Raw genomic sequence first — 70,959 nt, forward strand, 5'->3', positions numbered from 1 at the left:
TGTTTAGTGTGTTCGGAGTACACAAACTGGGAGGATACCCCATAGCATGCCATGCCTTGCCATATTCAACGTAAGTGAGGCTATTTGAGCCTTGTCCTGTCATGCCATGCCATGCTTTGCGATATTCAATGGTGCATTATCGATTGGTTTATTAGTCAGGACTGAGCAAACACTGTGCCAAACATACCTTTACGTATACATAAAGAAACTTTACCGATGAGTTCGGGACTAAGGCTCTCATGCAACAAATATTACACAGGAACTTGTCATGAGCATTTCGGAAATGCTTGGCCAGTGCTATTATATTGCTATAATAGCCCTCTCTACAAATGTCACACTTGTTCTCGTTCTCTATATTCTCTGTGAAAAACAAACAATTTCATTAATAATTACATAGATTGACATATAGGGGGTAGATAACTAAAATGACTAAGATGGCAAGGTTACAAGACAGGATAAATTTTATACTCCCCTAAAAAAAGTCATAATAATAAGAAACAGAGTTCAAGTGTACCATCTCATGTCTAACTAGGAATAAATGGGACATACATACTGGAAAAATGTATGACTACGAATGTGTAATTGTGACTAAAATTGAAAACGTGTGAGAAAACAAGCCAAACAGAACATATAGAACAATTTTCCATCAAAACATATTGAAAATACATAGAAAAAGGGCTTAGCTGAAATAAGAACATATAATCGATAACAAGAATAGAGTTCAAGCACCACAATTCTCTACAAAAATCAAAGAATTGAATAAAATGATTCCCACCAAAGCTATAATGAGTACCTGAGTCAGTTGATCATATTCTTCATTTGTTGATGGTGTTCACTCATTGGAGCTCTTATAAAGAGCCTTATAGTTGGCTCACTTCTAATCCAGCTGTGGGAGTTGGTCCCCATATAGATTCTTCAACCATGCTTCATCCTTGTAGGTGTGAATGTCATACCTTAGAAGTTTACCATATAGTCGGATTTCGGTTATGGCACTAAAGTGCTTCGGCGTCATCATCATCTCTCCAATGTTATCAAAATGAAAAGTTTGTGTTGTGTCCCACCACCGTTCAACAAGGCCATGCAACAGTTTTTCTATCTCGATTTCCTTTTTTAAGAACCCTCATGAAGCCATCAATTTGGCACCCTAAACCCGATTCTGAACTTAAGGGGGGCAGTTTTTCTAACCAATTAGCGCACATGGTGTTGTGGCCACATCTTCTGACCATATCAAGATTATGTTACATTTCAAAAGCCATGATGAAAAATTTTATGACACGGAACTAAACCTATCTAACTACGTTAAGAAGTTTGAATTACAAAATCTAAGTGAGCAGATTTGGATAGTAACACATGAATACATTTACAATATAATGTTATCATGCAAAAACTTTGTCACAAATGCCATGAACTTATTTAACCATTTAATTGTGATAACTACTCAACTAACACCCTTTTATTCATTTTCATAACATGCAATTTCCATTTGGTTGAAGTATCAAAATCTTATAACCTTGGTCCAATATGAGGGGACGATCGGTGACGTATAAAAATCCTTTGGCTGAAGTTGAAACATAGTCTTTCATGCTTGAGGACTCTATATGGCGACCGACTCCTACAGTTGGATCAAAAGTGAGCAAACTATAGGGCTTTTCATAAGAGTTCCAATAAGTGGACACCATCAACAAATGAAGAATATGATCAACTGACTCGGGTATTCAGTCTAGCTTTGATGGGAACCATTTTATTCAATGACAAGAGCAGAAGGGTTTACCTTTCGTACTTGCCCACATCGAACAAGTTGAGGACTTCAATTGGGGGGCAACTTTTAGCAACATCGTACTGTAATATGGATGTGGTTTATGGAGGAAAAAAGGGAAGCATCAGCAGCTATTGGCGCTATTGGGAGGTGAGTTAGTTGGTTGCTTAATATTTAAGGTTGTATGATTCATTTATCAATTTGAATTATTCAACTTGTTGCATTGAATTGTTGTTTAGGTATGGGCTTCAGAGTACTTTAAGCATCCGACAACTATTGCATGGTGAGGGAATTGACAAATATTGCCATGTGCAATGAGTAAAATTGCCCCCTTCTTAATTTGGCATAGTTAAACATGCTCAAACATGCTCAATCGAGCAATAGGAGATTCACTAGTAGGTGACATGAGGAACATCTAAACAGCTTGCTTCAAACAAACACACATCACATTGATATCAAAGTCTAAAATGCACAAACTAAACATACAAATAGACCTGAACAATCCCTCAATGGCTAACAAAATAAAGCACAAGTTCCAACATATTTCCTTTGCTACAAAAGTATGGCTAAACCAATCCGATTAGATGGAAAACTTCATCAATACAATCTAACTCTCAACATGGAACACAAAACACAGGTCACTGAGCATCTAATAATACTTGACATTTGTATTAATCAACAAAACTCAGCTTGCAAAAAAGATTGATAAACAATGAGATATCTAGGGAGTAGAGGAAAATTGTCTTCCCCTATTGCATATTGAAAATGATAGATAAATTGACTTTTTTTTGCATAATGCATTGTCAATCTTATAGAAGAAACTATGAAGAAATAGGTGACTGAGGAATAACTAAGCATTATACAAGCTCATAGTCAAGATTCAAATGAACATACATCACATTGACATTTAAGTCTACTATGCACAAACCAAATGTACATATTACATATAAGTTTTCCATGAAACATTCCCTCAGTTTTAAGAAAAATAAAGCAAAGTACCAGAAGGTTTCTCTTTTTTACAAAGACTGGGTAAACTAATCACATTAATGAGTGAACTTTAGCAATACCTTTCATTTCTTCAAGCCCTTGTTTCTTTCTCTTAGCAACAGTTTTTGGTCCTTCAACAGTTGGCCCTTTCGGGTTAATTAAATGTGAGAGTAAGTCCTTCTGAGGAGCAACTTCACATGCTCCTTTTTTTTTAGAACAAGCTCCACGTGCTGTTTGAGATGACATATTTACTGCGATTTTTCAGTAGCTTTTGCCAAATTTGAGAGTAAAATCAAATCTTTCAATTTTTCAGTAGCTTTTGCATACCATTGTCAATCTCATAGAAGAAACTATGAAGAAATAGGTGACTCATGAATAACTAAGCATTATACAAGCTCATAGTCAGGTTGAAAAAATTGATAAACAATGAGATATCTATAGCGAATAGAGGAAACCATTTATATTGATCAACTGACTCAGATATTCATTGTAACTTTGGTAGGAACCATTTTATTTAATAACAAGAGCAGAAAGGTTTACTTTTCGTACATGCCCACGTTGACCTAGTTGAGGACTACAATTGGGGGGCAGCTTTAGCAACATCGTATCACAATGTGGATGCAGTTTATGGAGAAAAAACAGGAGCATTAACAACTATTTGTGCTCTTGGGAGGTGAATTAGTTGGTTGCTTGATATTTAAGGCTGTATAAATCATTTATCAATTCGAATTATTCAACTTATTGGTTTGAATTGTTGTTTAAGTGTGGGCTTCAGATTACTTGAAATCTCCGACAACTGCCTCATGATGAGGGAATTGACAAATATTGCCATGTGTAATCCGTTCTCTTTGGAAAAGATGGGTCCTGAGACACACTCATAGTGTACATGCTTTTACGGATACGTTGAGGTACCTTATGCACTACCAGATAATTTCCATTCAATTTGAATCTTCCATTGAATATTTATAGGAAGTTCTTGTTCATTTATTTATTTATTTTTTGTATTAGATCAATCAGATGTCTTGGGGACGAATGACAACCTTTTGTCGAATTACCTGAAAGACAGTATTGGTCCAACCTTTTACCAGCGAAGAAGTACTTACTCTTCGACAACTATTCAATATTCATTCATAAACTTATAAAATACAAGGATTACCCAACAACTAGTAACACAGACCCTCATTAATATGTTAATTATCATTATATATATATATATATATATATATCAAAACGTTGAATTTATATATGACCCGGCCATCTTGCCTATGGGGTGTCGTTGCGGATGAGGTCATAGTGCCATGATGAACAATAAATTTTATTGGGTTGGAACCAAAGTTTAAGTTTGACATTCTCAAGATCCCGCAGGGTCAACAAATTCCCTATGAAATTCAATTATCAAATGTAGTTTATGTAATTCATTTGCTGTAATCGTAATATGAAAACAAGATGTTGTATAAGCACGTTAGTTAAACGATAATACCCATATAATATCGAGCTTTTGCATGACTAACGGGTAAAAGTCGAAACCACAGCTGAAATGTTGAAAATTATTGGGGATTGACGTCACTTCTACACGACAAGTGCGAAGAAGCCAGGACTAAAATCAAGAGGTTGAGAATGACAAACATAAGTTTGAAATACATGTCACTAACATCTTCCGTTGTCAATCCTCTAAAGGTAATTGCGTTTTTTGTAGGAGGGTCGATAGCATATAGAGGACAAGGATGACATGGACATTGAACGCGAAGTCTAGATGCTCAACTGTGCAACATTGCAAAATAACAAGGGTTTTACGTATAAAATTTGAACCTTTGTGTTACGGATTATTCGCTATAGGAAATACATTTCAAGAGGAGTAATGAATCCACATATTGCGCACAACCGTCTCGCACCGTAAATAGAGCAATAGCAAGTGAAAATAAGATTCACAATGATGGATTCACCATCGACGGAGACGAGACTGATACATTGGAACCTTTAAGTGTTGGATCTTCGTAAGATGATGGCACAAGGACGCTAATTCAAGAACCCAAGTAGACACTAATGTCGATTTAGATCCTTTCAATGATCTTGGTCCACCCGAATTTCAAAAAAAGAAGCGTCATTGAACTCATATGAAACAAAGTTGTAACCATTTGACATAAACTTTTTGAACTTTAATACACATTTGAGTTGGTTATGGAATCAGAAATCTGTACTTATAAACTATTAGTCCACAATGTCAAGGAATGTCATAAAAGTGTGCCTTTGTTAGATGCAGTTAGTAATTTCTATTTATAAACTCCTATGTTGCAATGTATTTTGGCATGCAGTTCTAACAATATTTCTTTGTCAATTGACATCTTCATGAGTATAATTCCTAAAAAATCCATATACAAGCATCAACACGTATAAGAGATTGTCCAAACCAAGCAATTCCATATAATCATCCAAAACTAGTTCAAACATATAAATTCCATATCAGTTAAAAACTACACATAAACATGACCTCTAACAACATGGCTGCAAGCTTAATCTTGAAAAATTCTATGTTTCCAGCATTGCAATCCGTTAACGGTAGCTCCTTGCTCACAAACTTAATGAATTTCAAAGCAAACAACACACAGTCTCCCCTGAGAATATAAAACAAGAAACACAACGCACGATTACGAACTTGTTTAGAAACATATAGCCTCAGTATAGGTTAAAAGTACTGACACGTTGCTTTGTTGTGGAACAACGACAACAAATTCAATATTCTAGGGTTTGAAATCTGGCTGGTAATAAACGCTTAATTTAGCTACCATGTGGGGTAACATAGTGACAACTAGCATTAGTGCTACCATCCCCTCACCAGTAATTTCAGTACCCATGCCTACAACGATATTTCATACAATTAATCTTACAATTTCATTCACAAGTTTACAACTATAGTGTTAATGTCATGTATTTTTCTCTAACTTTATTTTGCTTATACATAATAAAAGACTATTTTTCTAGTTCCATTTTATTTAACGTTCTTGTTCACTATCTCCACACCCACTTTGATTTAGATAAAGTCGATTTGATATATACTTTTGAGGAACTGCCAATTCCATTTTAAAAATAACAATTGTCATTTAACGTCTTTCAATTGTCTAGTGCAGTAAATTAAATTATATGAATCTCATTGCATAACCTAGGACAACTATCATATCCTAATAATCAAACTAACTAAATTTAAGCTTTGATACATAAATACACATTACCTATTTCCCTACAAGTACTTAACAATTACACCTCAACCCCTCAGTTCTAATTTCATTTATTGGGTGGTAAATAACTAAATTTGATTTATGGGTGGTAAATGTACACACCTCACCTTAGTCTATGTGTTATTTATGTACATTTTCTTAAAATTTAGGGCTCGTTTGGGAGTGCATTTAGAGCAGCGAAAAACGCTTCTAAAATGGGTGAAAGCACTTCTGTCTTTTAAAAATGGTGTTTAGCAAAAATTGCAAAAGTGCTTTGGGTAAGATCTAAAAGCACTTGGAGTGGTTTTGGAAGAAGCACTTGAGATGTGCTTCTTCTTAAAAGCGATACAGGACAAAAACACGGGAAGCACTTGACTCATTTAATGTAACTTTTAAAATGTCGAAAATACCCATATTTTATGTTTTTAAATTCCAAAATACCCTTTCTTTCTTTCCTCTCTCTCTCTCTCTCTCTCTCTCTCTCTTTTTCTCTCCTATTACTTAAATCCAGTGCGTTCACATAAGCTATGGAGAGACACTCTGAAATGGAAAACATGGATTTAATCAGTTGTAAAATTTTGAATTTTGTATACAGAACTTTAAATTTTAGTAAAATTGAATGCCCTTTCCAATATTAATTTGAAAAAATTTCTCGAACACTGGAAGAACAGTATATATATTCAACATGAAAAGACAAATGAAAGTATAAAATTTCACGCTACACAATGAACCAACAAAGGAAGATAACAGCAGCATATATGCCTGAAGCCGACTTCCAGCTTGTGGAAAACGTATTATGTTCCTCAATTTTATATTTTATCCTTAGTTCACAAGAAACAAAACTTTATTAAGAAAAATTGACACAACACAAATACATTGAACCAGATGTCAACCTAAAAGACTCAAGAGAAAAAGATGAGAACAGAAAAGAAGACTCAAGGTAACCTTTTATTGTGTCAGCCAAACACTCAACAAAATATCAAAAGCGTTTTTTATGTAGTGTAAAAGTACTTTAAAATGTGATATACAAACAATAAACTACTTTTTTGTATCGGAAAGAAGCACTCCCAAACGAACCCTAATTGGATTCGAGTGGGTAAGTGTTATTTATGCAAATTTCTTTAAAATTCAATTGGGTTCGAATGGGATTATGGAGTCCAAAATAGACCAATGGGCTTCATTCTTGGACATTGGCCCATTATTTTAACATTGGCCCATTCCTTCACCATCCCCCTCTCAGTCTCTCTCTCTCTCTCTCTCTCTCTCTCTCTCTCTTCCCCTGGCAACAACACACTCTGACTCTCAGAGCTCTCTCCCTGCACGGAAATTCTTCTCTATTGGCCTCGCCAGTCTCAGAAACAAAAAAACAAACAGAGAAAATGAGCGAATTCCTGGACCTTGAATCCCAAGACGGCGTTCGAATGCCATGGAATGTGATTCCAGGCACAAAGCAAGAGTCCACAAACAGCGTAGTCCCAGTCTCCGCCATCTACACTCCGATCAAGCCCTTCCCCTCCATGCCCGTCCTCCCCTACGCCCCGCTCCGCTGCCGCACCTGCCGCTCCGTCCTCAACCCATTCTCCACCGTCGATTACGCCGCCAAGATCTGGATCTGCCCCTTCTGCTTCACCCGCAACCACTTCCCTCCCCACTACGCCTCCATATCCGACGAAAACCTCCCCGCGGAGCTCTTCCCCCAGTACACCACCATCGAATACGACTCGTCGCTCGAGAAACCCACCACGCCTCCGGTCTTCATTTTCGTCGTCGACACGTGTATGATCGAGGAGGAGCTGTCGTTTCTCAAGTCCGCTCTTTCCCAAGCTCTGGGTCTTCTTCCGGATCACTCTCTTGTGGGTCTCATCACTTTTGGGACCTTCGTACATGTCCACGAATTGGGTTTCTCCAGTGTTCCCAAGACTTACATCTTCAAAGGATCGAAGGAAGTCAACAAGGACCAGCTGCTTGAACAGATGAGTTTTTTTCTCAAGAAACCCAGGCCGACTACTGGGGTAATTGCTGGACCTCGGGACGGGCTGAGCACCGAGAGCATTGCCCGGTTTTTATTGCCGGCGTCGGATTGTGAGTTTGCGCTTAATTCGGTGTTGGAGGAGTTGCAGAAGGACCCTTGGCCTGTACCGGCTGATCAGCGGGCTGCCCGGTGCACCAGCACTGCGCTTAGCGTGGCTGGCAGCTTGTTGGGAGCTTGTGTGCCGGGTTCTGGGGCCCGGATTATGGCGTTTATTGGTGGGCCCTCCACGGAAGGCCAGGGTGCTGTAAGGATTCTTACCCATTTTTTTGTTGGCTTTGAAACTTGAGATATAGTCTCGTTATGCTTTTTGCTACAAAGATCATTGTTAGTAAGCATTAATGGGTTTATCAAAACTTATTAGGTAGAGAATTTTGGTGTGGTATGCATGGTTGATGGTTGGTTGGAAGCTTGTGGTCCATTTCCTATGGCTTGCTTCCTAAGGAACTTCTTTAGGCAACTTTCCTGCTAATTGGGATCACAAGAAGTCATGAGTACGGAATCTTTTTTTGCATACATTGTGTATTGTTTTGCTTTTTGGGTCCTTTAATTACTGCATTAGTTATAGGGGTCTTTGCAAAAAAGTGATTAGAGGAAGGGAAAAAAAATCAGCAAATGCAGTAATTGAACATTGGCAGTTTGTGATGCCTTTTCGGTAATACATGTTTTCTAACATTATTGCTTATGTAAATGGTTGCTTTGCTCAACATACATTAAAAATGCTTAGTAATGGAACGTACAGTTTGTGAGGCCTTTTTGGTAATACGTGTTTGCTATCACATTTTGGCTTATGCAAATGGTTTTCCTGAAAAAATGAGGTGGGGCAAAGGACATATAACCCTCTTAGTGAATTTTCCGTGCTTGATTACAAGGCGAACTACCTTGACCTACATTTCCCAACTGCTCACCTCTCACCTTCCTTCCATGGATATGGTCTAACAGTACCATGTGATAGTTGGACCTTTGTCTAGTATGCCGCCACCATGACTGTTGAGAATGTCATCATCTTTAGGATGCCGCATCTATATGCCTTGTTTTAGGAGTTTCTTGATTAAATTTATTTTTTCTTCAAAATTTAATTTAACAGGTTGAGATGGTGGTAATTATTAGGTAGCTAACCATGTAGCACTTGATGTTTCCTTTACAATAGCATTGTGACAATTATACTTACCTCTTTAAGAAATTATTGGTTCCATGAAACAATTTAGTAGTTATCTATATTATACTGAGTTTTCACTGTGTATCTTTTGTAGATTGTGTCGAAAAACCTATCTGAACCAATTCGTTCTCACAAGGACCTGGATAAAGATTCTGCCCCACATTTTCATAAAGCCGTGAAGTTCTATGAGGGACTTTCAAAGCAGCTTGTACATCAAGGACATGTTCTTGATCTTTTTGCTTGTGCCCTTGACCAGGTTATTTTAAAGTTTTTGCTTTTGCCTGTTATATATCTTTTTGAAATACAGTAATTTATAACTGACTTCTTTAATGTACATAGGATGTCAAGTTATGTCCTTTAAAAATAAAAATAAAAATCTTTTAGGGATGGGGATGGATAATATGTTCTTGTTCATTGATATGAAGGGGAAGGATGTTATGCAATGAAGACTAGTCCTAAGCGATGAGGACATCTTTGTCAAACCCATTAGGGTTTACAAACGAAAGAGATGGAAGAGGGAATTATTAATTAGTTTCCTAATTTATTTGTTAGTTCCTAGGTTCTCTAAGTTTTCCAGATTTCATTAGGATTTTCAGTTTTTCCAGATTTCAGTAGGATTTCTAAGTTTCCTATTTTATTTGGATTAGGATTTCTTTCCTAGAATAAGTTTAATTTTTCTTTTCACCCTAGGGTTAGATTATTATAAATACCCAGTCTATGTAATTTATTATGGGGTTGAGTTGTTGAGATATTAAGAAAAAGTTTACTTTCCAGAGATTGGAGACTACTTGGTGTGAAGCCAAACCCCTGGAGAGATTCCAGACCTATCCCTTTTGTTCTATTTTCTGTTTCCCATTGTTTTCGCTTCCGCTAAACTACCTAAATCTAAAATTCAGCCGTGTCCTACATCACTAAGTTAAATAATTTATTGAGCTTCTTGAGCTTGTCGGCTTGGGTTCTACAGATTAAATTCAGGGGTCTTATTTGTTGGTGTTTTATGTTGGTCTAAAAGTATTTCATGTTTCTTTTGCATGTTGTTTTCTCTTTCAGGTGGGGATTGCAGAAATTAAAATTGCAGTTGAAAGAACTGGAGGACTAGTTGTGCTTGCCGAAAGTTTTGGCCATTCGGTGTTTAAGGACTCACTTAAACGGGTTTTCCAGTTGGGTGATTATGAGCTTGGTTTGTCATCAAAGTACGTTTCTTGGGTAATCCCAAAATGGAAAATTGCACTTGTTCATTTTCAAATTTCATTATGAATTTTTTCTAGTAGTTTTAGAAAATTATGTAATGGTTTTTTTGGTGTCAATGTTTGTGTTTGTATTATACTTTAGCTTTCTTACTACATATACTTGATGTTTGTTATTTGTGAAAATTGAAAATGAACTCTTCTTGCTTGTAACCCTCTTTTTATAAGTAAGTCTGTTTTATTCACAAAAAAAGAGGGATAAAAGAAGAAAACAAGGGCTTTAGTTCAAACGAGGTCAGAAGAACAAGTCTTATATGATTAGAGTAAAGGCTGTTCCTGACTTGGAAGAAGCACTTTGATACAAAAAGGCAGGGCATGCATATTACAACTCTTCAGAACTCCAATTGGGGCCTAAATATTCCCAAAATGCTTTTTGCTGTTTCTAAAAAACTTCTAGACAATAAATTTATTTATTTTTTCATTGAATTTTTGTGAGGGTTTTTTTGTACCTTTGTTTTCTTAGAATGTATATTTGAGATATGTATATGCCTTACACCATAATGTCTTTTTTCACCTTACATTATCTTGCATAGTTGCCTTAAATTGGCTATTTGTTTTTGCATTAATAACTTGCATTGTTTATATACCACTAGATACTGGTGGTACAGATGCTATTTTATTAGATACTTTCTGGTCTCGTGATGACTTTCTTGTTGAACATAGTTTCAGATCAATGAATTTAGGTGTGTAAGAATTGCCTTTTCATTTTAGCTTTTTTTCCTATTATTTATGGCAAAGTTTAATGCTTTTATGGCTCTGAAAAGAAAATATAGTTTAAGTTATAGCAAAATGCTTGATGTCACGACATCAACTCCAGTAAGTTTTCATATAATGCTCCTTAGAAGAGCAGTCTTATACTGTGCCAGATTGCCAGTGGACGTAACAATGAATTTAATTTTTCTCGTTTCTGTGTATGTTACAATGCAGATGTTTAAACTTGTGACAAATGTTAGTTGAATTCTGGTTTTTGATCTTGTTTGCAGCGGTATATTTGAGATAAACTGCTCAAAAGATGTCAAAGTTCAGGGCATTATTGGTCCTTGTGCATCTCTTGAAAAGGTATAATCAACAGCATTTCAATGATCTCTTTTGAGCTGGTTGTGTTTTTTAACCTTTACACTGGTTGCCTTGTGCAGAAAGGTCCTTTGTCCTCCGACACAGTTGTTGGTCAGGGGAGTACAAGTGCATGGAAGATGTGTGGCCTTGACAAAGCGACATCTTTATGTCTAATATTTGAAATTGTTAAGAAGGAAATCCCAGATGCCACTGTTCAGCCCACTAGCAATCAGTTTTACTTCCAATTTCTAACTTAGTATGAACTCCATGCTCTCAGATTCTAAGTAATTCTTTTTGTGTTGTGCGTAGGATTGAAAAAAAATATCTTTACTGATTACAGATATTTTTCTTCAGTTATCAGCATAGTAGTGGTCAAATGAGACTTCGTGTTACGACCCTTTCGAGGAGATGGGTTGCTGGACCTGGAAGCCTACAGGCAAGTTTTTCTGTTCAGCCTGTCCTCAATATATGCTGCATTATTTATTTTTCTTGCAAAGGGACTATTAATTTAGCACTTCAAACCTAATATTGTATCAGTTTTAATGAAGATATTTTTGATAGCGGATATTGACTTCTTGCTATATATACATATGTATCTCAGCTCTCTCTCTCTCTCTCTCTCTCTCTCTCTCGTTTAAATTATTGAATTGGTAATTTCTCATTTGCACATTTTGGCACCTAAAATTTCATTGCTTAAGGTTAAGGGTTATATTTTTAGTGATTATGAGTGTGAGTTATTATTTTTGTATGCATTTGAATTGGTACTGATGCTATGTGGGATTATATACTAGTTATTTCAGCTTCATGAATTTCGTTTTACTTTCCTCTACTATCCATTCTTTTTATAAAAAAAATTGTAATCTGAAACTACCATATACTTTAGGACTTGATTGCTGGATTTGACCAAGAAGCAGCTGCTGTTGTCATGGCACGTCTAGTTTCTTTCAAAATGGAAACTGAGGTAATCTTTAATACTACATGCTTTTATTTTATGAACTTAATCTCAGGTCTTGAAACCTAAAGTTTTAGATTGTGCTGATGACTTATGGCAATATAAATTTTCCATGTGAAGTTGATATGGCCAATTGCTCTATATCTACTATTCACTGAATGATCCTCATTCTCTTGTAAAGGATGCTGTATACAGGAACTTAAAAGAACAAATACATCATATGCTAATTTTATTTTTTAAGTGATCTTTTCCATTTGAGCTTTTGAGATTGTTGTGCTCCAAAATCTAATGCGACAAGGTGACTGGCAAAGGAAATGAGCGGAGACAAGCGTCACTACTAGATTTGCATTTACATATTTGATGTGGTGAAATTGCAAAAAAAATCTTATCCTTTTAGTCAATATATTTGAATTGCTGTCATGAGAAGTGATTTTCGTCACTCTAGATTTTTGTATCATATATTGTATTTTTTAAAATATGACTTGAATATGCACAAATCTTGTGCCATTTCATGAAATATTGCCATTGGTGGGTATCCAGGCAGAGTTTGACCCTATAAGATGGCTGGATAAATCATTGATACGTATGTGTGCTCGGTTTGGAGATTACCAAAAGGACAGTCCATCTTCTTTCAGCTTATCTCCACGGTTTTCAATCTTCCCTCAATTTATGTTTCATTTACGACGTTCTCAGTTTGTCCAGGTATATAGGTCCATATTTATTTCTTGTTTCTTCTAAAGTTCTTCACTTTATTATGCTATTGTATAGTTCTTGTGAATAAAGTCAGTTGAAATTGTGTTACAGGTTTTTAACAACAGCCCAGATGAAACCGCATACTTCAGAATGATCCTAAACCGAGAAAATGTTGCCAATTCAGTTGTGATGATTCAGCCTTCATTGATTTCATATTCATTTCATTCAGGCCCAGAACCAGCACTTCTTGACGTTGCTGCCATTGCGGCAGACAGGATTCTGCTCTTAGACGCCTACTTTACTGTTGTTATTTTTCATGGTTCAACTATTGCTCAATGGCGAAAAGCAGGGTATCAGGATCTGCCTGAACATCAGGTAATCTTTTGCTGTCATCGACTTGAAGTAAATTTGATGTAAACAGCATGTCTTTGGCTTGGATCTATGTTTCAAGTCTAAAACAAGCGAATCCTTTATCATTGCATGATATAAACATCCAGCTAGTCAAAGATTTAGATGCCTTGGTTCTCTTTGCAAAATTCCTGACCCACTTCAATTTTTTATAGACATGTACTTGATTATAACATAGTTTAGCGTTACAATTGGTTACTGAAGCTACTCCCTTGGGTTAGAGATGACCCTGCTTTCAGATAGTTGATTGTCTGTATACACACGTGTTAGCACTTTAACCTCTTGATTATTTTAAGATATATGCAGTCTTGTAATAAATGTTTAACTTCCTTTGAAATATTACCACTTAATTGTGTAGAACTATATTTGTTGCATATTTTATGGGGGGTAAAAGAAATTAAAACTATCTTAGAAAATGCGGTATTGCCTAGTCTCATAACTAACTCATATTTGGCTTGATGGTGTGTCTGTTGTCCTTGCACCCATATACCTTAAATAATTTTTAGTTTTAGTTGGGTGACCGTTTCCCATTTTAAATGCCTCCATGAATAAGGTCTATATGTTCAAGGGTAATATATTTTGTTGCTCTTATCCCATATAATGGTGGTTTGCAAGTCTGTCAGATTCAGTTCTGTTTTGTTCTGTTTATTTTTACTTCAAACAAATATATATTTTTACTTCAAAAATATTACAAGTCCACTAAAACAAATCTGTGGTTGCAGGCATTTGCTCAATTGCTACAAGCTCCTCGTGATGATGGAGATCAAATTATCAAGGAAAGATTTCCAGTACCTCGCCTGGTGATTTGTGATCAGCATGGTTCTCAGGTAATTCTGATGTTGTCTTGTAGTATCAATCTATTGGATGTTAAACCTAAAAACCTGTATTTCTGGTACAAACGCTGACCTTTCTTTTATTCCTCTCCCCTCAATTAAATCCCTGATGGTTTGGTTGGGCCCTCAAATAGTGATGGAAGTTAATTGTGGCATTACAGTTAGTCTCTAACATATTAGTGGGCCCTTCATTGTCATCTTGTTATTTTCTTATGAGCTGCTTATTTATCTTTGATGATTTATGTAACAATAAGAATTCAATTTCTGGCACCGATACTCTTGATACGCTACTCTAGGGTATTCTTGGTTTGAATCTATTGTCAATTTTGCTTGTTACGGCACAAGTCTTAGGAAAATAATTGCAAACTTGTGTTTCACTTGATACACTACTCTGGGGTATTTGTTATGCGGTGTGTAGAGTTTATCGTCACTAATCCCGTTCCTTTATGCAGGCCCGTTTTCTTTTGGCAAAGTTGAATCCTTCTGCTACTTATAACAATGAAGCTCCACTTCCAGGAGGGGATGTTATCTTTACAGATGATGTTGGTTTTGAAGTCTTCTTGGATCATCTCCAGAGATTAGCAGTTCAATAATGTACAAGAGGGTATCCTGCAGTTTTGTATCATTTGTTTTTCAATTTCTTGTACAGTAATGCATACGATTCAATTCAAATTTTGATATGGTTTGGGCTCTATATATGGTATACAAAAGCTTGTCATGCTTCTATATTGACAATAAATATATCGATTGATCAAATTAGAATATTTAGCTAACCATTGGTTGGAATACCTAGCTCATAAACAATTATCAATAGGCTCGCAGGCTATGCCACGAAATTGACTGTATTCTTTATGATTTTGATCAGTAACGTTGTCCAGATTTTGATCAGGTACTGCACTTAGATGATTTACATTGGACTGCCTCCCAAAATTGAGGTATGCAAATTAATACTAGTTCATCTCAAACGTATGTATTTTCAGAGGCCAATTTTTCTGCTCACCTCTTAGTCTACATTAGTCTCAGAGGATTTGAATTTTCGGGATTTCCTCAAGAGTTGCTTAGCCATTGTAGGTTTTTGTTTGTACTTTTGTACTTTGCTAAAGGATTAAACCTTTTTTCCTTAGAAAAAAAAAAAGGAAAAAAGGAAAGAAAAAAAAGAAGGCAGAATGGCCAAGAAAAGTGATAAGTCTCTAATAAGTCTCTTTGTGTGCATGTAACTGGTAATATACATTGCTTAAAACAAAACCATGTCTTATCAATTTACATCATACAGGAAATAGCACTGTTTTTACTCTCATCAAAATGTTCATGACAAACATTTTTGTCACATCACCTTATTAGTTGTAACACTACTCCATAAGTAGTTTTAGCCATGTACTAAGATCATATTTGTAATAAGAAAAAGGCTCCCACAGAGGAAATCTTAGGATGCATGATTCCTTCTGGGAGTTTGTTTGGCTGGCCAATAAGAAGTCTCCTTATGTTGGACCGTCATGGGGCAAAGATTTCGTATTTGTGCAACCCTTATAGCAGCTCATGAATTTAGCTATAAACTCTGGGAGAGAAAAAAACTTAGGTATAAGAATCAACTGTGATACAACTACATTTTTTTGTTGCCAGACCGATTCCAGACCGCGTATTCAGACATCAATGTGATCGATAGTCTAAATACAGAACAATCTAGCATCTTACTTTGTCAGACTGTCTGGGCAGAGAGCGTTTCCCACAAGCATAATGCATTTATATATCTAACACAAACCAAACCAGTTTGAAACAAGTTGTTTTACCTTCAATCCTCAAGAACTGCTTAATAGACTTTCTGGAATGATCGTTAAGCCTTTTACTCATTTCCTCATGATCATATTTGTCACTCTCAAACATATTTTCGTCATTCCTCTGCATGATACATGAGAATAACACATTAATAACTCATTATTCAAAACTTATCAAAAAATAAAAAATAAAAACTTGGCCTACAAGGTTTGTATTCATACGTTGTATTCATCGTACATGCTCTCAATTCGATCCTGCAAACTATCATCCAAATACTTCTTCAGCTCTGCAACCAGGGACTGCATACAGTGTGGCCAAATGAGCGGTCAGCGCAGTATGTTTTACTAACTAGTGTATATAAATTGTACCTATTACTTCAGTTAGAAGCATGCCACCAATAAAAAGGGAAACAAAATGCTTACTTGGAAAATGAATTCGGGGCTTACGCCATGCACTATAAGATTTTGAAGCTTTCCACGGATTATATATAGCCTGCCAAATGGTATGGAACGATTTCAATTTTTCTTTAGGAGGTGACAATTGAATCCCAACTTGCAAATGTTAATCACAACTTTAAACTTATTATAAAGAAATTAGGCTAAGCTCCATTCACAGCGAAGAATCTCTGTACCTCCGCCTCACAACATGCACACAAGATTCAATACATATTGTGACGCTAAGGTTATATATAACCGGCTCATACAATAATTTCTACCTCAGATAATTAGCTTCTAACCTACGATAACCTAGTATAGTACCGGCCCTCACTACATATTGAATTTATATAACAAATAAAATAGGCATGCAACTAGTCGAAAGAGCATACTGTTTTGGGCTTTGCTCTTCGATCATATTCTTGGCAATATCTGCAATGTTATCTTCCCAACCTGTCAAAATGACTTGATTTTCTTTGAAAGGATAGCTGCATGTACACCATTGCAGAGCACACCACCAAGCATGCGTAGATTAGTACAAGGAATGGTAGTATACCTAACTGGAAATTAGAAAAACAGATAAACCTAAACAAATCAAAAACAAAAACAACTTTTGTTTTCTTAATTACCATTTCTTCCAAGTAGCCTCGAATGATCGAATGGCTAGATAGAAATTGTTCTTAGAATTTTCAGCAAACCTTTCAGCCAATTCATGTGGCAAATCTATGCCTTCTTGCTTAGCTATGAACTTTAAAACTGCAACAGTCTGAAAATGCAGACAAGAAGCTTATAATCAAACTCTTTTTCAAAGAAGCCGAAAAAAACAAAAATGTTAGTTCCTCACCTCAGTCTTTGAAGGTGGTAAAAGCTCAACGACAGTGCAAAGTGATTTGATTGCCTGAAGCTTTGAGACATCAGAGCAGCAGAAGAAGACCTTATTACACCCTTTATACCTTTCTAATAGCCACTTTATATAAAGTAGGGCATCTGTAGATAGCTTGTCTGCCTCATATAAGATTATTGCTGCAGAAAGATAAATAATAGGCAATCAAAGAATTCATGAATTTAAAGTACTAAGCCTTAATTTCAGAACTAGGTCAACTTTGTGTGTGTGTTTATTTTTTCTTTTATACAGGTGATCCAAATATATACGTATATACCTCGACAGTTGTCGAGGCCGCAGGGCAAAGCTTTGTTGGTCGTCTTGTCCTGTGTTTCCCTCATGAGTTCAACAATCACATGCTTCTCATAGCCCTTCAGTTCAGAAAGATTCACTTCTACATGTTGAGGGGATTGCTTTACATGTACTTCTATACTACCAACCATTTCACCCTATGAAATCAAAGTAAAATAGAGTAAAAGGTCAAAGTGTGTTACATGCAGCAAATAGATTTCATAAAATATTGTTAGAGTTTTGTGTATAATGAGTGAGGAAGAAATAGCAGAGAGAAAGAGTAGAGAGCTAGACTCAATGAAACAGTGTATATTGCTATTGCATATTCTCTGCTCTAATAGAGCAAGCTCTGTGTGAGCTATAACTGTATGAAAGAATAGCTGGATTCTCTGACATCACAGAGAATCACAGCCTTACATCCAAAACTGCTCTCTAGGATTTTTACATGTGGCTACTACCACTTAACATGACTAATGAACACCTGTCTATTTTAGAACAAAGTGAATACACCATTTAGCTTAGAGGCCTAATTACATTCTTATCAGCTCATCACTTACATTTCAACACTCCCCTTTAAGTTGTGAGCTGATTTCACACCAAGTTTCTCTCTGAGGTAGCAGAAACGATCCTTAGCCAAAGCCTTTGTAAAGATATCTGCCAGCTGCTCATTTGTGGGACAATAGATCAAATCCACAGTTCCTTCTTGCAAAGCATCTTTAATAAAATGATACCTTCGATCGATATGCTTGGTTTTCTGATGAAACACAGGATTCCTTGTAATGGCAATAGCTGAAATGTTGTCACAGTGTAGAGGTGTAGCTTCGGTTTGAAGCTCTCCAAAATCTTCTAAGACAAACCTCAACCAAATAGCTTGCGTTGTTGCTTCAGAGGCACTGATATATTCTGCTTCAGCAGTAGAGAGTGCAACACAATTTTGCTTGACTGAGGCCCAAGCAAACACTCCACTACCAAAAGAAAAAGCATATCCAGAGGTGCTCTTACTATCATCCACAGAACCACTCCAATCACTGTCACAATAGCCAATTAGGACTGCCTCTTTTCCTTTCACATACTCCAGACCATAATCTAGAGTTCCTTTTACATATCTAAGAACACGTTTTGCTGTTCCAAGATGTTTGCTAGTGGGACAATGCATGAACCTTGCAAGCAAACTAGCTGCAAACATAATGTCAGGTCTAGTAGCTGTGAGATACAGCAGACTTCCAACAATCCTTCTGTATTGCTCTTCACTTGCCAATCCACTTCCATCATCCTTACTTAGTTTCTCTGAGGTAACTAGTGGAATAGATACCGGCTTACACTCATTCAAACCAAATCTGCTTAACAGAGTTGTTGCATATTTCTTCTGATGAATGAATATGCTTGTTGGTGTTTGAATTACACCCATTCCCAAGAAATGATGCAAGAGCCCCAGATCAGTCATTTCATATTTCTCCTTCATGTCCTTCTTGAAGTCTTCTATCATTTCTTGATCATTTCCAGTGTAGACTATATCATCTACATAAATGGATACTATCAAGATGCTTGCTTCACCTCTTGCTTTGACATAAAGAGTAGCCTCACTTTGGCTCTTTGTGAAACCACACTCAGCAAAATAACCATCAATTTCACTATACCAAGCTCTTGGCGCCTGTTTCAAGCCATATAGAGCTTTGTGCAGCTTGTAAACCTTGCTTTCACAACCCTTCACTACAAATCCCTCCGGTTGATCTACATACACTTCCTCCTCTAAGATGCCATTTAGAAAAGCTGACTTAACATCTAATTGATACAGCTGCCAACCCTTCTGAGCTGCAAGTGCAATCAGAGTCCGGATTGTGTCTAATCTAGCCACTGGTGCGAATGTTTCATTGTAGTCCACCCCTGGTTTTTGTGAGTATCCCTTAGCCACCAGTCTTGCCTTATTCTTCTGCACTGAACCGTCCAGATTTAGCTTAGTTTTAAACACCCATTTAACTCCAATCACTGGTTTATCCATAGATCTGTCAACAAGTTCCCATGTATCATTCTTTTCTATCATGTTCAACTCATCTTTCATTGCCTTCATCCATGACTCATCCTTCACAGCTTCTTCAAACTTCTCAGGCTCCATTGTGCACAGATTGCATTGTGCTAAGATATCATCCAACTTCCTCCATTTCAATGGAGTATGATCGAAGTTCTGAGTGTCTTCCAATCTACTGCTTGCCTTGCTTGATTCTTCATAGGAGACTGAGTCTATAGATATGAAACCAGAATTTCGATTTCCTACAGGTGTTTCAAACAATTCCACTTGAGAATTCCTAGGCTGCTCTTCAGCATTCACCATCACCACAGAATTTTCAGTTGCTTCCTTCCAATTCCATATTGCTCCTTCATCAAATACAATGTCTCTTGACAGTAGTAGTTTTCTAGTGACAGGATCAAACACTCTATAACCCTTCTCACATGTTGCATATCCAACAAACACTCCCCTTGTGCTTTTGGCATCCAATTTTTCTCTACTTTCTTTTGGTATATGCACAAAACATACACTACCAAATACCTTCAAATGACCAACTCCTGGTTTTCTTGTGCTATACGCTTCAAAAGGGGTCTTGTTTCTAAGAGCCTTAGTAGGACACCGGTTTAAAATGTATACTGCAGTGTGTACAGCTTCTGCCCATAAGTAATAAGGCAACTCCTTCTCATGTAACATAGCCTTAGCCATCTCTACCACTGTCCTATTCTTCCTTTCAACCACTCCATTCTGCTGGGGTGTGTAAGCCATGGAGAATTGTCTTTGAATCCCTGCATCTTCACATAGTTTATTGAATTCACCAGATGTGAACTCACCTCCTCTATCACTTCTAACACATTTCACTTTGTATCCACTCTGCAACTCCACCATAGACTTGAATTTTTGAAAACAGTTTAGTGCATCCGACTTGTATCTTAAGAAGTAGACCCAAATCATCCTTGTAAAATCGTCTATGAGCAGCATAAAATATTTATTACCTGCTAGAGACTCATTTTGCATTGGTCCACACAGATCCATGTGTATAAGCTCAAGGGGTGTACTTGCTCTCCATGCTTGATCCTTAGGGAACCACTCTCTGTGTTGCTTTCCCAGTTGACAGCCTCCACAGACTTCATTTACATCCTCCAAGTATGGCAAACCATGTACCATCTCTTTCTCCTTAAGCTGATGTAGACCTTTCAGATGCAAATGGCCCATTCTTTTATGCCAAATCCAGGTAGAATTGGATATACCAGCTCTTAGTGCAACATAGTCATTTGAGGGCAATGTCAATGGATAACACCTATTTTTCCTCATTTCCACCTTCATGATGAGATTCTCGAGAGAAGAACCATCATAGATACTGCACATGCTGCTTCCAAATACCAAATGATAACCATGCTCATCCATTTGGCCTACACTCAACAGATTTTCCCTCAAACCAGGTAGATACATGACTTCTCTGATATACTTTGTACCAGAGCTTGTGTCTAGTACTAAAGTACCCATGCCAGCTATACTTACAAGCTCCCCTGTTGGCATTTGCACCTTGCCTGTGACACTTGAATTTATATCAATTAACAGCTCCTTGTTCCCAGTCATATGGTTACTGCAACCACTGTCTACATACCATTCTCCATTTGCACTCTTCTCTGAAATTGCACAGTTTGCAAAAAACAGATTTCCTGTTACTTCTACTTGGCTTGCATTATTTGCTTTCTGCACTCCTTTGTTGGCAGTACAGTCCCTAGCCCAATGTCCAAATCTATCACACTTATAGCACTTAGATTGGCCCTTATATCTACATTCTCCAAAATGAAATTTAGAGCATACTTTGCATTGAGGCTTCACTCCATCTCGATGCACATATTGTGATCCATTTGAGGTTTGTGCAGCATCAGCTTGCTGTGGCTTCTGTCTAGACTCCCATGGTTTGTTAGGCTTCCAATTCTTCTGAGACTTAGTAGAACCAGATTGAGTACCATTCTTGTTCTGCCTTTTTGTATCGACTGAGAAAGAGCCAAATGCCTTCTCAGCCATGTCCACATTATGCATGTCAAACCGTTGCTCTTGACTTTTCAATATTGCAATAACCTCATGCAATTCAATAGTCTCCAAGCTCTTTGTATTTTCAATCACCAAACAGATGGGATCATATACTCTACTAAGACTGATTAACACCTTTTGAACCAGCCTCTCATTTGATAACACTTCTCCAAACGTTTTCATTTGATTTATCAATTCATTTAATCGAGTAAGATATGCAGTTAGTTGTTCACCTTCACGCATTCTCATATACTCAAATTCTCTTATGAGATTCTGAAGTTTTACAGATCTGACCTGATCACCTCCATGATACTCACTGTAGAGAAGACTCCATGCCATTTGAGATGAATCGGCATTTGCAATCCGAGGAAAGATCTGGTCAGAAACTGCATTTTGTATAATGCCGAGAGCCTTTGCGTCCTTCATGAGCACAGCAAGTATCTCTGCATCAGCTTCTTCTGATGATTCTTCAACTTTTGTTGTCTTCTTCTTCGAATCAGAGGTTGAAATTCCCTTTTCTACCGGACTCCATAGCCCAAGAGATTTGAAGATCGTCATCATCTTAATCCTCAAGAACTCGTAGTTCTCACCGGAGAAGATTGGAGTTCGTACTTCTGAACTTCCAGATCCAGCCATCCTTTGGTCTGAATCAAACAAAAAATTTTCTTCTCAGATGCTCAGATGAGCTTCGATTGAGCTCAGTGATCTCACAGATTACGCCCAGATCAAAAGACCAAACCTGGCTCTGAGGCCATGTTAGAGTTTTGTGTATAATGAGTGAGGAAGAAATAGCAAAGAGAAAGAGTAGAGAGCTAGACTCAATGAAACAGTGTATATTGCTATTGCATATTCTCTGCTCTAATAGAGCAAGCTCTGTGTGAGCTATAACTGTATGAAAGAATAGCTGGATTCTCTGACATCACAGAGAATCACAGCCTTACATCCAAAACTGCTCTCTAGGATTTTTACATGTGGCTACTACCACTTAACATGACTAATGCCTAACACCTGTCTATTTTAGAACAAAGTGAATACACCATTTAGCTTAGAGGCCTAATTACATTCTTATCAGCTCATCACTTACATTTCAACAAATATTAAGATCACAATTGTGGTGTAAATTTTGTAATAGGGTGATTGAATAGACATTAAGTAGGAAGCTTGATTAAGTGTGTACTATGATTAATTGTTCAATGTTCTGAAATCAATTAATAAAATAAAGCAACTTGAAACTAAACTACCTTCAAGTTAAATGCCTTGAATTCCTCCCTGGCCTGAGAAATTCACGGAACATGGAAAAATATAGCATTAATACAAATTTTAAATAAATTAAGAGGAATATAGTGAATCTTATCATGATACTTTACATGTATTGTGTCACGACCAAACGCCTCGCGAAGCATAGCCCAGATCATTGTTCTCTTCCCAACGCCCGGTGGTCCTTCAAAGATGAAATGCCCACATGCTCCTCCTCTGGCCTGTATATTTTTATTTTGAATGCATAAATTAATGTATCATACACAGAAAAAAGAAAGTACATAAAAAAGAATCAGGGTTCTTGATGTGTGCTGTTTATGCATACCAAAGCCTGCAGCTGAGTTGCTTTGTCTTTATTGCATATGAAATCTTCTAAGCACAGAGGTTGGTATTTGTCTGCCCACGCATACTCCTTCTGAGCTTCATTCATCACCTTTATTTCGTTTTTTGGTCTAGCTGCTGCTCTAACTCTCTCCCTCAATGGCTTCTCCTTGTTATATTCATTGCTACTCTTCATGACCTCTTTTCTCTCTATGCTCTCCTCCACCAAAGACGTCTCTGAATTCTTCGGTGAAGCATTAACTGTTGAACTCGTGGAGGGTTTGATCGCGGTGTACATTTCAGGCTGAAGATTCTTTTTGTACTCCTTGGTTCTAGAACCAAGGCAAGAGCTCCACTCTCGCACTTTGAATCCCGAAAAGAAGGTGGAGATTGAGGTCCAAGTAACAGCAGAGTTGTTGCTTTCGTGCCCGGGAGTATTAGCAATTGGATGCTTAGGGACAATGATGCTCGGATACGTCAGTCCCCTGATGTAATAGGGACTATACTTGGAGCTTCTTTCATCATCAATCTCATTCTTGTAATAGTCGTCCAGACTAATTTGCCCTACCCTCTTGTGATGGTTGACCACATTTTCCGCAACAAGTGTCTTATTGTAAACCTCGAGGCTTTGCTCTGTCAATTCTGAATTCCCCCTCCTCCCAATAAGTCTTCTTATTTTCCTGCCCCAAGAGAGCTTGACACTCGCGATTTTCAACGTGGGAGCTGAGCATGCAGACCGGTTTGCAGGGGGGAGGTCTTCTGGGAGAGTGTACTGAGAAGGCCAGGTTTTCTTGAGGCGTGGGAAGGAGGAAGAGCGGGAGATTATTGAAGGGCTTGACATTGTGTTGCAGAGCTGGTCTGCAACTTCTACTTGGTATCTGATGACATTATGACGACGAACTGGTGGATTTTTGGATTTGTGATGGTGATGGGTTCTGACGTGAGATGATTTTGGAATTCTGGATGGAAACTACAAAGAAGGTCGATGAATCTCATGAAGAAAAATGACTTCATGGCGTGATGAACTAGATTCGAGGGGTCAAATTAAACATGCAGCAGCCGAATATAGTTATATACTAAGACTCAATGAGCAAATTAAATACAGGTTTCTGACAATTGTAAATCTTCTTTTTGTTACTTATTGTTTGGGAGCATATGAGCTTTAAACATGCCAGACATTATTATTATTATTTTAAATTTCTAAAAAGAAAAAGAAAAAAATTGACCTCTTGTGATTATCACAACATTATTATCAGTACACAAGTTTTTTCTTTTAATTAGTGGGTTTGATTTCAACTTTCGGAAGAACAACAGGGAAAGTCCAGTGCAAACCAAATTTTAAATGTTATCTTCTGCAGAGAGATGAAATTGTGTCCTAAGTAGATTCTACCGTTTGGTGTAAACATAGAACTAAATCCAGAATGCTTTATTGTCTCCATATTCCATCCACATTTTCCACAGGCCCAAACAATTGGCCTGCTAGCTAGCTACCCACCAAAAAAAGATAAAAAAACCAAAGTGCAGCCTAGTTTTGCATACTCTTTCATTTGGGTTTAGAATTAACTATTGTTCCCAACAATAAAACATTATTCATCGCCAAAAAGGTCTAGTCTAGTGAAAAAGAGCATTGACTTGCACACCAGAGGTATAAAGTTTGAACTTCCATGGCATCTTAGTTGTGCGTGTGAAAAACTCCTCCCCTGTAGTTTACACTATCACTTGTACTAAAAAAAAATTACATCATTCAACAGTGAATCTGATGCTTGGCAATTTTTTCATGCTTTATCAACTAACCACACAATCATAGGAACCATCATCACTCAAACCATGTGAATTTGCAGGCTAAAGCAATTCACATATCACAAGCCTGTGAGGCCAACTAGGATGAACATTATAAACAGTTGCAATAATTAAATATTAACTAGTTGGATGCATATATATAACCAAAGATGATCACAGTTCTCAATATGAAATGCAAAACATGCATCACCGACGAGCATATGAGATTTTTAGTATGAAACGCATAACATCTCAGATTCTCAGTAGACCAATTCCCTTGGAAAGCATTCAAGTTACCTTAACCATTCAATCAAGAACAATCAGCTTGCAAATGAGATTGAAAAGAAATATGAAATTTCCCTATTCTTAATTTGGCATAGTCAAACATGCTCAATCGAGCAATAAGTGATTTACTAGTAGGTGACATGAGGAACATTTAAACAACTTGCTTCAAACAAACACACATCACGTTGGTATCAAAGTCTAAAATGCACAAACTAAACATACAAATAGACATGAACAATCCCTCAATGGCTAACAAATAAAGCACAGTTTCCAACATGTTTCCTTTGCTACAGAAGTCTGGCTAAATCAATCAGCAAAACCCAGCTTGTATAACAGATTGATAAACAATGAAATATCTATAGGGAGCTGAGGAAAATTGCCTCCCCCATTGCATATTGCAAATGAAAGATAAATTGACCTTTTTTGGCACACTATATTGTCAATCTCATAAATGAAACTATAAAGAAATAGATTATTGAAGAATAACTTAGCATTATACAAGCTCATAGTCAGGGTTCAAACGAACATACATCACATTGACATTGAAGTCTACGATGCACAAACCAAATGTACATATTACACATAAGTTTTCCATGAAACATTCCCTCAGTTTCAAGAAAAATAAAACAAAGTACCAACAGGTTTCACCTTTTTACAAAGATTGGTTAAACTAATCACATTAATTGGTGAATTTCAGCAGTACCTTCCATTTCCTTCACGTTCTTATTTCTTTCTCTTAGCAGCAGTTTTTGGTCCTTCAACAGTTGGCCCTTTTGGGTTAATTAAATGTGAGAGCACGTCCTCCTGAGGATCAACAACTCCAAGTGCTGTTTTTTTTTTTCGAGAACAAGCTCCACGTGCTGTTTGAGATGACAGATTTACTGCAGTTTCAGTAGCTTTTGCCAAATTTGAGACTAAAATCAAATCCTTCAATTTATCAGCCATTTCAGAGAAAGCACGAGTCCCATTCTCATACTACACCAACCAAAGCATTCAAAGAGTCAGATCACCCCACTAATTCGGGGAAAAGTACAAAGGTCTATAATGCAAAGAACATAACAAAACTCTCCTCTTTTTTTTTTGGTCAAGAATAAAACTCTCCTTTATTTTAGCATATTTTTACTTACCTTTTTTTTTTTTTTGGATTACAGAGTATATGTAGTTTAGTAAACTACAATTTGTTAATCCTACTTGTATGATGCAAACTTAATAAATTAATATGAAAACTGACAAATCCATAATGGCCCACAAATAGAAAGAAAGCAGGGATGCACACATATAAATTTAAACTGGAAAATAATGTCTATTGTTATAGATACAAGCTCAAGATAGCAAAGTTAATTGACATACTGCTTCAAGTTTGGCAAGAGCAACTTCCAACTTCAAAGAAAGTTGATGGTTTTCAGTTTCTAACGCCTTAATCTGCATATAAAAGGAAATAATATAAACCTTGCAGATTAGACAGATGAAAAAAACATGATTGTACATATATTAATGAGAATAACCTTTTGGGAATCTGCATACAAGCTTTTGTACATTGAAGCTGGGCTTTCGCAGAAGTCAGAGTTTTTATTCCTTGCCTGATTTCACAACCAACCGTAAAAGAACATAAAAAAAAAAAGGCTTCAAATAAGTAATGCAACTGGATAGAACTAACTACACCCAAAAGCTAATTATCTTCCTGGAAGAATGCATTACCTTTAAGTTCATTGTATCCAACAGTTGCACAAGATAGTTAACTTTTTCTTCCAAGCTTTTCTCCCCTGAGGTTGACCCGTGCATTTTATGAGCAGGCTGCTCATCTTCATTTTCACCTTCGCTAACGGTTGTATCTTCAATCACATGCTCCATATTCTGATTTTGAGTAGGCACAATACTATCTTGGATACGTAAAGATCGCCTAACAACAGCATCAGAGCGCTTTGGCCTTTTCCTAGATGTGTTGGTACCTTGTTCTTCAATTGGAAGCTTTGAGTTAGTTTGCTGTATCATCTCCAAACGTGGAGCTTCAGGAAGCTTTGAGTTAGTTTGCTCTATCATCTCCAAACGTGGAGCTTCAGGCCGCGGTTCCACTCTTTCAGATGAGGGATTTGTGCCTTGAGGCTTTGATTTGAATACCATGATCAATAATTAGTAAAATGTAGAATTAAGCCAAAAATGTTCGATCTATTTCACTGTCTACTCAAAATAATAGAAGCCACTTTCATTGAAGGTAACAACATTTCTGATCAAAGCAAAGCAAACAACAAATGCAACAGCAAATGTATCAAATTTAAAGCCACAAAAGCACACCACATCCACGCATGCAGAGGCAGAAGCAGAAGCAGAGGCTTCACAACGATCAATGATTTATATACACAGCGGATCTTGTAAAATATTACACAAACTGAGGAAAACAGATTTTATTTTTCAAAACAAGAACTTCAATTAAATACAAGATTTCCATTAACCTTTCACACAGTTGCTAAGTACCTTGACAATGCCTCAGCCAAAGAGCACCAAATTGCATTTACAATTGCAAATATAAGAAATTACTGCAATAAAAAATTTAAATAAATAACTAAAAACCATATAATGCTAGCCACCATGAACACTCCCCATGAGGCCAGCTTGAAACATGACATTTCACAAAGACAGGTGAAATAAAACAACTAAGCCATAACAACAAAATAGTCAAGACAGCTTGAAAAAATACAGAGGATGCACAACAAAAATGTAGCATGGGTTTAAACACAAAAACAAAAATAAAGTGTTGGTGAAATTTTATCTATTTTTTGTATAAAGGGGAGTTTACCATGTGAGCCATTTCTTCGTTCCTTGAAGCAGCTCTCCTACCCATCTTTCTCCCTGTTTTCACAGATTGAGCAAGTCTGCGTCTGGTTTGGGGGGGCATTGAGGAGTGGTTCGAGAAGAGGAGCACTGGAGTGCAGTAAATATGACTTTATACGTGGCAGTATAAGATTTGTCCTCGATGCTCTAAGTTGTCACATCAAATTTGTCTCTATGTCTTGGAAAGGTAAAAATGGAGACAAGGAAAGGTTGTTTTCAAATTTTTTTTCCTCAGCGGTATTTATGGTATGGTTGATTTTGTTGAAAAAATAGGAGAACGTTGGATCAACTACATAAACTTTTGGGACAGATGTCCAATATTGCATTCGAGTTCAAACTCTCTCCCGCATTTTGGGGTTGATTTTTAACTTTTGAGTTTTTATTTTGGTTTGTGTTGGGCCTCTCGTGATGGTAGAACTATGTAACTTGATATGGTGCAAATCATGTTTTTGAGCCCATCACAAAGTGTAGTTTCATAATCCGATCATTTTTTACCCCAAAAAAAAAAAAAAAAATTATATACTTTTAGTTTCCATTCAAATATAGGTCACGCAAAAAGGACTCACTAATGTAATAGTTTTGAGTAAATATTTTTTCAGAAAAGGTCTTGAGTTCAAATCGTTGTATTCGTGGTGTGTGCGAGTTTAATATGTTAGTGGTTTGGAGTAAATACTTTTTCAGAAAAGGTCCTTAAATGATCTTCGGATGAAAACTTTACATCATTTAAAAAAATTGTATCTTGCGTATGCTTGAAAATTTCTATTGTATCACTAAATTGGATTAGATTGTCCTTAATTACCAAGTAGAGTAGACTGAGTAATAGGATCCATGGCTTTGCTTTGATGCCATATCAAGTGCCGATATGAGTTTGCTTGATTCTAAAGTCCTTTAACCAAAACAAATTTCTAAAGTCTGCAGGTTGGAGCAGGGCTTTTGTACTTTGGGCCCTTTTGGGGCTTATGTCTTTTGCTTTCTGCTTAATCTATGAGTTAAAAAAGTTTGATCCTTGTACCCAAGTACAAGCTTTCTCTTCCTTGTTGAAGAGCTTATAAAAAGAAAAACAGCACATTGGGCCCAAGCCAACCCATATAAACTTTATGAAACAAAAGGTCGACCAGCACTTTTATTAGCATTGAAGATCTACCAACTGGTATTGTACTTCCCAAACATACTTAGGTTGAATTACTTCTCTGATTCAAAAGGAGAAGAAAGAAATACAATCATCGATATTTGGCACATCTTTTGTGAGGCAAATATGGTGGCAGACTCTTTAGCTAATCATCGAGACACTTTAGATAATCCTTCTACTTAGTTTTCTTATTTACCTTCATCTATCTCCTTAAAAAGTTGTGCACGATATTCGGAACCGTGATGTAATTTTTATTTTTTTATTTTTTTTTTGTTTTCAGGCAAAAAAATAAAGAGATATTTAGTTATATATTCATTCGTAACACTAGTAAATATAGATAAATCCTACACCATTTAATTTTTATAAACAAACCTTAAAAAAAATCCAAAGAATCATAGCTGGCCTTATTGAATTTAATTTTAATTATTAAATTACTTTAATGCCTTTATTGAGCGTTTTGACTTTTTTTTAATGAGATTTTAAGGTTGAGCTTGTTTTAAGAAATTGATGAAAGTTTTGTAATTTATAGGAAGTTCGAAGTCTCTTTGTTATATTATAAATGAGTTTTTGATGTGTTTCTAAAGTTCATTTTATGTAGATACAATTTGGGCCCTTATATTGAGTATAATAGTGAATCTCTCAAAACATGATTCATATAAACAACCCAAATGGATATATAGTCTTATTTTCCACTTATTATATATATATACATCCATCTTTTAGCTAGAATGAAAAAACAAATGGCCACTTTTATGTGTTTGAATGAACTCTTTGATTCTTTGGGTAAAGTTAACATCCTCCATTTTCATATTATAAAGTTTCCCAACAACTTGAGGAAGAAAAACATGGTATAATTATTCTAATAATTGACCTTCAAAATTCAAGTGCACGTAGGAAACATAAAAAACCAAACACAACCTTTTAATTTGTAGAATCCTGAAACCAGGTAATTATACAAAGTCATTGACCTTGTTACTTTTCTTGTTTAATATCTCTTATATATTGCTGGAAACTATAAGATAAGAGAACACAAAAAAAAAATTGTTACTTTGTAGTAAGATGATCTAAGTTAGGCCTTTAGTCTTCAAATTTTGATTATAAAATACATAATTATGAATAATATACTAGAGATGTTCTTGTTCATAAATGATTGCCCAAGGAATCTTCCCACAGGTGAGGATTTTCCATCATGTCAAGTCTTGTTAATCACTAGATTAAGGATATTTAAACTAGAAAAAGTGCTTATTTTAGCATACTAATTTGTTATGTCAATTCTGTGTTCCTTTATAAGAAAAATAGTAACGGTTTGGTTCATTAGGAAACTAGATATATGTTAATATATTTCATCTTCAAAGGGTTATGAAAAAAAAGTATGTTTCATGTATACAGTTGATCTCATTAACAATTGGATAAAAAAAATTACAAGCTCTGTGTTTTTAATTTAAAAGCAGCCAGCACTTAAATATAATGTCTGACCGAAAGTGTAGTTGATTATTATTTAAGTATTATGATTCGGAGTATGGTTAGCACTAATCCGTCGTGCACATGTAGATGACTGATAACTGTTGATTGATATTCAAATTTCAAAATGAATCGCACGTTATACAATCATTCACAGTCACTATAATTGCTTGAATCACTTTTGTTTAGAAATGTTTTTGTAGAAAACACTTTTTGCTTAAAAGCGCTTATGCTGATAGCATTTTTAATTACTGGAAATCTATAAATTTATATTAAAATTTGAGTTTTTTTAAAAATAAAAAACATACGCACTTCGAGTCAATTCTTATGGAATCACCAATTAGACACATCCAAAATACCTTAAATAACGTATGTAACTGAAAAACAAGTTAAACTATTTCCGGTAACACTACCAAAACATTTTCCTTTTTCTGAAAGTGTTAATAAAACATGTAAAAACACTTTACATGTTCGCAAATAAATGAGGTTTGAGATGAAACAAATAAGGACATATAAAAAATGACACATACAATCTATTAGAGAAAAAATAAAGAAAAAAACCGTCACATAACTTAAATACAGAATGTAGAAATTGTAATGACTTTGATACTTGGTTGTGGTTAGAGTTAATATTATAGTTGTGTAATTTTATTGTGAGTGTCTTGATCCGTTATAAAAGTACTTCATAAATTTCATATCGCTTCTAAATAATACCACTAATAATAAAAAAATCGAGTGCTATTTGCTTTTGAGAAAAAAAAAAAATTAAAACCTTGGACTTGCTTTAAAATGGCCACGAAAGTTAGGTGGAGCCATGATCTAATTGACAATCCCACAACATTATGTATTTCATACGACGAGATTAGGTCGCAAATAAAATAATTGATAATCACAACAACGTGGTGGGGACCTCGGATTTGATGAGACATTAGGCTACTGTTAATTACTTTTCTTGTGTCCGTAGACGCTTTTTGATTGGTCGATGATATTGTCGTTGTTGATATAATCAATGAAAGTTGTTAATATTTTAATCCCTAAACGACAAATTTGCATGTCATTAGGTTCCATGAGGAGCACTTGCCCTTAAACAATTATTAAAAGATGCTAAGTGCTTAATAATCTTTTTGAAGCAGTCAAAGTTGGAAAAATATTATTTTAACTCTATGTTGAAGAGGGCCTTGGACAATTATTTTGAATTTCGATTTTTTTGAATAATTTTTTTAATCCACAGTCTTTTATAATGAATACAATGAAGCAATATTTATGTTACATTACATTGAAACGAAACACAGTATCCAAAAGTATAAGTTATAAGCAGAGAATCCGAACTTTTTTAACTAAATTATTTGTTAACACGAAAATCGAATTTGGAATTTTTATCCCTCACCTCAATTGGGTCTAGTTGCTATGTTTTTATAAAATTGGATATACTTTAATACACTTGAATACTAATTTAATGCTTATTCAAAAGTAAAAACACTTCTTGCTACTATAATAATTCTACTATATTAGAGGCAAGACTCATGCTTTTAGAGGCTCCTCCCAACTAATTTAGCCATCTTATTGTTGAGTGTTGACGGGTCATTTTGGTCTTTAAAATTATGCAAAGTTAGCTAATGGGTGGATTTTGGTTGGCCAATTGAAGCAGAGCAGTGATTTAATTATTTTACTTTGACAATAACATTTCCTTTCCACATGAAAGCTTGAATAAAATTATCAATATCCGCAATACTGTCCTTAGACGTTGTTACACGTAGATGCGTATGTATATATGTATATATGTATATATGTGTTCGTACTCATCTACATATAAATAAATAAATAATAAATAAAGATGACCTTGTCAATTGGGGAGTGGAAGAGAGAAGGGATGATGGAGAAATATGATGTCGACAGGAATGATATTGGGGATTGGTCAAGTCTCGCATCCAAGAACAGATGGGATTGGATGAGCAAAATCCAAGGTAGGTTTTCGTCCTTTTGGGAAACCTCTTCGTTCATATCACACATATGAATTTATTTATTTATTTTATTATTTACTAGCTTATTATTTATTTATTGAATTATCTATGTTTTATGTGTGCTTTTTCTAGTGTAAATGCAGTACTTTTTTGGTGTTACTTTTGTGACAGCTTTTCGAACATGGTGACCGAAATTCGTGGGGGATCACTTACCAAAATCTTGGACTCAAAACTTATTTACTCGACACATTATCCAATTTTATAATACATGTTTCACTCTTGTGTTTTTCAATGGTGGTTCTTTTTTGTAAAAGTTAAATTAAAAAAACTTTCCCACTCGCCTTTGTTGCACTGTTTCTCTATGACCATGATCATGAAGATTATATGGATATGAATGATTGAAGGATGGAAACTTGTGTTTAGAGGTGGTGTTCCAATCGTGCAATTCCATGTTTGTGCTTAACTCCTTTAATCAAGTCAAATTAATTCATATTTGGATACTGCTTATGTGCTTAGTACATAAGTGTATCCAAGAAAATTCGCAACTTGTGATGCGAATCAGCAATCACTCACATCAATAATAACCGCACTATACACGAAAACACGAAAAAAATAATAAAACGCAAGAAAACCTTTAACGTTGAAAGAGCATAAACTATAATAATATTCAAAGTGTCTTCCTCTAGACTCTGAATTACTATTGTTAAATAGAGAAAATAACCTAGAGTCCTAATATAAGAAATAAAAACGCACAAGGAAAGTCCATAAATTATTGTTTTGTTTAATAAGTAAATTTAGACAATAAATAAATAAGTCCATGCGGTTGGGTCAGTTGGCCAAGGCAGTGTACATGTTCACTTGAGTTTGATTCCCCTGCTCATACATTGAAGTAGTCTGAAATATCGCTTTATTAAGAAAAAAGATATAGATGTAGTATTAGACTCCCCTAATTGGAACATGGAATCTAATTTTAGATTTATATTATAATAAATAAAAAAACCATTCAAGAAAACAATGAGTAGATCTAAAATAACTATTAGGCATATCTTTGTCGTGTTGAAACTTCAAGGCACATATACTTCGATTCCATGAATCCATCATGGCTAGTGCACCACAAATGAATGGCATATAAAACAGGTTGCGATGTGATAGACACCTTTTTTATAAGTAGCTAGCACTCACATATAATACATAGAAAATTACATACACATTAAAACTTTATCCAACACAAATATTACTTTCTGCTTTATCCAACATATAATAAAGATTGAAAATAAAAGAATTTGATAATTTCTAAAAAAATATTTAAAATTTGTTTATAAAAATTAAATACTATCGCTTGTTATATAAACAACAAAGTTTCTAATTGTCAATTCTGATAACATGCTAGGCTTGCTCATGGACAATAAACTTCAAATATTATATAAGAGGGGACCTAATTTTAAGGAAAGGAAAGCATTGACTTGAGACACCTGAAGTGACATTTCACCATATATATATTTCTTCTCTCCCCAAAAGTTCTTAGTCTCCCCAAAAGTTTAATTAGTTCAAATGACATGGATTAGAAACAGATTAAGGATAGATCCTAATTTGGATTCTCTTGGTAGGAAAAAAAATAAAATCCTGAGTTGCCATGAGTAATTTATTATCTTTTGAATTTGTGTGTGTGAGCTTTGTTGGATTTTCTAATTAAGCAAGAGAGAAAGGAGAGGCCTTGATCTCTCTGTCTGTTAAATACAATAATCTTATTGTGTTGTGTTGTGTCGGCTTAATTATTCTCATTTCAGAAGCAACTAAATACTTTTATTACAATCCTTTTTCTTTTTCTTGTACACACGTCTATGTCCATTGTCTAGTAATACTGTGGCTTGCTATAGTTCAACAGTAAAACAAATAAAATAAATTGTGTGAGGCATGTTTCGGAGCTCGTACTAGTATAATGGCTGTTATGAAGCAAACAGTAACTTTTCTTACTTGTAGTATGATAAAATTTTCACTTTTGTTCTTGTAGTTTCAATTACGGTAATTTGACTTATGTAATTTGATTTTATTGTAATTTAAGAATACATCTAATTTTTCGTCCAATTTCTTGATGAAATTAGCATGTGTCTCTTACATGAAGGGGTATTTTGGACGGAATTAGATAGAAATTTAGATGTATCCTTGAATTGTGATAAAACCAAACTATAGAGGTTGACAAAATTAAAACTACAAAGGATTAAAATAATAAAATTGACAAACCATAGGGACCAAAAGTGATTTTTTCCCTTTATGAATTGTTCCTAATTCTTATCATATTTTATGTGTTAGCTTGAATTTTGATATCAAAAGTTGCGTGTATATGTGTATATGCTGCATATTGAGATGGTGGTGGCAGTTGTGTTGGCAATAGTACACATGAGATTGGTGGTGATGGCAAAGATTGTTGTGTTGGTCATGGCTTTTTTTCTTTATTTGGGGATAAAAGTGATATATAGGGGAATCATATACATGACAATGGATACATATGGATGCATGCTATTTATTACTTGAGTTATATATCCACAGTACTCTGTACGAAGAATTATGATATTTTCTCTAAATCATAGGAGAATTTCTTTGATTGTACCAACGTAGTGATGGGATGCGTTTTAAGGATTATGTGGTTGGGTTTTAGTTTTGTCTGTTTTGTATAAGTTGTTTGACTCTTCTGTGTAGTCTCTTTCCTATCCCGAGGTTTTGTTTTCTCCGAAAAGGTTTTAACGAGGCCACCGTTAACATGTGAGTTCTTACCATGCAATGGTTCCTATGGGTTTAATGAAATACTATTGTTTCTATAAAAAAGAAAAAAGAAAAAAGAAAAAAAAGAAGTAGAGATGAGCCTTCAATGAATTTTTTCAATTCTCATAATACCATCATTAATTTTTTTTAAAATAATATCGTCTACCACCACCACCACCTTCATCACTACCACCGCCACTACCACCACATTCTCTACCTTCATTACCATCGCCACCACCACCACCACCACCACCTCCACTAACATCTCCACCGCCATCACCATAACCACCACCTCCACCTTCCTCACCACCACCACCTCCACCACCACTTTAAACTTCATCTCGTTCACCATCACCACAGCCACCTCATAATTAGCACTTAACACATCATGTCTATTTAAGTCATTATTCATGTTATAACAGTTTTATATTAAAATTTATGCAAACGGTTTTGACAATGTTTTTTTTATACTAACATCACTTTCAAAATATTGTTTACCAACCATAGAGATGATTTACTTTACAGCAGATTATTTTCAAAGCACAATAGAACCAATTTTTTTCTTTTTTTTTTAATTGACAGCAATATTCCCAAACTGGTCCTAACTCTTAATTATATACAATATTTATATTATAAAATTCACCCAATCACAAATACTTACAAAAATCATAAAGACATCCTATAATCATACAATTATACATAGAGTGCTACTATTTCCACCCACCTGTCTTATTTTTTCACCCACCTTATCTTCAAAATTTTAAAGACAAATTTACCCATTCATAAAATGACTTTTAAGGACTTATGGAAAATGATTAAAAAATAAAACAATTGCCTCAAACTTAAAATTAAAAAAAGTAAAAAAAATCCAAAGCACAAAGATCAAACGTCAAATTCAAAGCACCCCTCAACCTCTCTCTCCTATTTTGTCTCCATCCTAAAACCCCAACCCCAAAAGTTTTGAGCCAAAACGATGGATTCTTCATAAGAAACTCCAGTCGTCATGTACTCTTCCCATTTGGTGGAGGAGGCCAGCAAATCCTAATGATCGACATGGCAAAAGTCTTCTCCTCCCACAGAGCAAATTCCAATATAATCATATGCTCATGTTGAAAATATGTTCTATTAGTTTTGTTTTGGTCGTCAAATCTCTCCAATTAGATCAAACAATTGCTCTTTGCAGTCATTACATTAAATTTAAATGACTCACAAGTTAACAGAAAAGAGAATTTGTTTGAATTAATAATTAAAGGGTATTTTAAGACTAATGGTGGGTGGAAAGATAAGATTGTGTTTTTTGAAATTTATATGGTGAGTGGGAAGATAAGGTGGGTGGAAATATCAGCACTCTTATACATATCAATAAATAAGAAAATAAATTTATACAATTTTCTCTCCCCGAAGATGGAGGGTCTGGAGGGGATGGCCGAGGAGCAGAAGGTGGATAGGGGAGGGGAAGGTCTAGGAGGATAAGGAAGGGAGGGAATGGGAAGAGGAGAGGTATAGAGGCCATCAACTCCAAGGTGGGTGACAGTTGATGTCACATCCCAGGATCAACTCCGCCGTAGCACGATATTGTCCGCTTTGGGCCCCCTTCTCTGTCATCACGGTTTTGTTTTTGGGAACTCACGAGCAACTTCCCAGTGGGTCACTCATCCTGGGATTGCTCTAGCCCCCAACTCGCTTAACTTCGGAGTTCCTACGACTCCGAAGCCAGTGAGCTCCCAAAAGGCCTCGTGCTAGATGGATGCGGGTGTGCACATATAAGGCACATCACCCCCTCTCCGTTGGTTGATGTGGGATCTTACAATCCACCCCCTTAAGGGCCCGACGTCCTCGTCGGCACACTCGCACCACACGGCAGAGTGGCTCTGATACCAAATTGTCACATCCCAGGATCAACTCCGCCGTAGCACGATATTGTCCGCTTTGGGCCCCCCTCTCTGCCCTCACGGTTTTGTTTCTGGGAACTCACGAGCAACTTCCCAGTGGGTCACCCATCTTGGGATTGCTCTAGCCCCCAACTCGCTTAACTTCGGAGTTCCTACGACTCCGAAGCCAGTGAGCTCCCAAAAGGCCTCGTGCTAGATGAATGCGGGTGTGCACATATAAGGCACATCGCCTCCTCTCCGTTGGTTGATGTGGGATCTTACAGTTGAATCTTTTCTCTCTTAGAATTTTGGGATGGAAAGAGGTTATTATTTACATGGAGAGGCTAATAGTGAGATGATAAAAAGGAGAGAGTAATGAGATAAAAACAGTTCTTTTTAAGTGCATTTAAATTTCAATAATCTTTTTAACAACGAAAGGAGGGAGAGAGAGCAAAGAGCCCACTAGTCTAGTGGTTTGGAGCAATTGCTCACCCCAAGAAAAGGTTCTAGGTTCAAGTCCTAACATTTGTGTAGTGTGTGTGAGTTTAGTATACTATTGCCCCTCTTAATAGGAAAGGTCCTTAAAAAAAGGAAGGAGAGAGAAAATCACTACTTCCCTTGAGCCAACATCAGTATTCATTGAGTAAAATGCTTATGGTCGGTGGCTTCTCACCCCAATTTTCCTCTCCTCTCATCTCTCTCCCTCCTCCCTTCCCCTTCTCCTTCCTAGTTTTCCCCTCTCCCCTCTCTCCATTGTCATCTTTCTCACTCTCTCCCTCCTCCGTCTTCGTTTAGATTGTGGGTCCTCTTGCCCATATATGTTTGGATCTTGGAATTTGTTTGTTTGTTTTGTGTGTTTTTTTGTAGGTTCTTGGTGGCTTTATGTTGCTATTAGATCTTTTACTTGATTGTGTTTGTGGTTTTCTTGTTGTTGGGATGGATGGGTTGTGGTAGCTGCCGACCCAGCTTCTTTTGTTTTTGTTATGTTATTGAAGCAGTTACTGCAAATCACTGTAATCACCATGATGTAGTTGTCACTTGGTCCACGTACACAAGGTTTTGCTCAAGTCACTACAAAAAAAGTGGCACCTTTAATCACCCCAGCAAATGTCACCAAATAATGGTGACTGTTGCCACTTTTTTTGTTTTTTGTTTTGTTTTGTAGTGAGTTCTGGATTTGGAGTTGCAAAATTGAAAGTTGACTGTTTGTGTTAGATAAAGTTTAGTTGGTGCGACACTATGGGTTTAGCCGGTATAGTGCTACGAGTCTTTTCGGTTTGCCGGAGAGAATGTGAAGCGGTGTTCTTGTTTCTTTGTTTGGTGTAATATAATAATTCTCACTCTTTAGGAGTTGTTGAAGTTTGCGTTTTACTTTTTCAACTTTTCGATATGGATTTATCGTTGCACAAGGTGGATCTGTATTGTAAGTATGAGTACATGTGCTATTGTTTGCCGAACCAGAGTTTCAAGCCATTTTATGTTTAAGCGCAATTCTCTCTAGACCAAACTAAATTATTTTTGTGTTCGGTCATTGGAGATGTTGTACTCATATTTAGCACTATGGCTGCTTGTACTTTATTGTGTTTTAAGGTTAACCCTATTGCATTTTCTCAACAAAAACATCTCATGAACAAATTATATATATATATATATATAATATGAGATGTGAGTTAACAATTCATAATAATAACTGATGTAAGAAGTTACATATCAATTCCTGCATAATGTGATCATGATCACAACAATATACTCTTTCAGCATATCAAGTCTTAAATAACAATTGATGAATTAATGTGGCCATAAAATATGGATCCTTTAATAATAGTTACTCTTTCAGCATATCAATAACAATTGATCAACTATAAACTGTTGGTGGGTATAATATATAATAAACCATAAACAAAACAGTTGATCCACTCTAATAATTATTACTCTTTCAGATATACTCAATAGAGTATTCCTTTCAAGCACACTCAGTGTTAACACAGACAATTCAACTCACATATTAAAATTTGAAACAATAAAAAAAATTAAAAGTTACTAAAGAAGTGAAATATTTTATCTCTGTTATTTTATATGCACATACATAATTATTTTTTTTATATTTATATACTTTAGATGTTGAGAATGGCTGCGTTTGCCACTTTATGATATCTCTCTCCTCCTCCTCCCACCTCTCTCTTCTAAACTCGTACCCTTCCCTTTCCCTGCACTCGATTCCCTTTGTTTTCTATTCGTTCTAGGGTTTGAAATTATGGGGCTCTCCTTTCTCAAGAAACCCATAAAATATTGAACCTCTCTATATTAAAATTATCCACATATTTTACTATATTTTTCTTGTTTTCTGTTCTCTTTAGCTCTCTGTGTATGGCTGGCTTAGACTTGGGCTCAGCATCTCGCTTTGTTCATCAGCAGCTCCAAATCCCCGACCTCCACCTCCAAAGACCACCGGATTCTGATGATGATCACAACACCCCCAACCGCAACAACCTTTTCTCCTCCGACCACCACCAAAACGACGTCGATGATGACAACCCTCATCATCAAGGGCTTGATCTTGTGACCCCGAACCCTGGTTCTGGTTCGGGGGATTCTGGAGGTCGACGCTCCAGAGGTCGACCTCCAGGGTCAAGGAATAAGCCCAAACCACCCGTGATCATAACTCGGGAGAGCGCAAACACTTTGCGAGCTCATATTTTGGAGGTCAGCAGTGGCTGTGATGTGTTTGATTCCGTTGGAACATATGCCAGAAAAAGGCAGAGAGGGATTTGTGTGCTGAGTGGGAGTGGTATGGTAACCAACGTGAGCCTGCGTCAACCAGCTGCGGCTGGCGCAGTTGTCACGCTGCACGGCAGATTTGAGATTCTGTCGTTGACGGGCTCCTTTCTACCTCCCCCTGCGCCACCCGGGGCCACTAGCCTGACCATATTTTTGGCTGGTGGTTCGGGCCAGGTTATGGGTGGAAATGTTGTAGGAGCACTCATAGCATCTGGGCCTGTTATTGTCATAGCCTCATCGTTTACCAACGTAGCCTATGAGAGGTTGCCCCTGGAGGAAGAGGAGCAGCTGCAGATGCAGCAGCCTGTGCCGCAGTCTTCGGGCGGCGGAGGCAGTGGTGGCGGCGGCGGCGGTGGAGGAGTAACCAACCCCTTTCCAGATCCGTCTTCGGGGCTTCCCTTCTTCAATCTTCCGCTCAATAACATGCCTCATCAGCTGCAGGTTGATAGTTGGGGAGGAAACTCGGCCGGGCGGCCGCCTTATTGATAGTTTTGCTAGCTATAGGTCAGGTCATGACCAAGGTCAGAGAATCGATCCTTAAATCAATATCAATCATCCCCCATCTTGTACAATTATTTTTCTTGCTTAATTTCTTTTTTATTTTTCTCTTGTCCTAACTTCAATTTGGTTCCTAATTTTAAGTGCTTTTTTAATGTGTTGTTGTTGATGATCATCTCCATATGGAATGATGATGGAAGTTGGATTTTGGAACTCTCTTTTCTTAATTAGAAATGGTTTCAGAGAATATTGTAGCTTTCGATTGATATAAAATAAAACTTGTCTGAAATTATGATAATATTGTTGATAAGTAATTATGTTTCAAGTACCGCAAAATCTAACATAACATTTGATAAATTATTGTTATTATAATCCATAAGATTAATACAGATCGAGTTATAAACTATATGATTGTTAATCATGTATAATATTGTCTTCTGAACTTTGGAGCTTTGTCATGAAAATGATTAACTTTTGCCTTTTCTATATGTAGGATGTATGTATATATATATAGCTATGTCAAGCTTTCCACTCCCAAGGATATATAATTATATGATCTAAATATATATATATATATATACATATATATATATATCTCCCTCTCTCTCTCTCTCTCTCTCTCTCTCTCTCTCTCTCCAACTGCATATATCTTAGCACATGAAATATACAATCTCTCCAATCTTACACCAAAACAAAGAAAGAAAACAACCAAATATGAATATAAGAAAGCAAAAGCTATCATAGTTTCAGTGGTATAACCCCATGTTCATAATGAAAGTTCGACACTTGCTTTTCTACTCCTTCTTCCCTAATTAAAAAAGGCTCTCACATCTGACCACTCCACCTGCACAATCAAATATATATATTTTAAAATTAAATCATCCTAGTATATTGCACAGTGCTCTCTTAAACATCATCAACCCCAGTTGCTCTAGTTATTCTTAAAACCATATTATATATTATAGTGAGGGTTCTTTTGTTTACACTTTTCTCTTTTTCCTAAAATACTCTATATATATCTCAGAGGTTCTTCCATTCAAGAATTTTTCCTTAGTTTTATATCTGGTACATATTCTTGGAGGGCTTTTCTTTCAGAAAACAAAAATATTACTCGGGGGAACCCCCAGTTAGTATATTTATCATTATTATTGTCGTTGTTTTTCTATTTGTTTTTTGAAATACATAGGTTTCCATTTGTTTTGTTCATTCCGAAAACGAAAATTTTATTTGGCAGTAGCAGAGACCAAGAAGAAAGGAAAAGATAGTCTGTCTTTGCTCATCAAGACATAAGGTTAATTCGACTGCCTTGTTTGATGCAAGAGTTTTTGTTTTAAGTTTTCATGTTGTGCCCTTGAGTGGATCAGCTAGCTAACTCTGTGACTGAATTCAGGACTCATTTTCTGTACAACAATAAAATAATTCAAACTTCCAAAATTCCTGAATCTGAATAGCGTGGCCTGCACATATCGGTTTCTTGATTTTCAAGCCATTGTTGTCTTTTTCTTTTCTGTCTTTTTACTTTATTTTATTAAAACCTTTTTCTTTGTTGATTTTCATTTCTTAATACATGTTTGATGTCGTGCATGCATTACAAACTATGTTATATCGAGCTATGTTGTCCATCCCAAAGAATCAACAATATTCTAATGATCAGCCTTGTATACTTTACCAATCCTATAATTTAGACAAGCGATTTGAAAAAAGAAGGAAAGTAATATTTGCCCAAACTATCATCGTGACATAATCATTTGAGTTGTACCTAGAAATCAGGAGATAGCTCGTGGAAAATCCCTCTTAATTTTCTTATGTGGGACAAATACTCAGAACATATCTATGGTACTTATTTAGTCTGAAAATTCCATCATATAATGCATTTTCCAATTTAATCTATGGGTAATTCTGTTTCTTGAATTCAACCATACTACTATATACATAAAAAGTAGTTCCAAATAAATCCAAAGTGCATATATATAATCTATCCCCACCTATTTACATTATATAACAAGCATTTGGATTTTCATCACTAAACGTTTGTGGAGCATAGACATAGTGAATGAAATATGGAGCGTTGCTCTCTTTTGGTTTAACCTCCACCACCTGCATATCTTCCTTCGCTTCTACGACCCTGGTGATTGGTTCAGAAGATTTCTCACCACTGTCTTTCTCTTTCTCTTTCTCTTTCTTTTCCTCCTGTTTCTCTGCTGGTTTTGAGGCGCCCTTCTCCTTCTCTTTTGTTTCTTCCTTTTTCTCTGCTGGTTTTGAGGCACCCTTTTCCTTCTCTTTTGTTTCTTCCTTTTTCTCTTCTGGTTTTGAGGCACCCTTCTCCTTCTCTTTTGTTTCTTCCTTTTTCTCTGGTTTTGGGGGCACAATTTCTGCATGTTTGTGCACCTTTTTTCGTAAATACGATACTAGTTTTTCTGGCTCGATTGTTCCTTCCACTGTCAGAGTTTGTGCTTTCATGTCAGTTTTAACATTGTGAATACCTAGAATATACATCATTGACATATATGCTTCGTTAGAAATACCCTAAATATAGATATACGTACGAATCTTCAAGAAAACTTTGAAATATGTTTAATTACCTTTTCTCTTTATTAACTTCTTTTTCAGATCTTGCTCACATTTGTTGCAATGCATGTTTACCTTCACCAATATTGTCCGTGAAATAGGCTTTGGAATCAAACAAAACAAAATTGGTTAACTATCTAGCTAGTGCATGCATGCATTTCATCAATTACATTTACATGTATATATCTGAACAGCTATAAAAAATACCCCTAGTATTTTGATACTAGGGGTATATGAATGAGGGAGTTAAGGTTTAATTAATACTAAAAAAAGGTGCATATTGTGAACCTAACCAGGACCTCCAAGGTGCATAACGAACACGATGACCGACCCTAATGAACCAATTGATGAATAAGTTTAAACACTTCACTCCCTTTGAATTCTATCATCATATGGTACATTTCCTTTCTAAACTCTCAATTCAAGCAACTCATCATCCTACGTATCTATTGTTATATAAAATTTAGAGCATCCAAGTGGAGAGGCCTAAGATCTTTTCTACGCAAGGCTTCTCACATAAACTCTCACCAACGCCCCCTCTTGTGCTACTTGAGCAAAAGCAGTGACGGAGTAGGAGTGATGACGGGGGAGTAGGTGAAGCCATTGGGGAGCCAACACTTCAGAGTTTTCAACCCAAATCAAATAGATAGTGGGTAAGAAACCCAAGATCTTTAAAACTACTATGGAAGGCTTCTAAATTCTGATGTTGGATAAACAGGCAACATCTATTTGGGAGTTGCTAAGCAAACCTAAGAATTTGATTAGGAAACCAAGCACTAGAAAAGATCACCAGTAATGTATAACTAAAAAGCAAACTTTAAAAAAACAAAACAGAGGCCGCCATGACTGTTCAGTAAACAGTTTCTATCAATAGTGGTAATGTATTGAGAAATATATTGTTTAAGCATATGGGTGAGAGTGAGCAGCGTACTTCTTTTGGTTCCTTCACTATTTTTTTCTCTATAACGGGGGTTTCCTTGATCTGAATTTTGGGTGATACCAACTCAATCTTTTTCTTGCAAAGCTTCTCTAGCCGTTTCTGAATTTGTACTGGGTCGAAAACGCCTTTTGCCTTTATCTCTCCTTTCTCCATATCTACCTCTACATTGTGAACCCCTGTATACATAACGCACCATCATCAGTTGCCTCAAATATATGAACAATATATACAATACAAAGGAAAACCCACATAATTAAGGATATGATTAATGATCCAGATTTACGGTCTGATCAAATAAACATCTTACGTTCTCTAAGCAGAAAGTACATACATGCTCTACCTCTTCTCATTTCTTCATAAGTAATAAAGTTCAATTTTTTTTAATTTTTTAAATTGGCTTATATATGTGGAGAAAACCATGATGCGGAATGAACACAAAAGGAACAATTGGATACCTGGGGTAGCCATAAGTGGCTTCTTGATCTCACGTCCACATTGCCGGCAGTGCAGGTTGACTTTGTAAACAGCATTGATTACTCCACCATCTTTCTCCTTTTCTTTCTTTTCATCTTTTTCTTTGTCTTTGTCTTTCTCCTTAGCTCCATCTTTTGCTGCCATTTTAGCAGCAAAGCTTTGATGTGCAGCCAAAGAGGGATTTCAAAAACAAGTAAATTAATGTAAATCTATGCACTTTGGAAATAGTTTATAGGTACAAGAAAAAACCATCTAGAATATGTTTAAAAAGTAAGAAATTAAGAGAAATTAATTGATGAAACTTTAGTCTTGCTTTGTTTTTCAAGGCATTGTGTTGGTGAGAATTTATGTGGAGGTGGTTCAACTGCCTTTGATAATTGAATCATTGGAGAAAATATTATTCATTCCTTGTGGTAGATTATCCATTAGATCATTCACACAACCAACCGCAACAACCTCTTCTTCCTTTGACCACCACCAAAACGACGTGGAAATCCGGTGTGCCACTAAATGATCCGGTGTGCCACTAAATGACTTAGTTTCTTTTTTCTCTTGTCCGAACTTAATTTATTTCCTAATTGGAAGTTCGTTTAAATGTGTTGTTGATAATTATGATAATTCTCCGTGGAATGTTATGGAAAATTTTGGAACTAGCTTTCTTAATTAAAAATGGTTTCAGAGAATGTTGTTGATAATCTAATGGAAAATGTTACGAGACTACATTTTATATATCACATTGTGTACCACCTTTTCCCTTACGGCAACCCATAAGCCTAAACAAGCCCTACCAACATCACCTAAAGAAGCGATGTTGCAGCCACATGCACCCACCACTGCAGCCGTAACAGATTTGGGGAAAACATGGTTTTCAACGACCTAGCTTCATATAAGAGCAAACAAATAAACAAAAAAAACTACATTGACAAAGAAAAATTGGGTGATTTGTAGCAACCTCCGTCAAAGATGATGTAGACCCAAATTTAGACAACATGAGTAGTGTTAGAGAGCGGATTTTGGGAGAAGGATTTGTTTGAGAACGCCTAAAAGGGGTGATGAGCAACTTCAATTTGAGCATGGCTAAGAAGAAATCACCATAAGGGGCTTTTTATTCAAAATGCCCCTAGTGGACTTATTCACTAACCAAAAAGAAAAAACAAATGTAGGGACAATGACGCTACTTCCTCATCCTCATATGTGGAGTTTTTCTTTGGAACTCACTAAATGAGAGAGCGACTAGGATTTTTTACTCTTCTAATAATAGATAATTGATAATTATTTTTAAATAAAATTTATAGTAAATTATATAGGGGCTTTTTTCTTCCGGCAACTACAAATGGGCTGGGCTGCCGCAAAGAGCAAAATGACTGAAATTTCCCCCTTGTGTCTGAGTTCAAAGATCAGACCCCAAAATGTTTCGAAAGGATAGTAAAGCATCAGGAAACACCTTGGTTATCTTCACCAACGAAAATAATGGCCACTTACAGATAAATTCTTAGTGCTTACAGGTAGAATCTTAGCTTGGCATGAAAGACTTGTGGCATGGGAGCAAAGTTTTCATGAGTTTAGCACTGAAGAGAAAATTAAGTGTTCCTAGGGGAAAGATGGGATATTAAGGTAGGAGAGAAATGATTTTACAGAGAGGTTTGGTTGAGCATGAGGAAAAAGAGAGAAAATGGTGGCTTGAGTGTTTCCCCGGCAGCTTGACAGAGACTTTGTCAAGTGTTAGAACAGCTTGCCAAGAGGGAAAACTAAGGGAAAAGATGGGCTGAGCACGAAATTGCTGGGTTTTAGGAGTAAGAGAGGAAGCTTGCTCTTTGGATGTGGTTGATGCTTGTTGGGTAGAAGAGGCCTCTTTTATAGCCGCTGGAAGCTGACATTTTCCAAGAAACCCTAATGGCTTCTGTCCCATTTTGCCAAGTCTTTCCCTTCCTTTCTCCCCCTCATTCCTTCAATCATCCTATTTTGGTGAAATCTACTCTGCTCATTTGCACAAAATCAGGGATTTTGGGAGCTCAAGGTCCCTTTCCCGCAGTTGCCCTAGTGGAGAATTCCATTCTTTGCTATTTCCCTTTTTCTTTCCTTCCTCTTTCCATGGCTAGATCTGATCAAGGAAAGCAAATGCATATATATATGCTGGTTTGAAGGGTGTCTCTCCTTCTGGCATCTTGCGCGCTAATATCCCTTGGTTCTTCGGATGTTTTGTCCTTAGAACTTGTTCCTTCTCATGTGTTGGAGCCTTCCAGCAACTATGCATATGTGGACATCTTGCTCTATTCGTGGCTTCTGTTTTTTCAGCAAGGGGCTGAGGCTTTTGCTGCTTCTCATTTCTAATTGTATGGGCCTTCTAAGATAGCAAGTCAACTTACCAAATAAATGGGCTAATCTCATCAGGTATTGGGCTATATTGGTTAATTTAATGGACCATTTTGGGCTGAGGTAATGGGCTATTTTGGCTGAGATAATGGGCTATTTTTCTTCTTCGTGCTTACCCACATATTTGGGTCTAAGAAACGGGCTTGGGTTCCGAGGCTCCCAAGCAACCCGGGACCTCCATTTCTTGGCCATCAATGGGTCTCATGACAACTTATTACCATCCATACCACAACCCACTCAAGCAAGCCCTAGGCATTTGAGTGGCTTGGGCCCACTTAGGCTTGTAGCGTGGCGTGTTGTTTATTTGTTTGGCGTGGCATGTGTGCAAGTGCATATGACGAACTTTCGCGTGCCCAAATCTTGTTTCTTCTCGGTAAGGTATCGCATTGGGCTTGGAACATATTTGGACCGAACCGTGAATTTTTCGAGCCTCAACAAATTACTATAATTTATTTGAGAGGATCAAACTCGAGTGCAAAAAATGGACATGCACAACTAATCTAACCTTAGAAAATGATGAGGGGGTTAAATTCCTAAGTTTATCCCAAAACTAGAGAGCTAAAACCTAAAATTTAAACGAGAAACCTAATTCAATTGACCAAGAATAATAAAAATTACATTGTCAGTAGATCGACGAGAGAGGCATGACAACCCCATCGAAATTTTCATAAAAGATCGGACATATGCTGACAGGACCCGATCCTAATTCCACTTTGGAATTCGAGTCGGACCCTGTACGTGTCCGACACCTGACGAATGTCGGCCACAAAAGACCTTTTTACCCTTCCTGTTACAAACTACAATTTACAACTTCCCTAGACTCCTACCGAAAATTCGGCAAAGTCTCCCCTGTAATTTGTCCAAACCCAAAAATTGTTCCACCTGTTAAACAAGCAATTCTAATCACACCAACTGCCAGAATAAGTAAATAAACATTCACCAGTTCTGATTCTCCACTCTAACCAGATATCAGAGCAATTACTAAATATTTACAGGAATTTAAGTATTAACAACAAAATCCTACATCTTGTGCGTTGCGCAGGAGCTAGGAGAAGGCCCGGTGGTGGATTCCTGTGCACGTCTACTGCCTGGGGGCGCAAAACAGTTGAAAGTGTGAGTGGACAAAAATAAGGTTCCAGAAAATAATTTGCGAACATAATACCCCCCACTGTAAAATACTAGTAATAAAAGCTGGATATGTAAACTGCACTTGAATTATACTAAATTCAAAGCATTCACACATATATAGATAAATATAAAACATGTTCAATATCGAGAAAACTTTCATAAAATCACAGTAATCAATTTTTACATAAAAGCACTGAAATCCTTTTAAAACTACCACCTAAGTGTACCCCTGTAAATCCGTCAATTCCCTTGGCAGGTCTCGGCGACACACAGTCAATCCGAGCCGCAAATTCTGGCAGGTCTCGGGACACCAAGTCAATCCGAGCCGTAAATCCTGGCACTCAGGGTCCGAGTGTCCCCGAAACTCGTGAGACAAATGTCAAGTGCACTGACACATTGAGGGTAAACTGGATGTCTGTAGACATCGGTAACTCTGAGGGTAATAACCATAATTGGGTACATGGTGGTTTTAAAATAAACTATTTTAAAAAAGCCTGGTAATTAACTGTAATTTGATAATTCTGAACTAAGCTGCTATTTCTGCTGATATAAATCTCAAATTCCATGTATAAATGAGCTACTTTAACTTCACAGACATACTAGGAAAATCACAATGAATAATACTTATTCAAGATCAAATAATGAAATTTATTTAGAAAAATCATTTACGAAAGAAAAGTCCACTCACTTCTGGTCCGAGCTAGCTAGACCTCTTGAAGGTCCTTCCTGTGGTTCAGTCTGGCCCCTGGTGCCTGATTAACCATGAATATTAAATTAATAAAACTGCTCAATAAAAATATTAAATTAAAAACCCTGACCCCCTTCTCCTAGAAATACGTGCACTCATTTTAAAGTCAATCCTATGCCCACTTTAGCATTTCAGACATTTAAAACGGTCTTAGACGACTTGAAACCTCAGAAAGCGATAAACTGCCAGACCGGTCGATCCAAAATCCCGTGGGGTCCACGACCTCCAATAGCTGATCTGGGATTCCTTACAGGTTCCTCACAGAGACATACCCATATCCTGCTATTTCGACCCAAAATGGACGGTCGGATTGGCCACGATCACGTAATCGCTTAATATCCAAACCCTAGCCCCAGGGTTCGCGATTTCGGAGTATCCGGGACTCCGATTTGCAATCCGTTGAATCCTACACGATCCTGAAATCATGTAGAACAACATATCTAAAATTGAGTGCGATCCAAAGACTCGACAATACTGCACCCGGGAATCGTACAATATGAAAAATCCGTTCGGGGCTCAAACGGACTCCAAATTGAGATCTGTGAAAACCTACGCACTCGTGACAACACGAGGATCACAAAAATACACATGTTCACTGCACTACCCTCACCCACACGCCGGCAGCTTGGGTGTCCAAAGCGATAACGACTCGCCGGAAAAACTCAAAACCAAGGCTCCAAACTCCTATCCTAGGTATAACACCACATTTGGAGCCACTTTTGTTCTTGGACATACCCCAAAAAGTGGCAAAAAATGGCCGATCACGGAGGCCGAAACTCGGCCGAATTTCAAGTTGAAAATTGATTGATGTACGGCTAAAATCGATGAAAACCTATCCAACCATCAGCTAGAGAATGAAGAATATATGAGAACCCATACCTTACTCGAAAGATTTGGTTGAGAATTGAGGGAGAACGAGAGGTGGGAAGTTTTGCCCAAAACCGGCGGTTTTTCGCTTGATTCCGGCGACTGGCGAACGGCGAGCGGCGAGGGCGAGGCGGTCAGGTTGGCACCGACGCCGTGGCTCGGGGTGGTCAGTGGCGGCGACTGGAACGGCTGGAAGGATCGGCTGTCGCGCGGGAGAGAGAGAGAGGGAGATGAGAGAGAAACTGAGGGGGAAGAGAGAGAGAAGAGATAAAAATATGATTTTTGTCCAAATTATCGTTTTGCCCTTCGCGGTATTTTGACCGTATTTTCTTCGTTACAACTCCGATTCGAGTCCACTCCGTGTCTACGGACTCGTTTCGTCGCGCTCTATGCAATGGCGTAAGTGAAATTGCCAAATTCCTTCTCGGTCAAAAAGTCAACTTTTCCCAATTAAATAATGTAAGGGCAAAATCATCTTTCTTCTAGAATAAATTAATACTAATTTTAGGATATTTTGTTTTGGGTTATTACATATGCGGATTTCGATGACCAAGGGGGCTTCTTCGTCTATCTTGAAAATTTCAATTAATATAGCCTAGGTTGTAGTTTGGTTGTTCATTATGCAATTCTTTATGGTAGATGCAAGTTTGTAATTCAGAATGAAGCTACACTCTGTAGCATGCTATATCAAATTGAGTTTCTTTTAATATATTTCCTGCTTCTTTTTGTTGTGTGTTGATTTATTCTCTGAATTTACTCTCATAATTTACCCTTGTTCTAGATTGTTAGGTTATGTTCAGCTAAGGCTTTTAGCTTCCCTTGACAACGTTGCACATGTAATTCATCAAGTTTTAGGTTAATTGGACTAGGATAGTCTAGTTTCAAATGATTATTGTGGCTGAGATCAACAGTGGCACGATGCAATCAAGATCTTCAAAGGTAAATCGTGCATTGCATATATATATTAGGACATATCGAGTCAAAGTGATGGCTAATCATCCGTTATTGCCAGCTCACTGCCAGCTCATTTAATTTCTCAAGTGTTACCAGCTATAGGTTTTTTGTCCTGATGACTTTTTTTGTCTTATTATAAAGCCAATGAGTGGCTACCAGCTGGAGGAATTTAGGGCAGATTTCTTTTTGGGTAAAAAGTGAGGTTACAACACTGTAGCCATCAGATAGAGAGAATTTTGATAGCCTTTCTTCATTCTCTGTGAAGTCTGGGTTTTCATTATGAGATTTTGAAAAATTGTTTTTAAAATATGCTCCTCTTCACTCATTCATTCATCATTTTTGAGAGAGAGAAAGATATTCACGTCTTCTTATCCTCTGTAAATGGTGAGATGAGTGAGGTATGAGGTTTCCAAAATGAGATCTTGAAAAATGATTTTAAAATCTGCTTTGATATTTGAAATCCTTCTTCACTCATTTATTCATCATTTTTTAGACAAAGAAAGAGAGTCATCTTCTTCTTCTTCATTGCAAATGTAAGATGAGTGAAGGTACGAGGTTTCAAATTATTTTTGAAATCTTTTTTGTTATTCAAAATTTGCATCTAGGATAGTTAAAAACATTCTCATTCATATCCAATTCTTGGATTAATTTCTTCAAGAATGGTTTTCTTGAAGAAATCAATCTTTTATTCATTGAATCTACATATTCATTGATCTGTCAATCCGGAGCTGAGATGCGGTGCCATTAGGTAAAGGAGCTCATGGACAAGCTGCCATTTCCATGAAGGACAAGATACTAGCTCAACTAAGTTTGGAGAAGAAGCTTGCACATAGAGGTAATGCTCATTTCCTAAATAGACCTAGGATTACTTGAGCGTGTGATTACTTTTTCTATAGGAACCTTCTTAACATAGTAGATTGCCTAATTGGAGTGATGACCTCCAGTTTTTCCTAATGGTGGGTTTTTGGGTAAACATTTCGAGTGTGATTCTCTAATTTATATGCCTAGTCATACTGTTTGTGTTATATCTGAAATGTTGATGAATGTTCACACACTTATCACTCTAGTTGTTGCTAGCACAGGGAATGCCTAGATTGACGGGTCCTTCTGAGTGTATAGGTTGTCATGTAGTTATCTTTTAGGCTTGTAGGGATTTGAATATTTGATATGACTAGTCATATTGTCTACGGGTTTGTTTGATCATTATTGTCATACATCTGTCCATTGAGGTTTTAACTTACCCCCTTCATCTAAGTACCAATTACATAAATAATTGAAAATTAATAAAGAATTTTATTTTCTTAGACATGGGCATTCAAAGAAAAATTATTAGGCAAAGCACAAAGTGTTTTAAGTATTTTATTTAGCACACGTGATTTAGGTTTATTTGTGCTTGGAACAATTGACTTATGTATTTGTCAATTAGTACAAGTTAATGTTTTTTTAGTGTTTAATGTGTTTTTGACCACACATAAAATTCTAATTTTGTCCCTAGGCTTTTAGTTGTTATAGTATTTGAATTTAGACTCGATTTGTATTTGATTTTCAAATTTGCAAAATGATTGCTCTAGCCCCTGAACTCCACTTCCGTTAGCAGTGTTGGTTACTTTTTCTGTTAAATTAAGGGGGGGTTAATCGTCTTATTAGTCCCTGAACTTAGACCCAATTTGCATTTGAGTACCTCAATTTCCAAAATAGTTCCCGTGATCCTTTAACTTTAGTTTCGTTTGTACAACTAGTCCCACCGTTACTTCTGTCAATTTTTTCTGTTAAATGTAGGGACAAAATGGTATTTTTATATTAAAACAAAAAAAAATGAATAAAAAATTATATCTTTAAAATAACAATAAAAGAAAATACCATAAAAAACCAACAAAAAAAAAAAATTAAAGTTTTGGGGGGAGTAGAAATCAGGATATAGGGCAAAATGGAGAGTTTTATTTTTAATTTTTATAGTTTTTTTAATTTTCTATTCATATTTAAATCAATTTTGATATAAAAATACCATTTGCCCATGCATTTAACGGAAAAGTTAGCAAAATTGACGGTAGGACCATATGTCCTAACGAAAGTGAAGTTAAAGGACAATGAGAACATTTTAGAAATTGAGGTATTCAAATGCAAATCGGGTCTAAGTTCAGGGACTAATAAAATGATTAACCCAATTAAGGGGCAAAACAAAAAAATTTACGTTCTTTTTAATGGAAAAAAAATTGTATTTTTATTTTTATCCTTTTGCTTTCTCCTACTTTTTTAGTTGATCTGATCAAGATTGAGGAGATTGGATGGGTGGAAGGGGAGAGAGAGAGAGAGAGAGAGAGAGAGAGAGAGAGAGAAGCCATGGGATGGGGGTGGACAAATTTGATGGATGAACTAAAAAAGAATTAAAGAAGGCAAGTTCCCCCCACTAATTGCACTAACACTTAATACTTACCCATATGTTTGGGCTCAAGAAATGGGCTTGAGTTTTGGTGCTCCCAAGCAACTCAAAACTTCCACTCATTGGATCATCAATGAGCCTTGTGAATACTCGTAACCATCCATACCATAACCCGCTCAACAAGCCCTAGGTATTTGTGTGGCTTGGGCTCACTTAAGCTTGTAGCGTGGCTTGGTGCCAAGATTAAGGTTTTCAGCTTAGTGTTGCGTGTTATTTGATTTGCTTGTGCTCGAGCTTTGCTGTATTGTAAGCCAAATGACACTCGACCAGATAATAAGCATGGGGTCATAGAGCCAGTACATTTTACAGGCTTGTTACGACCTTTCTGCGTGGCGGGTTGCGTATTTGCTTGGCCTGACACGTGAATCATAATTTGTGCAAGTGTACACGACAAACTCTTGCGTACCCCAGTTGGGCTTATTCTCCAGTTAAATGTTGTACTGGGTTAGAAATATATTTGGACTCAACTTTGGATTTTTTGGGCCTCAACAGTGATGAATAATTTCTTCAAATTTTGTGGCATTTTATAAAAAAATTTAAATTGATTTTAGAACTAAAAATATAATGAGTAGTTGTGTTCCATAAAAATAGAATCCATTATCTGATTTTTCTTTTTATTTTTATTTTTTTAATATGAAAAAATGTGAATTTACCATATTATCTTCATTTAATTAATAATTTCAATTCTTAATGTTTACATTAACCAGGGGCATTTTCTGTTATTTTGAATATTTTACCATTCTTTCTTTTTTGCTTTATAGCATCTTCACCTCAAAGGGCTAAGAGCAAGTCCAGCAGATGGCTTGGACTCGGGCTGGAGGGGGTTTGGGAAAAAAACGGAGGTCCAGCAGTTGGAAGCAGCCCGGGCGAGGCGTGGGGTCCACCAGACTGGGCAGGCCCGAAGGCGATTTCGGGCCGAGCTTGGGCCCGAGGGCGATGACGTCATTGCTGACGCCAGGCTGGCGTCAGCCCTCCCGAATTTGAATTTTTTTTACCGTTGGCGCGTGCATTGCACGCGCCATAGTTTAAAAAAAAATCGAATTCACCGCTACAGTAGCCGCCAACGGCTACTTGACACGTGGCAACCTCTGGTCGCTCCGATTCGAATCTTTTCTTCAATCCAACGGTAGCCAATTTTTCTGCAATAAAAAATTGAAAAAAAAAATCGAATTTTTTTTAAAAAAATACACAAAAATTACTGAATTTTTTGTGTATAAATACCAACCAATACTCTTCACTTTTAACACCAAATCCTCATATATTTTCTTCTCCTTCTACTATTGTTCACTTTCTGCTCAAAATTTATTCACTTTCTATTCAATATTTATTCACTTTGAAGTTGTATTTTTTTCTATCATATTATGGGTTCTTCTAATGAAAATGGAGGGGCATGGAGCATGATGGAAGATGTTAGCTTGTGTGAGGCTTGGGTCCAAGTTAGTCATTGTCCCGTAACAGGTAATGAGATTAAATTTTCTCATATGTGGAAAAAAATTCATCAAGTATTTTGTGAAAGGGCAATTGGTTCTACACGTATAGAAATGGCATTATCCAGTAGGTGGAAAGTTCTTAATAAAGAGTTGGGGAAATGGAGAAATGCCTTAGCAAAAGCGATTGACAACCATCGAAGCGGAGAAAACCATAGCAGTGAGGTAAATTATTTGTCATTTTCCTTCTATTAATTTCTATGTCATATTAATTTTTATTTAAATGTTTCTTGCAATTTATATATTTTGTTAATATGTCTCTAGTTTTTTTTTAATACATGTTGCATTTTTTTAAAATTTCTTTAATTTCCATTAGTTTTTTTTTACATGTTGCATTGCCAATATTTTATAAATTTTCTTGCATTTCCATTTACTTTTTTTTATAGATTATGCAAGCACAAATGTGGCGAAGGCGAAGAGAGGGAGTAATTCTAGCAAGAATGCATCTCAATTTTTGGAGGAACTTTCAGAGCACCAAGCCATGAGAATTGAAATGGACTTGAAACAACAAGAGCACGATAAAATAATGGAAATGAACATCAGAGTACAGAGATTGTGGGATAAAATAATCTTCCATAAGATTCTTATCCCGGGAATGTCTATGTCTGTCCACATTTGGGCGACGGCCTTCTCGTGAACCACGGCGACCCTAATTTTCTTCCTCCAGCAAAGCAACTGCTATGCCAAGTTGCTCATCTAGTTCTCTCTGCACCCTTTTGCTTGCAGCTCGTCTACGCATTCTTTCTCTAGTTTCTCGCTCTTGCCTCTCCAAAACCTCTTCCATGTCTGCCATTGAGAATGGAGAATGAAATCTAAAATTTGAGAAATGGAAATGTAGAGAAGAACTGGTGTGAGAGGTATAAGCTGAACCTCTGGTTTTATAGAAAAATGTACACAGATAGATATGACACGCAGCGCAATCTTAGAGGGTGAAAATCTTATCTGAAATTTGAAATTTCAAACTTATCTGACATTTGAATTTCGAAATGTGTCTGAAATTTGACATTTTGAATTTATCTGAAATTTGAATTTTGAAATGTATCTGAAATTTGAAACCGAAAATCTTATCCGATATGAATAGTATTGACACGTAGGAACCCAAAAATCTTATCCGAAAATATTATCCAAATTAATTGTTTAAGTAAACAAAGTTGTGAAAAAAATAAAAAAATGAATAGTATTTGCCATGGCAAGCCCCAACTGCTGGAAACACATTTTGCTGGAGGGGCTAGGGCAGCCACTATGCACGTGAATAGTGGCTGCCCTAGGGCTCCCCTTGCCATGGCAAGGGGCAACTGGTGGAAATGCTCTAAGGCAAGGGCAAGGGCAAGCAAGGGCTGCCACTATTCACGTGAATAGTGGCAGCCTTGCCTTTTTTGGTTCCACCCCAAAAAGTTAGGGTAAGGGCAAGAAAAAAAAATGCAACAAAATATAAACTTGTTATGTATTTATAGGGAAAGTGAATGAAATTGTTATGTATTTATAGGAAAAACATCCATAATTTTTTGGTTTTTTTTTTTTAATTTTTTTTTAATTTTGATTTTTTAAAGCATTTTTTTCAATTTTTTTGAATTTTTTTTGAATAGTGCTCGCCCTAGCCATGGCTAAGGGCAAACGGGTGGAGTTGCTCTAAGGCAAGGGCAAGGGCAAGCAAGGGCTGCCACTATTCACGTGAATAGTGGCAGCCTTGCCTTTTTTGGTTCCACCCCAAAAAGTTAGGGTAAGGGCAAGAAAAAAAAATGCAACAAAATATAAACTTGTTATGTATTTATAGGGAAAGTGAATGAAATTGTTATGTATTTATAGGAAAAACATCCATAATTTTTTGGTTTTTTTTTTTTAATTTTTTTTTAATTTTGATTTTTTAAAGCATTTTTTTCAATTTTTTTGAATTTTTTTTTACTCGCTGACATCAGCGCCCTCGGGCTGAAGTCCAGACACGATCTACCCCTGAGCTTGCCAGGACTGGTGGGACCCAGGGCTTGCCCGGGCTGCAAATGCTCCGCTGGAGGTCCAAAACCGAGGAAATGGACCTCTTGCCCTGGCTAAAGTCGCAACGGTAGAGATGCTCTTATATATATAGATAAACAATAATATAGTTGTGGGTGGTTGTTATCTCAGCACCACTGCGTACACCACCCTTACACAACCCTTACACCAACATTGTCACAACCACAATACCACCACCATCATTAAAATCACAACACTATATTCACAATTCAGTGTCTTGATGTAACTCTCAACACGGCACCTGTGTGATGTTACTTGAGCCGAGTATATGATATTACACAGCACAAAGACAAAACATGGAGGAAAAGCACACATTAAGAATTTTCATTTAATATATATAAAAAAACAATTTAGATAACTTCGAGTTTCTTTAAGATAACATTGGAACAGGTAAAAGTCTAGTTTTTAGGATTTGGAGTTTTTCATTAGAAGTGAATGTAATATAGTTTTAAATTTTAAATTTTTTATATTGAAATTTGAATTAATATCATTTATTTATCTTGAATGATAAATTTTAGTTAACTTGAACATGTTAATTTTTTATTATCTAGCACCACGATTGCCTCCACCCTCACGCAAATGCTTGTCTCATCACAGCCACTCATTTTGTAGGGAATTCATACAAAAAAAATTATCATATAAATTCCGCCTCTACATTACGTTATGTTTAATCGGTGTAAACAAAGAGATTTTTACAAAATCTAAAACTATAAATCTTAGTTTTCTAAATATATATGTTTTGAAATTCTCTATTGTTTTTTTTCAATCAATTGGGTGGGGGAATTTAAACATAAAACATCTTTCAATATTGGTAAGAAAATATTTAACTTTTTCAACATTGAACTCGAACAAGAAATTCCAAACTTTTTTTCTTCTCTGATATTTTCAAACTGCCTCATTAGAACGCACCACAAAAGAGAACACATTACTTTATTAGAATACCGACTATATCAAATCAGAGAAAATGTGATCGATGCAAATTAGATAATGACCATGGTTACAAACATTAATGAAATAAAAAATGATATAAAAATAATAATAAATTGTGTAATACTCACCAATTTTACAATTTTTTTACCACCAGTTTTACATTTCATATAACTAATAGTGAGTGTTAGTTATCGATATATCGTTTCAATGATAAATCACTTTATCAACACATTCACAATGTTTACTGCATGTGTTACAAAAGAAATATTTTTTAAAGACCTTTCCTATTAAGATGAGCGATAGTATACTAAACTCACATACACTGCACACGAATGCTAGGACTTGAACCAAAGACCTTGCCTGAGAGAGTAATTACTCCAAACCACTATATACTAGGGTCATTTGCACACAAAAAAAAAACATTGACCCTCACAATATATTCAATCTTAAGTAATTACCATGTCAATGATTTACCATATCTCCCTACGCATTATTGTTTATCCTTATTGCTTGTCTGTTATGTTTGAAACGGAAAAGTATTGTTGTTATTCATTGTATTTAGTGATTTCAAATTTATGATACATTCATATTCGATTTTATGTACATTACACTATTTCTTTTCATAATCTATATACATTGTATTTATTTTCTTCCATAGAAGGATCTTTACCAAAAATGCCGATCACCCAATTTGAACCTACTTTATATGGCATTAAGATGATAAAACAAGCCACACAGACAAAAAAAGAAAAATAAAACCGATACGTAATGGCACACATAAAAAGAATTAAAACCATTTACCACACGACAAAACCAAATATAAAGAGTAAAGCCGACCACATACACCATGTAATTATTTTCCAATTCATATATCCTTTATTTTGTTTTTATGTTTCTCCATATATCACAATATTAACTTTTTTTTTGTGTTTGGTAAAACAACTAACTATTTCCAGAAGTGTATTTTATACCTCTTTTGGTTTTCTCATGGGCCATATGCCCAAGAGTATTTATATATAAGGCGGTGCAAACACACAGAGAAGCACAAGTAGGCTCTTTCTCTGAGTATAGTGATCACAAAGTAAAAAAGCAGAGTTTGGTATACAATCATGTTGGGTTTGGTTTTGGCAGTTGGAAGGGAGCTTGGTTCCTCCATGTGGGTGGTCCTTTTGTGCAGCCTTGGTGCTCTTGTGGCCCTCAAATGGCTTCTGCAGAATGCAAATTCCTGGTACTATGAAACCCCGCTGGGTGAAAAGAAGTACTCTCTTCCTCCTGGTGACTTGGGCTGGCCTTTCATTGGCAACATGTGGTCTTTTCTAAGAGCTTTCAAGTCCTCCAACCCTGAAGCCTTCCTCAACTCCATGATTTCCAGGTTCACACCATCCTCTCCCCCCTTCCCTTTTCTCTCTCTCTCTCTCTCTCTCTCTCTCGTGTCTACAATTATATGTATTTTCTTTACTTTCTCTAAGCCAGATGAATTATCTAGTAATATCAATTTACAGTATCTAGTACATTGTCGTTATTCTGGTAACCATTACCCTCATCAATTCTTTTACAAAATAAAATGCTGGAGGCATTTTGATATGGTAATATGATGCCGTGATGATTCAAACTTGAGACCTCTTATCTACAGGATACGGCCCTTTTTCACTAGACTAGACCCCGTTGGTAGTTATACCAATGTTTTTGATGATGTGAATCTTTATGCTCTCCACTTTTGGTCACTTCGAGTTAAAAGTGAAACAAACACTCGCACACATCTAACAAGATTGCCTTATCAATGAACAATGCAGGTTTGGTCGTACTGGAATCTACAAAACCTTCATGTTTGGGAGCCCAAGTATCATCGTTACAACGCCTGAAGCAAGTAAAAAAGTTTTGACAGATGATGATGCATTTAAACCCGGGTGGCCTATTTCCACAGAGGAACTAATTGGAAAGAACTCGTTCACTAGTATATCTTTTGAAGAACACAAACGTCTACGAAAGCTAACAGCAGCTCCAGTCAATGGTTATGAAGCATTGTCCGTGTACACGACGTATATCGAAGAGAGGGTCATATCATCTTTGGAGAAATGGTCCAAAATGGGAGAAATAGAGTTCTTAACTCAACTCAGAAAGCTTACTTTCAGGATTATCATGTACATCTTTCTGAGCTCAGAGAGCGAGCCAGTCATGGAGGCTCTGGAGAGGGAATATACGATTCTTAACTATGGAGTTAGAGCCATGGCAATCAATCTTCCGGGATTTGCATACCATAAAGCACTTAAGGTGAGGGAATTATTGTTTTCGTAACATGGACATTAGTGTTTGCATTTTGTTTTAGCATCTGACCGAGTCATTTTCATTTTAGGCTCGGAAAAATCTTGTCTCTGCATTTCAATCCATTGTGGACGACCGCAGAGCTCAAAGGAAGGCCGGAAACTACGTGGCAAAGAAGAAAGATATGATGGATGCTCTGCTAGATGTTGTTGATGACGATGGAAGAAAACTTACAGATGCGGAAATTATAGATGTTCTGTTAATGTACTTGAATGCGGGCCATGAATCTTCTGGCCATACAATGATGTGGGCCGCCGTTTTCCTACAAAAACACCCAAAAATTTTCCAGAAAGCTAAGGTACATAAATTTTCGTAGTTTTGGATCAAGTTCTTTTATTTTGTCAAATTTATTTTTAATATTGGGAACTTATTTACTGGTGCAATGTGACAATTCATCATACATAGTAATTTCTAGCCTTCACTTTGAGTCCATACTCATTCCACTCCGATTTAGTCCTCTAATGAATTCTGATTTGCTAAAATGTTTGGTCAATGCAGGCAGAGCAAGAAGAGATTGTAAAAAGGAGGCCACCAACACAGAAGGGCATGACGTTCAAGGAATATCGCGAAATGGAGTATCTTTCCCAGGTACATAAGTGACTTCACTTCCATTTTTTCAGCCCATGCCATCATATTCCAGCTAACACTTTTAAACTCCATAGGTGATTGATGAAACTCTTCGTGTCGTAACATTCTCCCTTACCGTTTTTCGAGAGGCAAAGAAAGATGTCAATATAAACGGTGAGTGCATGGTTCTAAATGTTTTGCTTTAGAGGAAACAGAATTTGTATATTTGTTCAATTTATCTGTTTTGATGTGGAACCACCTTAAAAAATTTACTTAATGGCTTTGATTTCAGGTTATAGCGTTCCTAAGGGCTGGAAAGTTTTGGTCTGGTTCAGGAGCATTCACTATGATTCTGAAATATATCCAAATCCATTGGAATTCAACCCTGATCGATGGGATGTAAGTTCAGAAGCACTTTTGATGTACTGATAATTATGGCAAACAGTAATTTATATCTTAGATCAAACTTGTTTAACTGCTCTCTGCTGGCTCAGAACTACACGCCCAAACCATTGACTTTTCTTCCCTTTGGAGCTGGAAGCCGGCTGTGCCCAGGAAATGATCTTGCTAAGCTGGAAATCGCTATCTTCCTTCACCATTTCCTCCTTAACTATAAGTGAGTCATCTTGCAACCAAATTCCTCTCCATGACTAAAATTACAATTTATTTATTTGTTTTATTTTTATTTTTTCTGTATGTTCCTTCTAATGTTTCTGTAATTTGGTGCTGCAGGATGGAACCTACAAATCCGGACGGCCCATTGATGTACTTGCCACACACTAGGCCAAAAGACAATTGCTTGGCAAGAATCAAGAAATGTGGATCTGCATAGATATGAGAGGAGAAGTGAAGAAGGAAACACAGTCAAAAGGTTATGAAAACACAGAGTTTCTGTCTGCCTCATATATTAGGTTTTAGGTTCTATGTTTTTTGGTTGGCAAGTTTTGAACTTGGATCTGCCCATCTTGCAAACCAAGCTATAAGTGCTGGTGATTGTGCATTTGCAAGCCTGTTTGATGTATCACCATGTTGGTTTATCTAAATAAAATTGTTGGAAATTAAACCAGCATCTACTGTTGTTCATGGTTTTGTCCTTTTAGTTTTTTGATTTGTCTTGTATGCTTTTGCCCTTTAGTATTTGTTGCTGTGCAGAAACGGCCATGTTTTACTTATTTTCTGTAACTAAGAAACAGTTTTTGAGTCCAAATTCCATAATTTGTGTTCCGTAAGGCTCATTTTTCGAAAAACTATCTAAAAAACAACTATAAAAAAACCCCATTTTTAAAAACACAAAAGTGAAGGTTTAAGAGTTTTTTTGCTAACGGGGTTTAGCCCAGTAGAAGAGGGCTTTGACTTGCAGACAAGAGGTCTCAGATTTGAATCCCCACGGCATCATAGTTATGTGTGTTTGTGAGAAATCTCCCTCCCCTGTAGTTTAGACTAGGGTTTGTACTAAAAAAAAAGAGTTTTTTTCTTCTCAAAAAGCCCACCATGCCTCCTCCTCCTCCTCCTCCTCCTCCTCCTCTCTCTCTCTCTCTCTCTCTCTCTCTCTCTCCCCTTCACCTAGTCATCCCTTCCAATTCTGACTCGGACTTTGGACAACGACGACTTTTCACACCTACTAGTCAACTCGAAGCTTGACCCGACCCAGACCCACTCCTAGAACTCACCCTCCTAGATACTTTGATCCTTGTGTTGGATAAAACTGAAACTCTAAGACTTGCTTAAACGTTGAACACAAAAGCTATTGCTGAAAGTTTCAAACTTGATTAATTGAATTGAATGAAAGAGTACAATTTAAATAGGGAAACTAAAGCTACTGTTGTAAGTAACATGATCGTCATTTAGCAGATTTTGTGGAGCCACAATCCACGATTGAAAGCATGAAAAATAAACATGGTTATCCACACTAACCATGACTCCTACAAACTAGGGATTCCCTATAGTCTAGGTATCATTGATCTCCTAACTATAGGCAACAACTATTATTAAAAATAAATAACTTAAAAACAAATCTTAACACCATCCCTTAAACTGATTTACGCAGAAAACAGTTTAAGATTTAAACTTCATCTATAGTCCAGTGCTGATACCCTTCCTTGAACAACGACATGTGAAGAGCAAACTCCAAGTATGCTTTTGAGGTTCTTGAACACTGGTTGTTTGAGAGGATTAGTTAGGATATTAGCATCTTGGTCTTTACTCTTGCAAAACTCTGACTCAATCACATCATCTTTGCAGAGATCACATTAGAAGTGATAATGAACATCTATATGTTTGCTTCTCCATGCATAAATGGATTCTTTGAAAGCTTTATGACAGAAACATTGTCCCAAAATATTATTGTTGGAACTTACTGCTGATGACCAAGAACTTCAAGCATTTTCTAAGCCAAATGGCTTGGCAAGAACACAAAGCAGCTGCGAGAAACTCAGCTTCAGTTGTGGATAATGTCACTTTGCTTCTTCTTTGAGGACCACGAAAGAACACCTAACTCATTAAGAACACATGCCTAGAAGTGCTCTTTAGATAATCAATATCCTTTCCATAATCAATGTGACTGAAGCCAAAGAAAATTGCTTTTTCACCCCTTTTGTAAAGAACACCAAAATCAGATGTTCCTTTGAATTATCGAAAGATTCTCTTAACTGCCTTGAGATGCATCCCAGTAGGATTCTCCATGTAACAACTTATCAAACTAACATCATGCATGATGTCTGGCCTTGTTGAAGTAAGTACATTAGACTTCCAATAATTTGCTTGAAGTATTGTCAATTCTCTCACCATCGGGATCTCTTGTCAACTTCAAACGAATTTCAGTTAGTGTTCCAACTGGATTGCAAGTCATCATCTAAAACCTTTCAAGCACTTCAAGAACATATTTCTTTTGAAAATAAAGTTTCCAGCAGCTGATTGTACTACTTCCATGCCAAGAAAGTAGTGCATTAGTCCCAAATCAGTCATATCGAACTCATTCATCATAGACTTCTTAAACTCATCAAACATATCACCATAACTTCCAATGTAAATCAAGTCATCAATATAAAGATACAGGATGAGCATTTTACCTTCATCACCAACCTTAACATACAAAGTATGTTCATATGGACACTTTTGGAAGCCATGTTTGGCAAAATATGCATCTATGCGGTTGTACCAAGCTCATGCTGCTTGTTTCAACCTATAGAATCAATTTAGTCCAAATCACAAACCATACCCTAAAGTGTGTCTTCCTTGGCTACAGTCCAAATCACAAAGGTTATATGTGTCGAGATTCCTCTACATGATGTATTTACACCTTTCGCCGTGTTTTATTTAACGAACAAACATTTCCATTCAATAATTTGCAAGTACTATCGCGCACGGCATATGTCGACATTGATTTTCATCTTATTGATGCTCCTGTCTCCCAGCCTCTTCCTCCCAATTCTGTTCCAGCAACCAACTCCTCCTTTAGGCCCCATCTTTTTGCATAATACAATCCCGTGACTGGCCCAACCTATCTTGCCTTGGTTACCTAGACTGTCCCACAAGGTCCACAAGCTTTTCTAAGCCCATCCCGATTCTCACCAGACCATGCTAGCACTTCTGCCCTAGTACTAATGCCTCATGTAATCCCTAATAGCCCCCATGGGCCAGTCCTCTCTGTCCCTACCATATTGGATCATCCAACTCCATTGCAACCTTCTACAGACCCGGTTCCTACTAATGCCTCTCACTCTGCTCATATTGTTCTGCCCCCTCGCATCCGCACTTGCCTTTAAGATGGCATTCACAAGCCCAAACAACGAACTGACGGCACTGTTAGATATCGTATTCCCCGTGCATTACTGGTTGCTCTTGATCATTCTGAACCAACTTGTTTTTCACAGGCTTCTCGACATCCTAAGTGGTGTGATGCAATGACCGAAGAGATTAATGCCTTTATCAAGAATGAAACATGCATGGTCGTTGGTCCTTCCTACTACCTCTCAAAACTTGGTTGGTTGCAAGTGGGTCTTTCAGATCAAGCTTAATTCAGGCAGTTCTCTTGAGCAGTACAAGGCTTGCCTTATTACCAAAGGCTTCCACCATCAATCCGGTATTGATTATGCATAAACTTTCAGTCCTGTTGTCAAGCTCGCCACAATTCGCATTGTTCTTAGCCTTGCTATCTCTCATGGTTGGTCTCTTCGGCAATCGGATGTCAAAAATGCCTTTTTCCATGGTGTTCTTCAGGAAGATGTTTACATGGTTCAACCTCCTGGCTATATTGACTCGGCAAGCCTACAACATGTTTATAAGTTACATAAGGCCCTTTATGGCCTCAAGCAAGCCCCATGGGCTTGGTTTCAGCGTATCAGTCACTTCTTCCTCACAACTGGGTTCTCTCGCAGCCTAGCCGATGCCTCTTTCTTTATTTTTCGTCATGCCTTTCATACCATCTTTCTATTAGTATATGTCAATGACATTGTTGTGACATGCAGTGACCCATCTCTATTACAAGATTTCATTCATCTTTTGGCTCACCAATTTGACATTAAGGACCTTGGTCCTCTTAGCTAATTTCTTGGATTACAAGTCTCTCACCAGGATGACTCTCTTCATCTCAGTTAACTCAAATATGCCAATGATCTCTTGGAAAAGACTGCTCTTGTTCACTCCAAACCGGCATTCACCCCCTTGGTTGCCATGACTCTCCTATCTCTAATCGACAGCAGCTTGCTCTCCAATCCCGCTAAATATTGTGAGCTTGTCGGCAGTCTCTAGTACCTTTCTCTTACTCGCCTAACATCTCCTTTGTTGTCAACACAGTTACCCAGTTTATGAATGCTCCACCCACAACCCATCTCATTGTTGCAAAACGAATTCTCTGCTACTTCAAAGGCACCATGGATTACGGCATCACTTTCTCTCCTCAACTCGCCAATGCTTCTCTTTGTGCCTATTCATATGCCGACTGGCAGGTTGCCCTCACTTTCGCCGCAAAACCACGGGTTACTTGATTTCTCTTGGCACTAATCATCTCTCGTAGTGTTCCAAAAAGCAACCTACTGTATCTCGCTCTAGTGCCAAATCTGAATATATGGCCCTCTCTCATGCTTGTGCCAAAACAACTTGGTTATGCTCTTTATTGCATGAGCTTGGTGTTCGACTTCACTTTCCTGTCCTTCTTCACTGTGGTAATCTTATACCACCTATATGGCTACAAACTCGGTCTTTAATGCTCGTACCCACCACATTGAGTTGGATTATCACTTTTTTCGTGAGAAGGTTGCCCTTGGAAGCCATCAAGTTCAATTTATTCCCTCTGTCGACCAACCGATGGATATTCTCACTAAGGTACTTCACAAGCCGCCCCATTAACTCATTTGCTCCAACTTGTCCATCCAGGGATGTCTCGTTTGCCAGGGGGAGAGGGGGTGTCAACACAAATCTTGGCATATATTACTTTCCTATTGTATTTAGAAAATATGTACTGCTCACACTTATTGAAATACAAGGAACACATTTTCTACACCAAACTTTCGACTCAAGCTCCTCCTTGACATGATAGGCCATCAACAACGTCTCTTCTTCCTTCTTCTCAGCAAAGTTCAACTTCTCTTCCTGTTTTTTGTTTTTAGACGTCCTTGTGTAGCATTCATTGTGATAATGCCCATAATTGCCATACCTATAGCACTCAATCTTGGACTTGTCCTCTTTCTCTATTTTGGGAGTGATCATCATCTCTCTTGTAATTTTGATGGTGTCTGCTTTCATCTCTGTTGTCTCGACCTCTGCCCTCATCTTTATTACCTCGACCACCTCTTCCTCGGCCTCTACCTCTACCTCGACCTCTTCCTTTTGAACTTGAGGATTTAGCAAAGGTAGAAGCTTTCAAAGCTTGCTCATCTGAGGTAACTCAGTTTAGCCTTTGCTCATAGACCAACAAGGAGCTTTGCAGCTCATCTATTGACATCTCGTTAGTATTATTGGACTCTTCAATAGAGCACACAACATAATCGAATTTGGGAGCCATAGATTTTAGGATCTTCTCAATAATGGCCACATCATCGAGCTTGTCACCATGGATTGTTATCTTGTTTGCAATTCCCATTGCTCTCCCAAAGTAATCAGTAACAAACTCTCCTCATTTCATCTGAAGAGTCTCGAAGTCTTTTCTTAAAGCTTGAAGCTGTGCACACTTCAGCCTTGCCGAGCCTAGTACTTTTTCTTCATGGATTCCCATATGTTTTTGGTTGTATGCTTTTGGAGAATAGTCTCCAAAATAGCATGATCAATAGCCTAGAGTAAATAATTCTTCACCTTCAAATATTTCAGCCCTCTGATCATTAAGTTTCTTCTATTGTTGTTGTGTCAGTAGTGGTCATTCTTCTGGCACTTCATATCCTCTCTCCACAAGATCTCAATATTCTTTGGACCTTAGGAAGTTCTCCATCAACATGCTCTAATGGTCATAATGACTATCAAAGCAAGGTATGGCTGGCTGGACAAAGTTCTCTGTTGGCTTGTCAGTCACCATAGATTCCTGCTGCTGCAAGACACAAAAAGCTGCTGCTATTTGGGATTTTTTTGGTCAGGTCCAGTGGAGGCTCTGATACCACAATTCACAATTAAAAGCATGAAAAACAAACATGGTTACCCACACTAATCATGACTCCTACAAACTAGAGATTCACCTACAGTCTAGGTATCACTAATCTCCAAACTATAGACAACAACAATTATTAAAAATAAATAACTTAAAAACAAATCTTAACACCTTCCACAACGTTTGAAACCTCTCAGTCAAGCTCTCGTCTGGCGACCTCACGCTCGAGAATGGCATGGTGCTGAAATGGTGAGCTGCATGATCCTCGTGTTCCTATCGATTCAGAAATAGTTTTAGAGTTCGATATCAAACAAGTTTTCATATCTTAAAATCAGTATTTGAAATAGGAGCTGGCTGAATCGATTTAGTTCATTGATTTTCTTAGTGAACGACAAAACCACTAGAGTTAAACAATCTACAATTCGATGATCGACCCTAGAGATTGCCAAGGGTATGTTAACGACACCGAACTTGCCAAGTAAAATATCAAAATGTGATGAACTCAATGCATTAGTAAAAAAGTCTGCTGGCTGAGTATTTTAGATGAGGATAAGATTGGCCATTGGAGGCACGGTTTTGTTCCTGTGTAGTTGTGTTTTTGGGCTTTGCCCCTCATTTTACCACCACACCACACACCCCACACCACCCCCCTCCCCCCAAATAAAAAAAGGTGCTGATGAAGTATTTGAAATGTGAGCAGTTTGTGCCGTGCCTTGTGGTCCATGAGTTTTTTTAAAGCCGTCATTTTAGTTTTCAAATTTTTAAATCAATAAATGCGGGCATTAATCATGTAGATCAATTTGGTCTTTATCATCGCAATTCATAAAAAACTTATGTTAAAATTGGTCGTGTGTGACAAGCTTTAAAAGGGATATTTTTCATCAAAAATACCTTATCTGGCTAATGGACAAAAGAAAATTAACGTTCTTGACTCAACAAGGTCATATGCTTTCTATTTTTAATTTCACATTAGGTTCATCAAAGTAGATCAAATAACCATGTTGAGTAAAACAAGTGATAATTTGAAAATTTGAGAACTGGAACGAGGCCACTCGTGATAAAACAAGGAATAGTCTAAGGAGGTTTCTCACATATACTACTAAATACTAGGGTACTATGAAGGTTGGAATCTGAGACATCTAGTCTGTAAATAAGACACTTTTCCACTCAGCTAGACAACATTGGCAAAACAAAAACCATTTTTAATTTGAATGAAAGCCGTGAGATCCAAACTCTTTTATGGTGAAAGAGTATTGTGGTTGTCCATTGTATTTAGTCATTTTAAATTTAAGATACACAAAATATAGCAACTCATATGCGATTTTATGTACATTACACTATTTCTTTTCATAATCTATATACACTGTATTTATTTTCTTACATTGCATTAAGATGAAAAAACAAGCCACACAGACAAATAAAGAAAGAAAAAAAAAATTGTGGTACACATAAAAAGAGTTAAAGCCATTTACCACACGACAAAACCAAATATAGATAAAGAGTAAAGCCGACTACCTTATACACCATGTCATTTTACCACAAATTGTTTTCCAATTCACATATCCTTTATTTTGTTTTCATTTTTATTTTATCCATATATTTAATTTTTTTGGGTTTGGTAAAACAACTAACTATTTCCTTAAGTGTATTTTTCACGTCTTTTGGTTCTCTCATGGGCCATGCCCAAAAGTATTAATATATAATGGTGTGCAAACATAGAGTAGAACAAGCAGACTCTGAGCTTCTTCTATTCTCTCCCTCTCTCGCTCTCTCTCTCTCTCTGAGTATAGTGATAACAAAGTAAAAGAGCAGAGTTTGGTTCCTTAAAGGTATACAATTATGTTGGGTTTGGTTTTGGGAGTGGGAAGGGAGCTTGGTTCCTCCATGTGGATGGTCCTTTTGTGCAGCCTTGGTGCTTTTGTGGCCCTCAAATGGGTTCTGCAGAATGCAAATTCCTGGTACTATGAAACCCCGCTGGGTGAAAATAAGTACTCTCTCCCTCCTGGTGACTTGGGCTGGCCTTTCATTGGCAACATGTGGTCTTTTCTCAGAGCTTTCAAGTCCTCCAACCCTGAAGCCTTCCTCAACTCCATGGTTTCCAGGTTCACACCTCTCTCTCTCTCTCTCTCTCTCTCTCTCTCTCTCTCTCTCTCTCTCTCTCGTCTACAATTATATGCATTTTCTTTACTTTCTCTAGGCCAGATGAATTATCTAGTAATATCAATTTACAGTATCTAGTACATTGTCGATATTCTGGTAACCATTACCCTCAATTCTTTTACAAAATAAAATGCTGGAGGCATTTTGATATGGTAATATGATGCCGTAAGGATTCGAACTTGACACCTTTGATCTACAGGACACGGCCATTTTCCACTAGATTAGACCCCGTTGGCAGTTATACCAATGCTTTTGATGATGTGAATGGAAGAGTTTCTTTATGCTCTCCACTTTTGGTCACTTCGAGTTAGAAGTGAAACACACACTCGCACACATCTAACAACATTGCCTTATCAATGAACAATGCAGGTTTGGTCGTACTGGAATCTACAAAACCTTCATGTTTGGGAGCCCAAGTATCATCGTTACAACGCCTGAAGCAAGTAAAAAAGTTTTGACAGATGATGATGCATTTAAACCCGGGTGGCCTATTTCCACAGAGGAACTAATTGGAAAGAACTCGTTCACTAGTATATCTTTTGAAGAACACAAACGTCTACGAAAGCTAACAGCAGCTCCAGTCAATGGTTATGAAGCATTGTCCGTGTACACGACGTATATCGAAGAGAGGGTCATATCATCTTTGGAGAAATGGTCCAAAATGGGAGAAATAGAGTTCTTAACTCAACTCAGAAAGCTTACTTTCAGGATTATCATGTACATCTTTCTGAGCTCAGAGAGCGAGCCAGTCATGGAGGCTCTGGAGAGGGAATATACAATTCTTAACTATGGAGTTAGAGCCATGGCAATCAATCTTCCGGGATTTGCATACCATAAAGCACTTAAGGTGAGGGAATTATTGTTTTCGTAACATGGACATTAGTGTTTGCATTTTGTTTTAGCATCTAACCGAGTCATTTTCATTTTAGGCTCGGAAAAATCTTGTCTCTGCATTTCAATCCATTGTGGACGACCGCAGAGCTCAAAGGAAGGCCGGAAACTACGTGGCAAAGAAGAAAGATATGATGGATGCTCTGCTAGATGTTGTTGATGACGATGGAAGAAAACTTACAGATGCGGAAATTATAGATGTTCTGTTAATGTACTTGAATGCGGGCCATGAATCTTCTGGCCATACAATGATGTGGGCCGCCGTTTTCCTACAAAAACACCAAAAAATTTTCCAGAAAGCTAAGGTACATGAATTTTCGTAGTTTTGGATCAAGTTCTTTTATTTTGTCAAATTTATTTTTAATATTGGGAACTTATTTACTGGTGCAATGTGACAATTCATCATACATAGTAATTTCTAGCCTTCACTTTGAGTCCATACTCATTCCACTCCGATTTAGTCCTCTAATGAATTCTGATTTGCTAAAATGTTTGGTCAATGCAGGCAGAGCAAGAAGAGATTGTAAAAAGGAGGCCACCAACACAGAAGGGCATGACGTTCAAGGAATATCGCGAAATGGAGTATCTTTCCCAGGTACATAAGTGACTTCACTTCCATTTTTTCAGCCCATGCCATCATATTCCAGCTAACACTTTTAAACTCCATAGGTGATTGATGAAACTCTTCGTGTCGTAACATTCTCCCTTACCGTTTTTCGAGAGGCAAAGAAAGATGTCAATATAAACGGTGAGTGCATGGTTCTAAATGTTTTGCTTTAGAGGAAACAGAATTTGTATATTTGTTCAATTTATCTGTTTTGATGTGGAACCACCTTAAA

General features: G+C 36.9%; 7 protein-coding genes across 7 annotated transcripts in view; 4 read left to right on the forward strand and 3 right to left on the reverse strand.

Moving 5' to 3' along the window:
- The first annotated feature begins 7,140 nt into the window (after nt 1–7,140).
- LOC117619112 (protein transport protein SEC23) lies at nt 7,141–15,088 on the forward strand. Its single transcript, XM_034348962.1, has 11 exons — nt 7,141–8,231; nt 9,238–9,399; nt 10,194–10,336; nt 11,374–11,449; nt 11,527–11,702; nt 11,801–11,882; nt 12,330–12,407; nt 12,939–13,100; nt 13,203–13,466; nt 14,222–14,326; nt 14,785–15,088. Exons 1-11 carry the CDS (start codon nt 7,335–7,337, stop codon nt 14,923–14,925), a joined length of 2,286 nt encoding a protein of 761 aa, XP_034204853.1. The 5' UTR covers nt 7,141–7,334; the 3' UTR covers nt 14,926–15,088.
- A 722-nt stretch (nt 15,089–15,810) lies between these two features.
- On the reverse strand, nt 15,811–24,177 carry LOC117618149 (replication factor C subunit 3-like). Its single transcript, XM_034347762.1, has 11 exons — nt 23,341–24,177; nt 23,126–23,236; nt 23,000–23,032; nt 17,700–17,871; nt 17,384–17,562; nt 17,169–17,305; nt 16,932–17,027; nt 16,528–16,597; nt 16,327–16,404; nt 16,120–16,228; nt 15,811–15,887 (listed from the first exon to the last, which is right to left on the reverse strand). Exons 1-11 carry the CDS (start codon nt 24,175–24,177, stop codon nt 15,811–15,813), a joined length of 1,899 nt encoding a protein of 632 aa, XP_034203653.1.
- Nucleotides 24,178–25,868: 1,691 nt separating this feature from the next.
- LOC117619180 lies at nt 25,869–28,329 on the reverse strand. The gene is made up of 5 exons (XM_034349060.1): nt 28,195–28,329; nt 27,099–27,503; nt 26,906–26,980; nt 26,751–26,822; nt 25,869–26,375 (listed from the first exon to the last, which is right to left on the reverse strand). Exons 1-5 carry the CDS (start codon nt 28,291–28,293, stop codon nt 26,124–26,126), a joined length of 903 nt encoding a protein of 300 aa, XP_034204951.1. The 5' UTR covers nt 28,294–28,329; the 3' UTR covers nt 25,869–26,123.
- An 11,449-nt stretch (nt 28,330–39,778) lies between these two features.
- LOC117619449 (AT-hook motif nuclear-localized protein 23-like) lies at nt 39,779–40,825 on the forward strand. Its single transcript, XM_034349411.1, has one exon. The coding sequence runs from the start codon at nt 39,779–39,781 to the stop codon at nt 40,673–40,675; it is 897 nt and encodes a 298-aa protein (XP_034205302.1). The 3' UTR covers nt 40,676–40,825.
- Nucleotides 40,826–42,661: 1,836 nt separating this feature from the next.
- On the reverse strand, nt 42,662–44,834 carry LOC117619947 (heavy metal-associated isoprenylated plant protein 4). The gene is made up of 4 exons (XM_034350024.1): nt 44,651–44,834; nt 44,187–44,371; nt 43,270–43,357; nt 42,662–43,170 (listed from the first exon to the last, which is right to left on the reverse strand). The coding sequence occupies exons 1-4, from the start codon at nt 44,811–44,813 to the stop codon at nt 42,677–42,679; spliced, it is 930 nt and encodes a 309-aa protein (XP_034205915.1). The 5' UTR covers nt 44,814–44,834; the 3' UTR covers nt 42,662–42,676.
- Nucleotides 44,835–58,715: 13,881 nt separating this feature from the next.
- Nucleotides 58,716–61,450, forward strand: LOC117619561 (ent-kaurenoic acid oxidase 1-like). The gene is made up of 8 exons (XM_034349547.1): nt 58,716–58,978; nt 59,400–59,877; nt 59,960–60,226; nt 60,427–60,516; nt 60,591–60,669; nt 60,788–60,894; nt 60,990–61,111; nt 61,228–61,450. Exons 1-8 carry the CDS (start codon nt 58,716–58,718, stop codon nt 61,325–61,327), a joined length of 1,506 nt encoding a protein of 501 aa, XP_034205438.1. The 3' UTR covers nt 61,328–61,450.
- Nucleotides 61,451–68,908: 7,458 nt separating this feature from the next.
- Nucleotides 68,909–70,959, forward strand: part of LOC117619515 (ent-kaurenoic acid oxidase 1-like) — a 2,830-nt gene continuing 779 nt past the window's right edge. Inside the window, exons 1-5 of the mRNA XM_034349488.1 lie at nt 68,909–69,171; nt 69,599–70,076; nt 70,159–70,425; nt 70,626–70,715; nt 70,790–70,868. Coding sequence (XP_034205379.1) covers nt 68,909–69,171; nt 69,599–70,076; nt 70,159–70,425; nt 70,626–70,715; nt 70,790–70,868 — 1,177 coding nt within the window. The remainder of the gene's footprint in view (nt 69,172–69,598; nt 70,077–70,158; nt 70,426–70,625; nt 70,716–70,789; nt 70,869–70,959) is intronic.

The sequence above is a fragment of the Prunus dulcis genome, chromosome 2, assembly GCF_902201215.1.
Source record: "Prunus dulcis chromosome 2, ALMONDv2, whole genome shotgun sequence".
Taxonomy (NCBI): Eukaryota; Viridiplantae; Streptophyta; class Magnoliopsida; order Rosales; family Rosaceae; genus Prunus; species Prunus dulcis.

Bases quoted from the DNA above. Each gene is read 5' to 3' on its own strand.
- LOC117619112 (XM_034348962.1), top strand. From the start codon at position 7,335: ATGAGCGAATTCCTGGACCTTGAATCCCAAGACGGCGTTCGAATGCCA. The intron at 12,408-12,938 runs GTAATCTTTAAT...GTGGGTATCCAG, and splicing joins CTTTCAAAATGGAAACTGAG to GCAGAGTTTGACCCTATAAG. The intron at 14,327-14,784 runs GTAATTCTGATG...TCCTTTATGCAG, and splicing joins GTGATCAGCATGGTTCTCAG to GCCCGTTTTCTTTTGGCAAA.
- LOC117619561 (XM_034349547.1), top strand. From the start codon at position 58,716: ATGTTGGGTTTGGTTTTGGCAGTTGGAAGGGAGCTTGGTTCCTCCATG. The intron at 60,670-60,787 runs GTGAGTGCATGG...CTTTGATTTCAG, and splicing joins GAAAGATGTCAATATAAACG to GTTATAGCGTTCCTAAGGGC. The intron at 61,112-61,227 runs GTGAGTCATCTT...TTGGTGCTGCAG, and splicing joins CATTTCCTCCTTAACTATAA to GATGGAACCTACAAATCCGG.
- LOC117619449 (XM_034349411.1), top strand. From the start codon at position 39,779: ATGGCTGGCTTAGACTTGGGCTCAGCATCTCGCTTTGTTCATCAGCAG.
- LOC117619180 (XM_034349060.1), bottom strand. From the start codon at position 28,293: ATGCCCCCCCAAACCAGACGCAGACTTGCTCAATCTGTGAAAACAGGG. The intron at 27,504-28,194 runs GTAAACTCCCCT...TTCAAATCAAAG, and splicing joins ACGAAGAAATGGCTCACATG to CCTCAAGGCACAAATCCCTC. The intron at 26,823-26,905 runs GTTATTCTCATT...TTTTATATGCAG, and splicing joins TGTATGCAGATTCCCAAAAG to ATTAAGGCGTTAGAAACTGA.
- LOC117618149 (XM_034347762.1), bottom strand. From the start codon at position 24,177: ATGTCAAGCCCTTCAATAATCTCCCGCTCTTCCTCCTTCCCACGCCTC. The intron at 17,306-17,383 runs GTGAGGAACTAA...CTGCATTTTCAG, and splicing joins TACCACCTTCAAAGACTGAG to ACTGTTGCAGTTTTAAAGTT. The intron at 16,229-16,326 runs GTATGAATACAA...TGTATCATGCAG, and splicing joins GCATGTACGATGAATACAAC to AGGAATGACGAAAATATGTT.
- LOC117619947 (XM_034350024.1), bottom strand. From the start codon at position 44,813: ATGGCAGCAAAAGATGGAGCTAAGGAGAAAGACAAAGACAAAGAAAAA. The intron at 44,372-44,650 runs GTATCCAATTGT...TTATGTATACAG, and splicing joins GCCACTTATGGCTACCCCAG to GGGTTCACAATGTAGAGGTA. The intron at 43,358-44,186 runs GTACGCTGCTCA...TTGATTCCAAAG, and splicing joins TAGTGAAGGAACCAAAAGAA to CCTATTTCACGGACAATATT.